Source organism: Brachyhypopomus gauderio, chromosome 12 (genome assembly GCF_052324685.1).
Source record: "Brachyhypopomus gauderio isolate BG-103 chromosome 12, BGAUD_0.2, whole genome shotgun sequence".
NCBI classification, from domain to species: domain Eukaryota; kingdom Metazoa; phylum Chordata; class Actinopteri; order Gymnotiformes; family Hypopomidae; genus Brachyhypopomus; species Brachyhypopomus gauderio.
The window spans coordinates 20,847,392-20,908,591 of NC_135222.1; the positions used below are offsets into that span (position 1 = coordinate 20,847,392).

At 47.0% G+C, this 61,200-nt stretch overlaps 2 protein-coding genes across 11 annotated transcripts; both read right to left on the reverse strand.

The window, feature by feature from the left end:
- Positions 1-931: 931 nt before the first annotated feature.
- Positions 932-18,396, reverse strand: gramd2aa (GRAM domain containing 2Aa). 5 transcript variants are annotated; one of them, XM_077023757.1, is made up of 12 exons: positions 17,989-18,396; positions 14,106-14,219; positions 8,804-8,861; positions 7,739-7,811; positions 7,364-7,467; positions 6,709-6,807; positions 6,301-6,372; positions 6,068-6,130; positions 5,397-5,574; positions 3,312-3,405; positions 2,894-3,001; positions 932-2,790 (listed from the first exon to the last, which is right to left on the reverse strand). In XM_077023757.1, exons 1-12 carry the CDS (start codon positions 18,048-18,050, stop codon positions 2,787-2,789), a joined length of 1,029 nt encoding a protein of 342 aa, XP_076879872.1. In that variant the 5' UTR covers positions 18,051-18,396; the 3' UTR covers positions 932-2,786. The 5 variants fall into 5 exon arrangements, with proteins under 5 accessions (XP_076879872.1, XP_076879873.1, XP_076879874.1 ...); XM_077023758.1 differs by lacking the exon at positions 17,989-18,396 and adding an exon at positions 17,774-17,898; XM_077023759.1 differs by lacking the exon at positions 14,106-14,219 and having other exon boundaries at positions 17,989-18,389.
- A 986-nt stretch (positions 18,397-19,382) lies between these two features.
- On the reverse strand, positions 19,383-51,996 carry znf609b (zinc finger protein 609b). Of its 6 annotated transcripts, none has more exons than XM_077023766.1 (9): positions 51,852-51,996; positions 44,813-45,685; positions 32,724-32,949; positions 29,291-29,378; positions 25,864-28,207; positions 24,565-24,886; positions 23,419-23,760; positions 23,149-23,218; positions 19,383-22,605 (listed from the first exon to the last, which is right to left on the reverse strand). In XM_077023766.1, the coding sequence occupies exons 2-9, from the start codon at positions 45,557-45,559 to the stop codon at positions 22,596-22,598; spliced, it is 4,149 nt and encodes a 1,382-aa protein (XP_076879881.1). In that variant the 5' UTR covers positions 45,560-45,685; positions 51,852-51,996; the 3' UTR covers positions 19,383-22,595. The 6 variants fall into 6 exon arrangements, with proteins under 6 accessions (XP_076879881.1, XP_076879878.1, XP_076879877.1 ...); XM_077023763.1 differs by having other exon boundaries at positions 51,609-51,942; XM_077023762.1 differs by having other exon boundaries at positions 51,488-51,942.
- Between the last annotated feature and the right edge of the window lie 9,204 nt (positions 51,997-61,200).

Consider the following 61,200-nt stretch of genomic DNA (forward strand, 5'->3'; position numbering starts at 1 on the left):
GCTAGCACAAGCCTGTGTAAGTGAGCCCTCTAGTGGCCAACAGAAGTAACTCGCAAAGGATCTAGGTTTGAGGCCCGAATGAACAACTAAATCACTACAAGCATAAAAAAATTATTATGACCACAAATTGATCCATTTAGATAGGGGTCACATGTGCATTGCAATATTTTGAGCAAAACTGTGCTCTTATCCTGCTCATTCAACCTTCACACTGCTCTTACTGGTGCAATGTGCAATTAATGAAGAATGGCCACCAGGCTGGTCCAGTTTAGCCATGAAACCTCCCACACTAAAATGACAGTTTCACTGTCCAACCCCTGTTGATACTGTAGATACGTAATGGTCGATCTAGCATGGTCTCGTATGCAGTGAGTGACTGGATGGCAAGCGGCCTTCAGCTGCGTTTACACCACGGAGCTCCACGACAGCTGGGCTGCTTCATTCTGGCAGACACATATTCCCGCTGTGCTCGACATGGAAAACGGAGCGACGAAAATAACTAGAGCACTGGTTGACCGCGGGTGGACAAAACAGCATGGCAGAGTTTTAGCATCCAATTAAACGGCGCATTTTCCGACCTAACCACCATTAAAGCTCGCCTACAGTAGTCTCGAAAAAAGCAGTTTTCTGCAACTGCCGGGCGCCACGGGTCCCTCAAAAGCTTGACCAGGGAATTATGAATAATTAATCCAGTCTAACGAACTTCTATGCTGCCAGTAAACTGCGCATATCCCGGGGGGAATAATCTAGTACGAGTTATGAGCGGTGAACCGTTTTGCTTATGTGCAGGGAGATAAATTATAAACAAACCTTTTACATAAACTCATGTTTCAGAGACCTGTGGATTTTTTTCCTCACACCTCGCTACGCATCTTCTCATACATCATATACTACTGTACGGGCAATAATTAAACAGGAAAACATCTCGCAGTACGTTTTGGGCCAAGTTATTTAATCATTACACAATGCAGATTGCTTCATGGCATCACGTACAGTTGATCTTTGCATCGTGGTGCCACACGTTTTCTGCTGCTGCGCAAACGCATTCCCAGTGAACACAGCCAGTTCCTCTATGCAGTGTGACTGACCATTTACAGACAGCTCTGAACTCTGTACACATGTGTCGAACCAAAAGGTTCGCCTTTTCAAATACACCATATAAAGCAAAACAACTTGTCAAAGAAGACAACAAAAGATAATTAAAGATAGAACATAATTAAAACAAGAAACAAACCTACTGCACAACTTCATTTCAAGAAAACTATCAGTGTTATATTGTTTACAGTATACACATTTTATTCTTTCAGGCATTAAATTAAATAAATATTTATTACATAACTGTTCAGAAGATTTAACAACTTTCATTGAGGTTAACTAGTCTGATCAATACTAGTCAGACTGGAGAGGGCATCAGCACACATGGACATTTGTAGCACACATGGACATTTGTATCCCACATGTATCAATTTTTTTGGACGAACATTACATTTTTTTTTTATTTAGTTAAGAAATCAAAAATGGAGGTTGTTTTACACCCATAAACTCCTAATAACACTAAAATACATGAGGAGGCAGAGTTTACAAGGACAATATTGTGTGGATGGAAAGGTTTATTTTTTGGACAAATATGCCCTTACATTTTTCTCCAAGATTAAATATAACCTGATATGACTAGTAACCTCTAGGTCAGATGTTCAACATGACATAAAATAGTAATGTTTACAGCCCTGACAACAAACCCTGAATACAGTGTCATTTATAAGAAACGCATACAGAGGGTTCAAGGTGAGCAGGTTGTGTTACTTCTGTTATACAGGTGTATCAGTACTGGGAGAGTGTTTACACTGTGTTTACCTGGACAGCAGTGCCGCACAGCCGTGACTCCTGGAAGGAGAAAGATGAACACAGGAGGAGCGCTGGGGTTCACCTCGGTGCCAAGATGAGCTCATAATGCGTTAGCATCTCATTTTCAGTCTGGAAAATATGTAAAGCTACCAACTTTGTGATATGACTCAGTTTCTCCTTGTCGACATTGTGAAAGTACAGGTTTACTATTGCTGTCGGCCTGAATTGTGGTCTTTGTCCTGAGAGCCAGTGATTCTGGCAACAGCTTGAGAATGCTATTAATGAATTATTATTTTTAAATGCCAATTCAGTACAAATAAAGTTTTATGTTCTCAAAAAACATACTTAATGTACACTTTTTTAGGCATAGCCATCCACATGGGAGAGAAACATAAAGCAACTCGCACCAAATATTTGGTTAGGATTCTCCCCACTACATTTCCCATAGTGCCATGGGACAGGTCTGAAATGGAGTGTGTCACTTTACACTTTACAGGCAGTAGCTGACATGAGCGTACAAACACGAATACATATTGCTGACTGATTGACCAACGTCAGTCCTAACATTGTTAGCTTTCAGAAGTCAGAGCTTAACCCTCTTATGTCTTTGGGGTTAATCTGGTCACCACAGATCCTGCAGGAAATCTTTGCAGTTTTAAACGCAGGTGCATGAAACGTGTGTGTGTCCACATCAGACCCTGCCTGGGGTAGCGTGCCCTTCATTGGGCCTTTTTGGTGCGGCGAGCGATCGCGGTCCAGGCTGCCGTGGGCCGCCTCCCTCTTCCCACTCCAGCACAGGCTGGGCGGGTCTGCCTGCTCCTCCACTTCCTGTCTGCAGTCAGAACTCTCCTCCATCCCAGGGGCCTGTGCTTCAGCACAGCAGTAAACGAGACACAGGCTCCAGCTGACCACCGCCGGCCAGGACGTCCGATGCGCCCGGGTTACCTGCATGACCAGAGCGCAGTGTGGGAGTGAAGGGTTTTAAAGGGGGGCCGGGCGCGGGTTCTACGCGGCCGTAGACGCCAGTGGGCGGGTATGCACCGCTCACCTCTCACGGACAGGGAGGGCCGTGTTGCTGTTCAGGAAGGAGAGCTGCTGCTCCAGACTGCACACACGGAATGCCAGATAACAGGATGAGAGGATGAGGAGGATGATTCTGCAGGAGACGAGCAGAGACACAGTCAGAATAAGGTCGGCCCATCTGGACCCTCTAAAAAAATAACCAAAACAATATTCTGAAATTATTTCAACTTTTCCAAAAGTGGATGTTGGAGTTCAATGAATTTGCACATGAATGTGCACAAGGAGGAAGCTTTAAACAACACAGAACCTCTTAAATAAAAAAATGATTCAATACAACAATAAGAAAGTGCTGAGTTGCAAGCACAGCACAGCATCCTGCGAGGTGCCCTGTGTGAGCAGACAGTCAGTGAGGCACAAAGGCAGACAGGATGTGCCAAACTCACAGCAGGATGAAGAACTTCAACAGGTGCTGCTCCAGCTGGCCCAGTTCTGGTACCGGCTCGGCGAGAAGGATCTTACTGGCCTCCAGACTGCTGTCTGCACACAGAGCACACAACACACAGCGTGGGCTGGGGCCCAAAGCCACGGCATGAGAGGACACACACACACACACACACACACACAGAGCATGGCAAAGATCACAGCTTAATCGTTCTGCAACAAAATTGATAAAATCTTATGTTTGCTTATCTATAAAGGAATTTGCAAAAACTAGCACATTGCAAGAAACAAATACAGCTTATAATCGGTCTGTTCTATCCACTGCAAGGTCTGATCTATCCACTGCAAGGTCTGATCTCTCCACTGCAAGGTCTGATCTCTCCTAGTATCACCCCAACTCCATCCCTCTCACACATTGGAAAACTTCAGGTGTTCACACAGGCACCAAGCAAGAAGCACACATCAATCAATAAGTGAACTAACCTGGTCATGTCTGAGGAAAGTTTATTCACTTACACTTATTAAATAAATCCATCTTTATTATTTGATAGTAAACAGTAAAGAGTAAAGAGAACACAAACTGCTCCTGGCCTAACAGAGTGCCCCCTTGTGGAAGAAAGCCCCCATCACTAATTAACATTACAAGCATTGCTGTGATATTCTACTACGTAAACACAAATTCCATGGTATATTTTATAAACAAAGAAAATATAAATGCTCACATGAATCCCACAACCATAGCATACCTGCTTAACAGTACATCCATTGCCTTCACAGGATCTCTTGACTACAAGAGACCATAGAAGAAACATTTTCATGCAGAAACAGCGATTTCTGTCTCTGAAGTGGCGGTTCCTGGTAATTCTTCACGTTCTCAATGTGGTTTATCAGTATACTATGTGTTGAAGCCATAGCAGTGTATAGCATTTTGGGTTTTATTCAGTCCCAGTATTGTATCCAGTTGATTGTTCATTTGTTTAAGTGCGTTTTATGACATGATGGCGCAGTGCTGGGCAATATAACAGATTTGCGATAAAAATGTATGTGGATAACGATACTTCTTGACATTTTTACTCGATAAGGACAGATGTAACAGATGTAGTTCTGCTGTGTGATATGCTGCTACATCCTGCCACAGAACATAAATAAACGTGGCAATAGCCAGTCAGTCAGGTTTTTGCACGTCAAAGTAAAAGCCTGTTTCTACGCCATACGTTGGTCTCAAAAATACGACAAATGAGTGGGACCAGCGATGTCACGAAAGTGAAAGAGACCTAGCGATATTCTCCAAGGCTGACAGAACTGTCGACAAAAACGCATCAATTATATCAAAATGGTTTTGATTTTTGTAAAGCGATGGAGCAGATTAGCGCAGACGTTAGTCGGTTCAAACCGACTAGATGGGAAACATCAAATCTTTTACACAGCGACCACACACTGTGTGAAAATGCAGCCTAGTGGATCTATACCAGAGGGCTATACCAAAACAATAATAATTCATGTAGTATTTTGTGGCCATTACTCCCGTCCCGATACGAAAATCGATTTAAAAGATTAGAATATAACAAGCACAGTTTCAAGATTATCAGTTTAAGTATAGATGTTGCATTTACATTTTGCACGTTTTACTCGTTTCTGTTTAAAACGAGAGATGTTTGAGAGATATGAAACCACTATCTAATGTTACCTATTAAAAAAAAGTGTTATGGCTGTCTACAGGAGAAACACTGCTGTCGTCTTCCTGCTCCCACCACACCTGCGTTTGCCCTCGGCCTCGGTCGCCCTCTTGAAATGGAAACACATTTCACATATATATATATAATTTATTTTCTTGTAGCAAACTAAACCACTGTCAAGGCGGTAATGAGGCAAAGTCTGCTGCTAGTGTAGGTGAAGCTCTTTTCTACAGTATTTGAGGGCCGTTCCACCAACTGGTTTCTCTCTAATTAATTCCACAGTAAATTGATACTGGATCCAGTCACCCAAAACAACCCAACTGTGGCTCTGAGAACATTTTTAAAATATGTCTCTTTTTGACCACATGCTGAAAGCCACTGTAAGCGTGTATCTTGTGGCCTCTCACTCACCCTCCAGGGGCTTGGCAGGCTTGAAGGGCACCTCTATGGCACTCAGGCTGTTGCTGGAGTTTCCTAGCAGGTCGGGCAGTGAGGAGGAGACGGCTGCTGTTGGGGGAGCCCTCCACTTCAGCACCGGGGCGAAGCCGTCCACAGCCACAGGGTACTCGTCTGGGACCGGGTAGCCGTCCTGCACAAACACGCGTGCGTCAGGGAGGGCGGATGGAACTTACACAAAGGCACCCACTCAGACATGCTCGCACGCACGCACGCACGCACACACACACACACACACACACACACACACACACACACACACACACACACACACACACACACACACACACACACACACAGTGAAATGACAGAGAACGTGGAGCCACCTGATCTAATGTTTTATTTACGAGGTCCAGGGTCCTCTACAGCTGAAGAGCTACAACAGCTCCGTCATTAACTTTTAACGACGGAACACAATAACATTCTTACGTAACATGTGATGATAATCCAATTACTAATTCATCACTGTGAAGCTTTCTATGCTAAACTATACTTTTGTATCGTATCTAGTCTGTGTCAACACACCTGTGCCTTAGAGGAAAAAATTAACTCTGTGTCACTCTAGTGGCTATGTAACATATATCTGTACAATGCCCAGGGGCAGGAATCCAGGAGCAGAGACTTACCAAAGCCAAACAGCTGGGTTCCTCTATATATTGCTTGAAGCTGAGACTCTTTTTGCCATTGACCTTAATGAGGTAAGACATCAGAAATGGGTTTAGTACAGAACAAGCCAGGTGCATGCCATTTACCACACACAAGTCCTGTTCAAACTCTCCTGAAGGGGGACGGGGGCCAAAATCACCTGAAGGGGGGGTGTCAAACTCACCTGAACTGGGGGGGGGGGTGTCAAACTCACCTGTAAGTGTGTGCAGATTCGCCGCAGCACGTCATACACACTGTCTCTGGACAGCAGAGACACAAACACATACTGAGGGAGAGGACACAAAGACACAGAAAGCATGTCAGTGCTACGGCAAAACACATCAGGAACACACACACAGGTATCATAAAATTTAATACAGTCATTAATGATCTCATATATGGGAAAAGCATTCGCAGACCATCAGAAACAGATCATATTATATGAGGGAGGAGGCTTAAAGGATTAAAAAACAGTGTACTGTAAGGTATATATATATATATATATATATATATATATATATATATATATAAAGATTAAAAAAACCAACTACCAGCTTTTGGGTTTTAACACCACATCCCTTAATCCACCTCTGTTCCCACACCAGGCCCAGCCCAGACGCACCTTCTGGCTGGTGTCTGTGGTGATGGCCAGGCCGTTGGGGACCAGGCCCGCTGTCCTGTGCTTCTTCACCAGCCGCACGGACACCACAGGGATGGCCACCTGCGTGAAGAGACAGAGGCAGAGCTGGGGATTAACGAAAGACAGTCAACTAAACGGATAAGAAGGAGAAGAGAGGAGAGGAGAAGAGAGGAGAGGAGGTGCAAGGGCAAAAGTATCAGGTAATGAACTCTGTGCTGTGTTCTTGTTAATTGATCCTCAGATCCTCAGCTCTAAATCCACACCGTTTCCTGCCGCCTTAGCAGGAGAGGAGAGTGTTCGGAATAAAATAAATACATTCATACATTCGCTTGTCCAGCGTAACATAATCCAGACTAAATAACACAAGAGACAAAAGGGCCATGTAACATTATCTGTGTCCAACATAGCTAAATATCCATGTGTTGTCACCTATTACAGCTTCTAAAATTACCACATTTTTCAATCGCCCATTGTCCTTAACCATGCGAGGTACGAAAGCTGCAGATGGGAGATGGGACTGGCAGCATGTTTTGACTTGTTGGCACTTCATGGCCCTAGTGGGTACACGTGATGGCCCCCCAGTCGGGGGCCTCGGGGGAGGGCGAGCGGGGGCTGTTGGTGCAGGGTGCCCACTCACCTTAAAGTCCTTGCCAAAGAGGTTGGTGTAGAAACACAGCCAGTTTCTGGATATGTAGAGTCTTCCCTGCAGTAGGATGTCCCGCAGCAGGGCGCACGAGTACACTGGGGAGGGCGCAAGGGCGCAAGGGCACTTAGCCACCGATCAAGCACAAGGCAGCGGGCACTTTCAAGGAAGAGTCACAGGAGCCTTATGGCCTCAGGTACAGAAGCGAAGGAACAGGAGTTGCATATTTCACAACAGCAGGTCTAATTAGAGTTTTAGGCTTTAGTATAAAGAGCGTAAATAACAACCACTCACGGAGTCTAGCACAGACGCACGAGCAGACACACAGACAAGAGCATCGGTGGAGAGAGCATGCCGAGACCGGCTTACCTTTCATGAGGAGCTCGTCAGTGGGCACGTTCTGGAAGATCTTGTGGTACTGGGAGTTGTACTTGTTCACCGTCTGGGGAGCAGAGGAGGCAGGGAGGGAGGTGAGCTCCTGCCCACAGCCCCTGCGTAGCCTGTTCCTGTCTCGGAGCGGCCGCGAGCTCTGCACCAAGCTCAGCATGCTGACACAACACTAAACAGCCCATGCACTCGGGCTGCGCATCACCTCCAGCTGAGCTGCGTGCGTGCGTGCGTGCGAGCCTTTCTCCAGTGTCCAGGGCCACTCGAGCCAAGCTGGCTATCTCTCTCCTTCTGTGAACCGATCCTGTCTGCTGGCTTTGGTTTCACAAGAGTCACTTTAACAATTAAAGCGCTCTCGCTCACCCGCACGCCGTCTTTCCCGCCCTCTCTCTCTCTCTCTCTCTCTCTCTCCCCCTCCCTCTCTCTCTCAGCCTGCCACAGACCCGCTGTAGATTCTCCCACAGCACCTCAGCGGAAGGAGCTTGCAAGCTTGCACTAGCTTATCTACCCACGCCCAAGTTTGCCTTCGCACTTCCTGCGCCGACACCGTGGCGATGCGCACCACAGCCGCTCGACAACATTCACAATCTGTCTGGGCTGAGGCAGCCGGCCAAGTCATCCGTTAATGCATAACCCCAACGTTGCACAACCTGGATTTGCGTGTAACCATTCAATGCTTTACGTATACGCGAGGTTTATGGGCGATAATCAAGGATTAGGGTCAACACCGATAACGGTAGACAGGGGGGGTTTCACGATGCTTAAATACTCGTTGGCCTTGAACCATGCTTTAACAACTTCCTAAAACTGCTACTGTGTACCAGCAGGTCCATAAATGGCCCTTTATCGGAGAGTGTTGAGATTTGGATGACACCAAAGCCCACAGAAGCTCAAGACTTAGATAAGAGTAATCATCTCATCATACAACAGCAACAATAATAATAATTATTATTATTACGTCTTATGTTGAAATACTTTGAAAATATCAAAATGCTTCCTAACAAGACAGAGGTCACAGCTGAGAAGATATGATATTATGGTACTCACCGACCCTCTGTAGCATTTCTTGATGTCCTCATAGGAGAGGTCATCAATCAGCTGCACCCTGAAAGGGAAAGGATCAAATTTGGCTCGCAGTGCAAAGATGTCATTTAGCTACTAATACAAACACAACTAATGCAACAAACATCATCTTCATCAGTGCTTTTCATCCCAACCCCCTGGGCCGGTCTCAAAGTCAGAGCAAAAACGTGGAACCATCTGTGGGGCTTCCAGGACTAGACTGGACATCATTGGTCTAGACTGTCATATTTCGAATGATACTGGTGAGTAATGCTTCTGCCCTTTATTATGGATTCCAGCTGAAGGTTTTATACAAGCCCCTATGACAGCTGAAAGGCACCCGTGAAAACCAATAAAACTGAATCACAACCTGGCCCTCACACCCTTGCCTATTAAACCAGTCATAATACGGAACATGGCTGTGAACTCCTAAGATATGACCCTGCTGGCATTAAAGCAGTTATATGAGACCCAGCAACAATCTTGTTACTCTTCAAATTAACTCGGACACTGTTGGACACACACACACAAACGCTCACCGCTCCTATTACCCTAGACATGGAGATGAGCCTCTCCAATTAGAATAATCAGGACAGACCTCACTGGAGCTTAAGACTCGAGTTCAAACGGTGTCTACCGGTCACATCATCTGAAATCAAGCCCGCATCAGACTCCGCAGTATTATGGGGGGGATCTTATCTTATTGTTTGCAATATCATATCATCAACATATCAAGGAACAGGATTGTTTTGAAGAAAACAACTGAAATAAAAGAATAAATAAATAAAGACAAAAAATTATTGTATGTTCATTAAAAAAAGTAATTTGCAGCTATAACCACTTGAAGGGACAACTGCTGTAGACAGGTCACAGAAAATTAGTTAAGAAGTGAAAAAAGAGCAAAAAAAAATCTTGCCAATTCTTGTGAATCACATTTTATCATTTTTTTTAATCACATTTTATTTTATCTTTCAACTTTCCACAAACTGCGCACCACACCCAAAAAAGGCATTTTTGCTGCTTTCGTTCTGTCTCACTAAGGAACTGTTAGTAACTTTGCATGAACATACACACACAACCAATTTCCCCCTATATAGTGTCAACAAGAGTATCAACTGAACAAGATATTTCACATTAAAGCACCAGTAGGTAACTTATAAAAATATCTGTTATGTTTTCTAAAACTGTCACGATGTCCGCACAGTGAGTACACAAGACAGATAATCTTAAAAAAAAAATCTGCCCCTTCTGGCCCAACCAACTTAAGCAGCCTCTTCTGGGTCCACCCACTCCTCTTAATCAGGCTGTTCTGGCTCCACCCACTCCTCTTAATTAGCCTGTTCTGGCTCCACCCACTCCTCTTAATCAGCCTCTTCTGGCTCCACCCAGTCATCTTCATGCCATTGTCAAGAATCCCCATAAATATCGCTTGGCACTTTAACTTTGTGTAGCAAGCAATCAAGCATATCAGTTTATGAACAGGTATCTTGTAGCAGAGACCCTTCAAAGCTCAAAGTGTTTTATTGTCATATGCACAGAGGAAATAGTTTTCCTTAGATACAATGACAATCTTACACATATCTCACACATATCTAAAATATTTTAATGTTAAAAATCCTTTTAAATTTGGATGACCATTGTTCATTTCAGAAAACAGTGTGAACTAAAATATGCTACCTTTCTTGATGTCATCATAGTATCAGAGCCTCTCGAGAACTTTCCCCTTTTTCATGCCAACCAGGAATGTGCTTCACCCATTAAAAGGCCTCCGAGTCCTTTGACGTGTTGCTTAAATTTGGTAAACAAATTAAACTTGCTACTTCACACCTTGATTCATGTAATTCCCTCCAAGTGGAAGTTTGTAAATGTCCCAGTATATGTCCCAGTATATGTCCCCGTATATGTCCCCGTATATGTCCCTGTAAATGCCCCCTTGTCAGATTCACACTGGGGGGATATGATGGCACCACCGGTCAGGTGGTCTTTTTATTGGCTGCAACAGTGTCAGGGAATGCACAGCCTTACTTCTCATATACATTAGTAATATTAGTGTGCATATACATGTCATTTTCCCCAGCTGTTCCATGTTCTCAGGATAAATCTAAAGGTGATCATGTTTCTCTATTGCTGCCCCCAGGCTCTGAACCAATCTTCCTCTCCGTGGACCAACAGCTGAAAATCTGAGAAACATTCCTGCGTGATAAGCAGCATTCTGTATGTTTGGTCTCACCTCGTCATGATTCATTCTGTTTTCTTTTTCATGTCTTTATTCTGATCGGTCAGTCCTGGCATCGGCACGTTGAGGCTGTAGCCTACAGGTGCTCTGTAAACAAGAACTTGTGAAGCGAACAAACAACGTGCTTGCTGAGACTGCAATGCCACAGGTGGAGAGACGTCCTCTCCGAGCTCAAGGGTTCCCAGGTTGTTCTGGATATCATTGGGCGTCTGGTTCAGCAAGGACTAAGAGGCCATAGGCCCCTGGCAACAGAGGGTCTCCTGCTTGCCAGCTTGTATCACTGTCTGTCACTTCCTCTATATGAGCATTTTGGCTGGCACTAAGCATGTGTAGGTGGAGAGGTCCTATTGCGTTAGCCCTACCCCTATAGCAATCTAACACAGCCTTTCCCCAACACGCTTCCACACTTCACCATATTTTGTTGTTGCTGGTGTTTCTACAGAAATCTACTGTTAAACAAAAGAGGAGACACGGTAATGTCTTCAAGAGCCAAGTTTGTGTATCTTAACAGATTAGTTTGTGTGTATGACATGAACTTCAGGATGGCATCCTCAAACATATTTTGTTCCGTCATGAGGGGGCGTTGCTACAGCAGACTCAGCTGCAGTTAGGGCCTCTGAAATACTCGTTCTATTTTGATGCACCATCATTGGCCAGTGCTTCAACACAGAAGGCGTTAAAAAAAAGGCTTGAATCTTTGCTACCAAACTGACAGTTGCAAGTAGCACTGGCTATACCAAGCAGTCACACGGCACTTCCACCGAGAACACGAGTCCTGGCAGGGGAACGTGTTATGCCAGTCTCCTGGAAAGACACGAGCCGCCCTTGGGAAAATGCAGTCACGCTATACTGAGGGAGGAGGTGATGAAGGAGGGGAGAGAGAGAGAGAGAGAGAGAGAGAGAGAGAGAGTTTCCATCTGTCTTCTATGCTAACACTGCTGGGGAAGGTCAGAGTTTTACGTGGGTGCTTGGATGACACTTTAGCTACTGGTGTGATGGGGCTGACAGCAGATGACCACACTGCCCTCCATGGTAACGTGAGGAGGAGGAGAACCGTAATCAGCATTGTGTAACACTGACATGAAGGGCAGAGTTTCTGCTTTCAACTTTTACTGAGGCATTAATAGAGAGCAGAATCTTAAACTGCAAATACGCAATAGAGGTTTGTGTTGTTTACAAAAAAACATTCTGTCAGGGGAGTTTCAAAACCATTAAAGCATTAGAAGTGTTTCTACTTCAACAAGTGTGAAATAACCACCGTCTTATAATGCCGTAGCGCCAGCTCACCACTCTGCATGTTAATCTATAAATAGGCCTGACACCTCTAGGCCCTATTGTTGCACTCAGCCCACACTCAACACTACAGCTGGACGATACTGCAAAGAAACACAAACTGCAGTTTTGTTTTTGAAACAATATGAACGCAATATGAAATTCAAGAATTTTCAGCAGATGTTGTGAACAGCACTATTTGGAATGAATTCATCACTGGGGAGGTTTTGTAGGGGGTGTTCTTTTGTCAAGAAAATATAAGTGGTGATTTTTTTAAAAAGCTGAAAAAATTCCTTTTTACTCTGAAGTTCCTGTTTGTGGTTGATGTGCTTTCTGCAGCTGAAATGATTTCATACAACTGACATTGCTTTTAATTTAGCAACCAAGCTTTGCTTTTCTTGTTTTCTCCTGTATTTCATTTCAAGTTGTGGTTTTCAAGTTCTAGATCAAAAATGATTGTTATTGGTGGTTTGCCCTGCAGGCAGAATTATCATCACTCACAACAAACGCAGTGTATCCAAGAATGCTAAAATCTGAGTAAATATTACACAGCAGCAAAGAATATTGCACATGCACGTATCGTAATGATGTTGATACGATATATTGTGCAACCCCTGCCCGGGGTAGTGCTAGCAGGGTAGTGCAGACCAGAGAGTTACACCAGGAGCCTGAGCACGAGCCAAAATGCACCGAAGACTCGAAAGGGAATCCATCCCTGGGGCAGCAGACCAAAGGTGCCAGTGTCAATAATTCACCTGCAGTCAAGCAGAAAGGGCCAAGGAAGATCGAACCTGCAGCTTTACAGACGAAACCCAACCTGGGCAGGGCCCAGAGCTGGCCTGCAAGGCACTCAGCCCCTCATGGCAGAGGGCACGGACGGCTGCAGACACAACCAGCAGAGCACATCGCGAGGGGGAGGGAGGAGCCTGCCAGGCACAGGGGCGGGGCCATCCTGGTGCAGGGGCGGAGCCAGCGCCCGCTCCTCATCACAGGGAGCCACAAATCCACACACACCCGGGGAGACGCAGACACACACCCAGAGACACGCACGACACACACACACACACACGCAGGGAGATGCAGACACACACCCCCAAAGGAATCACAGACTCCATGTATGCCTGGTGTCCCCTCGATCAAGTAATTCAGACATTGGTCCGATCATCATCATCATCATGCCAGTGTGAGATGGCATTCTCAGGAGATTCATCTGTGTAAAACTTCAAATGGCCTGCAGAGGGCGTGTGAAGTACTACGGAAGCTTAGGAGAATATTTATCCATGAAGTTTATGTAATAAAGATATTAAGTTAACATTCAAACTTCAAGTAAAATGGAATTTGGTCATTGAATGATTTATAATATTTCAGATTCTCTTAAACATCCTACTTTCAGTTACTTGTTAGATTACACTTAAGTAAATACTAAAGTAAACGCTATACTAAAGGACCATTCAGATCACGGGAGAAAGCAAACAAATACGTTGCCACATCTGCTAAATAAACATAATTCAACAACAAACCTACTGAAACAACCAGACCCAAGTAAGTGTTTGCAGAAAGCTTGTCGACCGGGTATGAATTTCGTTCCTATGACGTTCCCTTAGAAACCATGGAAAACTTTAGCAGATTTCCTATTTTAACAACAGGGTAGATATTTACAGAAACCAAATCTCTGCAGTAAGCCTACCCTTCCTTGTGCTACAGTACCGTGTCACCAGTTCTTGTTCTAGAAACAACCGTAGGGCCCTGTGAGCATATGAAGTGTCTATCCTGACTTGCCTGTAGTGTGGTAGGCTCAGCTGGTCTTCCTCCCTCGGGTGTTCAGACATATCCTGAAGTGTTATGAAGCCACCATCCTTGCACCTCCCCTGAGACTCATTCATGGTCTTGGCCCTGCACAAAACCAAATACAATTACAAGGTCTTTGCATGTGTGCGCGCTAGTGTATGCACACTCTCTCTCTCACATACACACTCACTCTTGCTCTCTCACACACCAACCTTCACGTCACGGCCACGCCCACATCCATTCATCCATGCTCAAAGGGCGTGACAAACAGTGCCGAAAAATACCCAAGCGACCTGGCGCACCGCTGTGCTGGAAACACCCAGGGAGAGAACGGAGGGGCGTGGCTCGCCTGTGAAACCCCCAGTCAGAAACCATCCTAGCGCCTTGCTTCTATTTATATTAGAGGTGTTAAGCCAATGGAAAAAGAAGAGGGCTGAGGCCTGCCCCGGATGGCCGGCCTCAGCACGCCACAGGAAGACAGCAGAGCTGACATGAAAGGACGGAACCTTAGGCAACATCAGTGCATATCAATATAACCAGCAGGCAGAAGGGTTGGCCCTTATGACAAAGTGAGCGCAACATGCTATCGCCTCCCCGTAACCACTGGATCATCACAGGGAACGTGCTACAGTATACAAGTGTTGGTCCAAGCTCATACATGGTGCGGTGGCCACGGACATCCTAATGGAAGTCAAACGTGCCATCCACCGCCCATATTAAAGCATATTTACCCAGCAACGGCATCACAGGGTGACTGCTAAGCCATTTACACTAAATCAGTAAGCCCCTGGGGTCTCTCAAAGACACAATTCACCTTTTCCCCACGTCTCCTCCAAGCTTTGCACGTGCTGTGAACAAGCCCTAATAAAAGGGCCAGAAGTGAAAGGAGGAAGCCAGGTTTCTTTGGTCTTGTTTGTGTTGTGTCTGGTTTGAGGTTAGACTAAACAAAGTCCGGGGAAAAAGTGATTCCGCCTCAGCCTGCGCACGTCTTCGGACATCCGTGTGTTCTGGTCAATTTCTCTGTTGGCAAACGACTGAAGTATAACTTTAATATCTATTACAAGAAGGAGATGGGCATTCTGCAAAGCCAACCAAAACCTCAACAGTTAAAGGCCAATAAGCAAAGCTTATTTCTTAATAACAACCGAGAAGTATAGTGATGTAAATGAGTGACGGGGGATGGTCAGAGAGACAAAGGGGAATCGGTAAATAATAATCAAAACGTACAGTGGGATTCAGGGCGGTCCTACGCAGACATGGTGGGAGCGAACACGGCGTCCCTCTAAACGCAGAAGGCGTGTCATCAGAATGGAGGTCAACGTTCGGAGGGACTCCAGCACTGGAAGCAGCCGCTCGGAGCCGCACGGAGCGGACCTGGGTGTGAACGGACCGAGAAAGGAGGCTCAACCGCAGAGGTCCAGCTGGACACGCTGGGAATTTTAACAGAACCATGGACTCTCTGAACACTTCTCGGCTTTGCAGAAAGTACATCACATCCCCTGCATGAAATAGCGGAGGAACAGAAGTGCACCCGGGGACCCACAGATGCAGCTTTCTTTAGCACCGTGCAGCTGTGTGACAGCTTTCCTCCCCACCACTGTAAGACTATACAGCAACTCTCCTTTCTGCAGGGCCACTGGTGAACTATACTGAGCTACACTATACCGACCCATGTCCACTTTATATTAATACCGACACACAGTGTGCCCTGTTACTTATTGCTGTGACACCTTGACTTTCACTTGGCACTTCAGTCTGAGTACTGTGACCACTGCTCTTCTCCATAATCGTCTGGAAGTCTGTTACCCCAAAGACATTTTAATTCTGAGGCACTTATGTAACCCCCTCTATCTATTTTAGACTCAATTATTTATCCCTGTACTTGACTATTTCATGTAGAATATATTTTGCTCAAGAGCAGAATATATTCTACTGTGATGCTGCAGTTATCTTTATGATCAATAAAGTTTTATCTTACAAAACAAGTTTTTTTTTTTTTTTTAAGCTGACTACTTAGAAATATTAACTAATGTTACGTGCTGAATAGCAGACTGACCAGAGGTTGACCATTGACCACAGGTAACCATTCAGATATTACAGGCTACATGTGTGTGAACTCTGAACGTCCATCTCTGGACCCGAGTGCTACTGAAGACTGAACAGAACCTTGCAAGCAGTGTTAGATTGAGTTAAAAACTTGGTGGGAACCAAGAACTGTAGGAAAATGTACATTAATTAGGTATACAAATGTGTTATTATACACTTATGTCCATAAGTTGTAAATATTAGGCCGCACAACCTGCCTTCGTCACTTTTACTTGGAATGCACTATTCCACATGCACTGCTGTACATAGTACTGTTGTTGCACATTTTCTGCCTCTGTATTTTTATGCCCTTTGTATTTTATTCATCTTTTATTCACTTTATTCATTCTTTCTATTTATATTCCCTTATTATTACTTGTTTTTGTGTTGCACCTTCATGCCGAAACAATTCCTAGTTTGCAAACCCTGTTCATTGACAATGGCAATAAAACTTTTTCTGATTCTGATATTTTAATGGGAAACATATTTCAGTATGAATCGAGACCATTCATTTTAAGAATTAATAAAATAATACTACAACTTGTCTATGTTGGACATTTAACGGAAACCAATCCATATTTCTAATCCATATGATGCGTTTTTAAAAAGTATTCATTCCCATCCCCTAAGAGTGAACAACGCGTGTAAAAGGGCGCGGTACTGTTAGAACAGAAGGATGCTTATGGTCCTGTAATCTCTCTTCCTCTGTTGTCACACTGGTAGGCATAGCTGCTAAAGTGCAGGAGCTCAGTACATCCATTCAGACGGAACATCTGCAAACAAACTGCACCCCTGGTGCCCGCAGCTGAATGGGGCCCTGGCTGATGGAAACGCATTAACGGGTCGTTTGCAGGTGTAGCACAGGGCAGAACAAATTTGCCCACACCCTCCACCACGGATCATGTGTTAATGTCGGCTGTGGTGCGCCAGGTGCGGGAAAAATAAAGCCGACAAAAGGACTTTGTTCTATGAGATGTCAACAGTGCTTTGTTCGATTTTGTAAATGCTGGAGGGACTTCAAAAGATCTTGTTGGTGGTTATCTGAAGATCAAGCTTTGGGACAGATGGTTCTGTATGACGAGGAAAGAATTATTTGCATGGTCAGAGTAGGACTGTTCTGTCCAACTCCTCTTCCCCATAAAAAACGCCAACTTATTAAATAACTGTTAAATTTAGGCTGAATGCAATGGGCGTTGTGTCTCGATTTCCAAGTCCAAATTTAAGATACAAATTAGTTCTTTAAATAAAAACGAATCCATTCCACTTACTGTATCTATAAACAGCCCAGATGATTCACAGACCAAACACAACAGCGAGTACTTCTACAAGAATTGACGGGGTTTCAGGATGGGGGAAATAATTTTAAATGGATACAGCGTTGACTTTGTGTGGCGTTAGATGTGGCGGGTCCAGAAAGTCAAAGTACTGTAACGTACTGGAGTCAATATAAAACTAGCGCATTCATCTGAAATCCACAAATGAGTACACCCAACATAAAGAAGCAACTAAAACAGGAATGGTGTGTCCAACACAGAAATCAACGGTAAATTCAGTCAACACTAATTTCAACTTGCCATCTGTCGAATTTGCTTGATTCCAGTAGGTTCTGTTAGACGGTTCTGGAGAAGGTCACGACGCATGCTGGGGAACCCAAAGCGCTTTTCTCAATATTCGGCATACGGATGGCACTCCGACATCCCCTATAACACTTACCCAAGCGGATTTAATATCCACCCAACGCAAATAGCACTCGAATACCGAAGGACTCGCCAGAACTGGGCCCACGTACCTGAGACACAAGCCGTCCTCTCCTCCACGACAGTCAAGTTCTCCACGGACGTGTGCTGGCATAGCGGCGGCGGCTCGACATATTAGTGGGACGCGAGTGAATTATGATCACAAGTGATCTCCGTCGTGGTTCTTTAGGGATGAAGGATGAAGATCCAGTGTGCAAACCAGCGCCACAGAGTCGGACGCACACAGCCTACAGCCTACAGCCACTCGGTGCTGGACGAACCTGTTGCGCGAATGTTCCCTAAAACGCGGAGGTGGGCGAGACACGACAGCTCAGGTCCACGATCTTTGGGTTCACACACCGCCACACACGACACGGTCGGTCCTTTAATGCACAAATCAAGCACATATTAGATACCTATTTTAATGCGTAACACTTCACCTATTTGCGATTCCCTTCCTTTAAGGAAAATCCATGCACACATACAAACATTATCTTTACCGCTTCACCCCGCTAGTCGGGATGACAAAACAGAGGTGTCAATTCCAGGTTCAGAAAGTAAAAGTCCTCACCAGGATTTTGCTCAAGCTTGCTAGATTTTCTAATTAGTGCAATCCAGGTAAAATTAGTGGAATCAACACAATCCAGGAAGCCTGAGCAAAATCCTGACGAGGACTTTTACTTTCTGAACCTGGAATTGACACCTCTGCAAAACAATGATTTTATATACCACCGTTTAATACGAGTTTGAAATTCGTGTGCGATGGTATACTGTATTATAAAATAATTCCTGCCACCCCATCATTCTTTACTTTCACCGTACTGGCTTTAAATGGTTTAAGAGACGCATGTACCTCTTCACCGCGTCACTAAGCACTTCATCAGTCTTCTTTTGCACCAGGGCTTCAGCGTGATAGGTCAGTGTTGGGAAGATTGTCAATTTTTACTCGTAAAATTTGATAAGACTGCAAAATACGTCCTTCACCCTGGACAAAGGCATCGGCCCAGTGTTGTAAACGTGCACTTACCCGAGTTCATTATGAGCCAGATTAAACTAGAGGTTCCAGTTGCGACCCTGAGGCCATCATGCCAGACCAGGTTTTCGATCCAGCTTCCTCACAGGCCTGAACCAGGTAAATCAAGAGCTTCTCCACTACCTTGATACAGTGTGGTGGGAGGCAGATCAGAGTAAACAAGACTCCGTCTCCATAGACTGAAATTATAAGTGTGTATGAAGGCAGCTCTCTGGAGACAGCAGATAACCCACAACACACGCAGTATGATGGCCGGGTCTGTGCACTGACTGGATCTGGCTGTCAAACTGTACAAACTTCTCATTCAGAAAACACCACAGAACAGGTTAGCATTTCAAAAAACATTTTCAAAGAAAGACCACACACACTTTTTATTTCAACACCAAGGAAGCAAGTGAGACACACTAGGACAGATGTGATTGTCTCATAAAAAGATTTATTTTTTTGCCTAAATGTACAAAGGCAAGTTACAGTATTGTATAAAAAAACCAACATGGTAATGTACACTTTACATACGAGAGGACAGTCCAGGAGGAAACAGGTCAACCCAAGTGATACGGCCAAGGAATTATTTCAAACAAAATCGTTTAAAAAAAAATGTAAACATCCTTTAGTATCAGTGGTCGATACTTTGTGAAAAAGAAAAAAAATAAAACAAACAAATAAACAAGCAGTATTTGTGTTTTAAGAGCCAGGGTGGAGAGAGGAGGCAGACGAGGTCCTGTGCGACGTACGACGCAAAACATGCAGAAAAGCGCAGCTCCCACTCGAGAGACGAGTGGTGTCTGCAGGAGCTCCGGGGAGCTGGAGCCTCTTCCTCAGGACACGGAGTTCACCGAAACCGAGACCACTGTGGGCAAGTTCCGGTGTCTAGCTGTCGAGATTCGCGTGCTGTGACGTTTAAGGACGCAGGCGCAAAGGGTGAAGCTCAAAGACGTCAACCCAGACAGGCCAAAAGAAGCGCTTAACCAAACTATCCACTGTGGGAGCCTCAGGCGTGCGATATGAAACCTTTATACCCTTCGAAGTTAATGAACCTCGGCGTCCTCTTGCTGGTGGCTGTTGCTTTGAGAAAATTAAAGCCCTGTTTAATGAAGAGTCCTCAGAATCCTCTCCGCATAGCTCACAGCAAGACACTCTTTCGCTTTCGGGACGGAGTTCTAATCTGACAATTTAACCTGGCGGTGTTCTGAACGGATGTTAACGCTAACGCCGAGCCCCCCACACACACTCAGCATGATGTCAAAACAAGAGGTGTGGTAAGATTGTAGTAGGAAGGCAATCAGGAGTGCAAAGGAACAAGAAAACAAAGAGGGCCACTGAAATTACAAAGTTACAAATCACTGAAACACCATAAAAGCAGACGGATCTCCGGTCGCATTTGTAAAATAATTCCTCTGTACATCATATACAGACACCATACTATGTGTGCAGCATGAAAGACAGCAATACAACAGCAAAAGGTGTTGAAACAAAGCTCGCTTTGCCTGAGAAGACACGGTTCTAGTGTTATAGTACACCATGCTGACCAACATGACAATCCGCGGATAAAAAGTTGCGGCTGGGCTACCGGAGGAGGGAGGGTGGGGTCAAAATAAATGTCCCACACATTTGCAACACATTAGAGCATCACATAATTTTAAAAGTCATAGGATGAGAGGCCCCCATGCAAGTAATCATAGAGCAAACTCTATCACAGGGCTTCTGGCCTCTCCCAGGAAACAGGTACATGACATTAATACAGACCACACACAGCTCTATTAAAACAGCCAGTACCAGTTATGTTTCGTCACATCACTGACTACACGCTTCAGGAACCTGGGTGGTAATGACAGTACATCCAATCTCGGCAAGCCACAGGGAGGGAGAATGTTTGAGCCCAAGCTAAAGGAAGGGGGGATCTGGGAAGAGTCAATCTTCCCTCATGTGAAGAACCCATCCCAGTCCCCTGCAATGTGGTTCTGCTCACAGAGAATGAATGATAAGTGTCTCTGGGTTCAAACAGACATGACATCACTTGGGTCAATGTACTAGTTCTGCATATAGGAGCTACATGACCCCTGAGTCCTGGGTTAAGCCAGCTTCAGGACCCCCGAGCCCTGGGTTAAGCCAGCTTCAGGACCCCCGAGCCCTGGGCTAAGCCAGCTTCAGGACCCCCGAGCCCTGGGCTAAGACAGCTTCAGGACCCCCGAGCCCTGGGCTAAGACAGCTTCAGGACCCCCGAGCCCTTGGCTAAGACAGCTTCAGGACCCCCGAGCCCTGGTCTAAGACAGCTTCAGGACCCCCGAGCCCTGGGCTAAGACAGCTTCAGGACCCCCGAGCCCTGGGCTAAGCCAGCTTCAGGACCCCCGAGCCCTGGGCCAAGACAGCTTCAGGACCCCGTATCCTGGGCTAAGACAGCTTCAGGACCCCGTATCCTGGGCTAAGACAGCTTCAGGACCCCGTATCCTGGGCTAAGACAGCTTCAGGACCCCGTGTCCTGGGCTAAGACAGCTTCAGGACCCCGTGTCCTGGGCTAAGACAGCTTCAGGACCCCGTGTCCTGGGCTAAGACAGCTTCAGGACCCCGTGTCCTGGGCTAAGACAGCTTCAGGACCCCGTGTCCTGGGCTAAGACAGCTTCAGGACCCCGTGTCCTGGGCTAAGCCAGTTGCAGGTTGAGAAATGACTCCAGGAGCACAAGTGCATCACTCCAGTGAAATGGGGGGAGAAAATAAAAAACAAACAAACAAACAAACAAAAAAACAAAAACAGCATGTCAATGTCAATAAATACTTCAGAAAGAAAAAAATATTTTCAACTCCCATTCGTGAAGAGAAATGAAGCAAAGGTGTGAAGAACGTAGCTGTTCCTTTGATCTGAACTGTGAACATGTTCATAGGGAGGACGGGGTACAGGAGAACAGTCCTGACCCTCCTGAAAAAGTCACGCACAAACATATGCATGCATGAACGCACACATGCGCGCACACACAAAAAAATACCCAAACAAAAACGAGGCATATGGCAATGAAACTACGCAGAACAGGGCGCTAGCGACGTGTTTATGAGACAAACAGTGAAAATAAGCAGCACCTCTCACTCACAGAATCCAGAAAGACAACAGCTGTGAAAACCAGGGGGTTCAAATGCTTAACATGTCATCAAGAACGCGTGTTCAAAGGAAAAGGGAAACGACTCCAACCACTCCGACGTGATAAACTATGTTCAGTCTTTATTTTCTTTATTTAACCCACCGCTACAAGCCTCTCCTCCGGCCACAGTGGAATTCTGGGAGTGTTATGCAGTCAGCCATTCTCATGATCAGGGATTTTTATTGGGTTTTATTATTCTTTTTTTTAATTGACTCCTCGCTTGTTCACAGCGAAAGTTCAGTAGCCAGCCGGGGGGGTGGGGGTGGGTCAGGACACGGCGGGATGGCTTTGAACCTGGTCTCACAGTCCTCAGTGGGGAACGAGGTACGGATGCTAAGAAAACATCAGTCTGCCACACATTCTGGCAGAAAAAAAACCAAAAACAAAACAAAAACTAAAAATATAGAAACACCATTCAACTGATGTCTAAATGAACCCCGTAAGCTTCCTCACATGATCCAGTCACATGAGAATTTGTAATGATGAGGCGAGGCAGTCAGGGCTCCCTAAAAGGAAAGACAAACACACATACAGGTCTTTGAAAAGACAAGAAATATCTACATCAATCATGGCAATTCTTTACTGCCTACTATGACAAGCTTCAGAGGGAATGCTCTGATTAACCATTAGGGGTCAGTGTTGCCTTCATTTCCAGGAGAGCAGGTTGATTTCAGTAAAACTGGAGACTGTCTCTTTTGCTCTCTGGAAAACACCAGCCTCAGACTGGGGACCTTTACATAATCATGGTGCTTCAGAACAGATGGTGGCCTGTGAAACTCTTGAGTGTTGTGTCAGAAAGCTTTTTAGCAAGAGAACTCTGAGCTGAAACAGCACGCGTAGTGACCTCTCAGAAAATGTGTCAGAAATACCAGGCAGTCCATTCGTGAACTTAGAACGAAACCCGAAAAAAACCACTAAAACGTTTTAACATGCAAAGCAAGAGTGAAATCAAAGGGCCCCCCACCCCAGAAAACCTCCTTTTCTCACAATTTGGCCTCTCCCGTGTTCTGGGCTGTCTGCTATCTGGTTGCTTGTCTTACCATTCTCACCTCCGTGCTGGTGGGTAGAGGGAGGAGGCTGCTGTTTGATGACTGGCAACAATAGTGGATGATGACAGGCCTGAGGGAGAGAGAATGGTTGGGGGGAGGGTGGGGAGGAAGGGAAACAAATCACATGGAGCAGCTCGATATTCTTTCATCGCAGAACACAATCATTTCATTACTCCATCACCGTTTCATCAGCTTCCGAACTACATAAAATGGCATCCACTTCGGCGCGCCCCTAACTTCAGGAGTTCATGTCAAAGGAGGCTTGCTCACCTGTGGCGTACGACAGATCGTACTGGCCAGACACGAGTGGATAGCCCAGGTGATGCGACGCCATGATCCGCTGGGACGGGGACGAGCGCGGGCGGTCCATCTCCCTGTCCCTGTCTCGCTCCCTCTCCGCCGCCATCCGCTCCCTGTCATGGGGGGGCTTCTCGCCGACCGTCGGGGACTTGCTCTTGTACTGGCTGGCGTGTTGGTGCAGGATGTCCAGAGCTTTGGCCTCCGAGGCGGCCTTGTTGACTGTGGGGCTGGCACGAGACTTCTCGCCCTCCTCTCCCCCTCCCATCTTGCCTCCATAGGGCGAGAACGGGTAACCAGCGGGCAGATAGGGGCCTGAACAGGAAGTGCGTACTGATGATGCACTGGTGCAAATGATGCAAATACCTTTTTTTTTTTAAAAGGTATTTATCAATTACATAAAAGCTCCTGAAAGTGTTAAACAATTTACTGAAAACTGAAACTGCTTACATATGAACTAACATGACACCCAGTGATAAAATAAACCATGCAGCAGTGAAGAAAATGGCCCTGCTGCCTCCCATGACAACAGAGACCGAAAACAGGGTGAATTCATGATCACCGCGCTCCTAATTCCTAGACAGAGCTCAAGGTTCAGTGTGAAAGTGAATCACCGTTTCAAAATGATGATGTGTATACTGTCGCGGTGTGCAAATCAAATCAAAACCCTTCGGTTTACTCTTCTCTCGCCTGGAGTCTTCAGTGGGAGTTATAATGTCATGCATTAAGGTCAACGGAAACACAAGAAGTCCACAGCGTGGCTTTAAGCTCACAGATGACGGACGTAGTGCACTAGAGCCATTTCTGCTAGCTTGCATTCAAACCATTTTGCTGCCTGCACCCGATGCTTGCAAAAATGCCACTTGCATTACTGCATCGAATACAGGGGACGGGAAAAAACAGGCACTTTGAGTGTGAGCGTGAGAAATATTTGCCAGACGCCAATCATGGCTTAGCCTCTGGATCGCTTATTTTGAGTAAGACACTTGCTATTGTTTGTGTAGAGGTGGGAGGGGTGGGGTCAAATTCTTTTATAACAACCCTGCATGTGCTGCTGCGTTAAACACACCACTGGTTACGAGTTCGCACGTCTAGAAATGAGATGTTCAAAGACCATACCTGGGTAATTCTGCATCATGACTGAGGGCATGCCCCTGTATCCAGGGTGGTTGGGGTCATAGCCTTGCCCGTAGGGGTATCCATGCATGTAGTGCATGTAGGGCTGCTGCTGTGTCAGGGCGGAGGAGAAGGCCAGGTGGGCGTTGGCTCGTGGGTCCTTCCCGCCTGTCCGGTAGTCCTCTGGAGCGGCGGACGGACGTTCGGCCACGTCCTTGTTGTCGTCTTTAGGGCCAGGATCTTTGGGCCGGATCCTCTCCTCTTTGCTTTTCCGCTCACGCTCGCGATCTCGCTCCTCGTCAACTTGCCTCTGGCTCTCAGGATACTGGAGGACAACATTCACCTTCAGGATTCACCTTCAATGCCGCTCGATGGCGCATAAAGATGTTTATAATCCACTTTCACACAGCCCAATACACTAAAAGCATATCATGCTCAACTCCACTTTTAACTCATCAAGACTTATCAATTCAGTGAGTCCAGGTTTTTCGCAGAGGCATCCACTGAGGATCATTATTCCCGGAAGTGTCAACAGTACAACACACTGCAACGCGTGGAAATCTCAAAGGGAAGAACTGAATGAGTGGACCTCTGTGTCTCCCAACGGAGAAACACACAGGGGTTCCTAGAGGGCTGCTATCTTGCAAGCTAATCTGCAGTGTAGTTGGTTTCAGTCACAGCTACCAGTGAAGATCTAAATCCCTTAGGCTTTGTTGAGATGTGCATCTCAACAATGGGCAGGCAGTCTCTTGCATAAAAAGACTAGAACATGACACGAAACAAGTACAACATAGGTTTTTCCCCAAAACACTTCACTGCAGTGCTGGAGGATGGTAACATTATAGATGAAAGTATGACTGGTCTTTCATGCTAAATGCTAGCCAGCTAATAATGCCTAAATATGCTGCTACTGGTATATAATATAATGTATTCATAAGGTTTTTAAGTAATGAACAGGTAATTATTTTCCCAACTGGTCTGTTGCATGATGTTTGTGAAAGTAACCCAACTAGTAAGCAATTCATCTATAATGTTATTCTAAATCGAAAGAAAAACTAACCTAAGCAAAAAAAGCAACTAGCTAATTAGATCATTCTTGCACTGAATCCACCAATATAACTATTTTCTTAATAATGTGACTAATAGAACAACAATCAAAGTTAACAAAGTTTTTATTGCTGTCTAGGCTAAATCCGACTTTAATCAGACGATCTCAGATGATCACTTGTGCATGCATGATACAGCAATACGACTCTGGCAAACCAACTAAGGCAAAGACACGGGCAAAGAGGTGCTCCATACCTGTCTGTACCACATGGCCTGTTCCATGCTGGGCCGGACCGACTCCACTCCCGTTTTGGAGTCGTCTTTTCCATAATGGCCGCCTTCGCCGAGCTTCACCTTCAGACCCTCGGCCTGCTGGGACTGGAGCTGAGCCTCCTCCCCTTTGGGGATGATGACGGACTTGGCTGGCTCAGAAGCAGAGTCTCTCTGCTTACTGGGTGCCTGGGGCTTGCCCAGGTCGGACAGACTTGGAGCTTTAGAAAGCCCCGGTGGAACAGGACCCTTCTGCCTCCAGTCCTCCTTCATGGAGGCTTCCCTCTCCCTGACGCCCGTGTCGGCCTTCTTCTCGGCCGCCCTGTGCTGCTCCGCCATCAGCCTCTGCCGCTCCTCGTACTGCTGCCGGTAGGCTGGGTTAGTGTTCATGAGGTGGTTGTGGTAGACCTGGTCTGGGTAGCTGTAGGGGGGTACGTAGTACTGGCTGTAGTAGAGTGGCTGCATGTACATGTTGGAGCGCTGCTGGATGACGGAGGCCTGTTGCTGGTGTGGCGGGTGGTGCGGCGGGTGGTGCGGCTGGTGGTGCGGTTGGCTGGATGCGGCGTCCGGCTTGCGGTCCTCCTGAACCTCCGGCTTTGCTTTCTCCTCACTCGGCTCCTGCTCTTCCTCCTTCTTCACCTTTACGGTCTGGCTGTCTGCCAGTGGCCCACCCGTGCTTGCACCACCAGGGCTGGCGTGAGCATAGTTCGGAGAGTAGTAGTTGTCGTAGCTGGGGTAGTAAGGTGACTCTTTGCTGGCTGTCTGTGAGGGAAAGAGGGCCTTTTTAGCCCCTTCCCTCACAGAATGATCTTCAACCTTGGACTTCACGCCTTCCGTTTTGCCCTCGCCATCCTCTCCGGCGTCGGAGATGTCGGAGTATGCGGGGCTGTTGGTCTTCACCGAAGCGCTGTCGGCACCGTTCTGAGTGACCGCGTGGTGGGGAGTGAGGGGCTGCCCGCTGCTGTCGATACGGCTCGTCACCCCAATAGACGGACTGGGTGCATTGTCCGTGAAACTGTAGATCTTATCTGCTTCAGCCTTGATGCTGGCTAGACGACTCTGGTGGTGGTCTGAAGAGCCATTAAGATGGCCTTCGCTCCTACCTCCCGGGTCGGACGACTCGGAATAGGGGCTTTTCCCTTCCTCTGCCTTGCCTCCTTTACCCGAAGGCTTGGGGCTGTCTGCATCCTTCCCGGACTCTTTCTTTTTTTTGTCCTTTTTCTTTTTGTCTTTGGAGCTCCCCAGAACGGTGCTCATGGGAGACACCTCTCCTGTTGCGCCGGGCTTGGGCTGGATGCCTTTGAGCTGGGGGCTCTTGGGGATACCCTGCATCACCGAGCTCATTCCCGGAGGATGGCTGGGGCTCCCAGAGCTGAAGGCGGTTGGCTGCAGAGAGTACATCTGCTGTGACGTGATGCTTGGGGCCGTTGGTCTGGAGGGCTTTGCGTTTTTCTGAGACAGCTTGTCATGCTTAACGCTGCTGCCAGTGGTCTTTTTGGACTTCTTGTCCTCCATGCCATCATTGCTGGCATCATCGGTGAGGGAAGGTCCGTCTTCGCAGCCATCCATGGGAATGCCGCAAGCTTCCGTGTCCGCCTCCCCGTTCTTCTTCTTGGGCTTGGAGCCAAACTTGCCCGGGGAGGGAGACGAGCTTTGTGCCTCAAATCCCCTTCCCTTTGGTGTGATCGACCGTGCAGGGGAGAGAGAGCCTTTCTGGGAGACAGAGGCCCCGTTACAGCTACCGGGCTCTGGGTGGAGAGAGGACTCCTCCCCATACTCGCTGTCCCCATCCATGTCTAGCTTGATGTCGTCATCGTTGTGAGCACGAGCCTGGTGGTACTTCAAACCATTGATGTGTTTGTACTTTTTGTTGCAATTAGGATACGGGCAGTCGATAAGTACCGGCGAGGGGCAGTTGCGGTCCAGGGGAGGAGGAAGACATTCTGTCTTAATAGTGGGGATGGCGAGTCCAGACGGTGTCATGCCGCTGTTGGAGTTGGTGCGCATGCGTTTGTTTCCTTTCGTGTCCTCGGAGCTGGAGTTGGGTTCCATGTCGGACGGGGGCTTGTTCTTGCGTTTGCTGGCCGAGGACGGGCTGGCTTTGACGTCCTCCACGTGGCTGTTGGGCGGGGTCCTCCGCTCCGACGAGTTCTGACTGCCGCGCCGGCCCTTGCTGTTGGAGCTCGCTCTAGTCTTGTTGTTGCTGCTGCCCTTGTTGTCAGAGGAGTTGCTGTTCTCGTTGACTGGGGTATTGCTGTTGGGACGCATCCGCTTACCTCGGCCACGGCCGTTCCGCATCTCCAAATCACTTGTAGGGGACTCACAGAACCTAAAGCATTTGTTGAAAATCAGGATGGGATTACTTACAAAATTAAGCATGAAAAAGTGTAATTTGGACCACATCACGCCAAATTATTAATGTTCGATGCGCCAAGTTAATTTCCAATTCAAGCAAGCCAACAAGGATTAGCCAACTGATATCAAAAAATCTAAAATGAAAAATTATATTGTTTAAGGATTTCCTTTATCATAAAAAGCTTTCAAGAGACCACAGTGTGACAGATTAAAGATCTAATAAAACTGATGATCCTGAAAAATGATCAGTAGATCAAGTGTGCTTTAATATGCCTTAAAACTGTACTCCCGAGATGGATCAGCACATTGTAAATAAAATTTTGAAATGAGGCTTCATTTTCTATAATATAAGACTAATTGTTCCAACGCAGTCCTAAGCACAGTGGCTGACCTATTCATTCCCGTTGGGCTATGAAAAGATCATGATGCATGTCAAATGGATTTTAAAACTTGCAGTGAAGCATGTTCAAATGAATAAATCACCATAATCCTCTTTGATGTCAAGCAATTACTGAGTACACCATCAACACTATGTTAATACGCCTCATCATTGAAGGGTGAAAATGGATTGGTACAATATTTGAATTTCTGTCTCCAGCTAGAGAGGGAGTATTCTATTCTTATCCTTCCTGCTAGGTGCAGAACAGACCGTGTCTGGCCTCCTCCTCGAGGCTTAAAGTGAAGTGTGTGGGATACACCTGGCTTACTACTGCCCCTGGGGGAGGAGGGAGCCGTGTCTAAGGAGAGCTGACAGACAGGCACAGGTTGTGTCTTTGAGAGTGGAGAGGGAGCAGAACCGGGGATCTGATCGCACTCCACAGCAGACTCGGCCGCAGTCAGCCCGGCTTAACCGCCGCACGCAACGCGCGCCAGGGTATGGCTCTATTTTTTTTGGAATGCGTTGGTTACATTTTGTGTAAACGTCAGAATTGATTGCGTGAGAAATCCTGCGTTAAAACACAGACGGTACTGTGTGCGCCCGTCTTGATGCGAAAATGTTGATTTCGTTAGACACAGTTCCATAGAAGTGTGCCTTGCATTACATGCTTGCACATACCTCGGAGGAGCCCAGTCATGGCGTGTGCAGTCCAACAGCGTCCCAACATACGTCTTGTTCCGCCAGGTCACATTAACTACCAGCATCCCTGGAGAGGATGAGAGGGGTCTCATTATAGCAGCGGGACGAGTATTTCCCCTTTGTCAATTCCACAAAGCTTCAATGGCACAATTATGCAGTGGAGTTCTTCCTTCAACCTTGTGACTCATTCACCAGCAGCTCGCCCCCACCTCCCCCACCCCCTCTCGTATTCCACGCACAGCCGTAGCAAATACGCCAGCCCCATTTAGGCCGATCAAACGGAGCTTTCTGAGGGCGGCGCTCTCAAAGCAGCCCTCCTTTTTCACTGCCTGCTTCGTGATTACAGCAGCCAAGGAGCCGAGCGAGTCACTTCTGGAGGAAAACTGTGTCCTCCACCCGACTTTGCACCAGCTCTGGCAGCCCCAGCCTGCAGGGAGAGGGGTAGTTACTCTGCAGAAACAGCTGATGCGGAGAGAAGGGCATCGGCATGGCGTGGGATCGAAGAGCCCCGCTAGACAGGCCCGTTTGTGGCGAGGCGAGGACATCTCTGCGATTTAGCACTTCCGTCAGAGCAGGGGCAAGGAACCCAGTTGACATTCTGTTTATGCACCCTTTGTCGTTCAAGAGACCAAACATGGCTAAAAACGTTTTCCAAGTGGTTCCTCCACGGTGATAGTTTCAGCATGTAATGGATAATAAACTGCAACTGGCAAGGCGGTTCAAGGAGCTTAGCCTTAAAATCATGTTAAAGGCTTTTAACAAAACACTTTCCAGGATACATTTGTTATGGAAGCACACTCCAAGTAAAATACACATTTGTCCACAATCCATTTAATCTCATAAAAGGTTTGAACTATACACTAGCCCTTAGGAACTGCGTGTTTAGACAAAAAAAATCTGAGATATGCGAAATTCATCAGAGAAGTATGTCTCTTAATTGGCACAGGAGTGCGTATGCAGTGCGGACCATTTGCTCAGACGTTTGTACATGCCGACCGCGTGAAGACAGATGTAGCCATTTCCCTGCCTCCATCCCCCACCGCCAAGCCGCTCTCGCTGCCAAACGCAGCCATCCTTCTGCCACTAATGCAGACCAACACCCTCCAACGAAAGCCATAATGTCATCATTACTAATGACATGTTTTCTTAAAACATACCACGTGCGACTCCCTCACTCCGCACGTCACACGTGTCGTCTGCCCGACTCTGCCGGCTAAGCTCGCTGCCGTTCCTTTGAGAAATGTCAATGGGGGTCAGTGGAGGAGCACATTAGCAGAGAGGCCCCACAACCCTCCTCTTTCACTCAGAGTCATTAGTGTTCCTCCAGCCACCTGTCTGAACCCAGAGGCTAACTCAGGGTGAATGGCCAGTCACTTCACCTCTCGTGCCCTTCAAAGGCCTCGGTGGACAAAACAGAAGCTTGGCATACCTCCCCACCCCCACCAACGCCCTTTCACTCCATTAATAAATACTCCGAACGCAGTTAAGGGGCTGAACTCTGAGCCCTTCACGCATCGCCTGCTCTGCCGTTTAGCAGAGCCAACCGACTGGCTGCCTCGCACGGTCAGGATTTACCGCACAAGCGGCACGGAATTAAAAAGTTAAACGAAGAAACAAACACACGCAACGCGTCAGCTGTGCGATTAAGGCACGGAGGCGAGATGTGGCGCGATAACGCCCAGGCCGCTGCGCGAGGGGGAAGGAGGACTAGACGTCTACGTTCTGGCGCTGAGCCCTTCCCCGTCTCCGAGCGAGGGCTTTCTGGGCTCCGCTTCAAGAGCAATAAACTTTACGAAGATTTAGGGGTCGACGCTTGGAGGCAGCAGCATGTGCGGCTCGCGAGAACGGCCGGCGCTCCAGAGCTGGGCCCCACCGTGCCTTCCAGCATCCCGCCGCAAAGGGGATTTGGGTCGGACCCAGGCTTGGAGATTCGGCGCCCGGGACCTCGGGGGTTCCAGTGTCAGCAGAGAGCCGTCTGCCCCCAAGCCCTCTCGATTTCATGAACAAAGCCAGTGTCCCTTAATTTGAAACTGAGTACAAATCACCAATAATGAACAAATTGACCACACTTTCAATAGGTTTGCATTTTAATAAAAACGGAAAAGCATTTTGCATGTTTCATAATGGTTGCTAATAGGTTCATAATTGGCTTGTATTCCTCCACGAACTTATTTACCCTGTACAGACGGAGATATCTCCTCACTCGTGCTCAGCTTTTAAGTGTAAACCTTCTTATTTCTCTCAATGTATCTGTGCTTGGGGAAAAAAAGACCTTTATAGCAAATAATTTATACTTGCACCCAGAATCTTCTCATAAAACAGATCCTTTAAGTCTTCCAGTCCAAACAGCTTCGAAAGGGCGCATGCTTTTGAGCAAAAGCCAGTTATGCTGTGAACTTCCCAAGCTATGCAGTCAATGGGACACTTGGCAGACATGGTGAACCTCTCTGAAACTCCTTCAATCCAAATCCAAGTTAAAACTTCCTTTTCATTCATTAAGGGGGCAGATGTAGGACAGACTGAACAACTCATCTACTTCACAAGCTTGTCATGTCTTCATTCAACATAACCGTCCCACATTTCACGCTAGCCTAGATGTTTGTTTGGTTTTATTTTTTACCCAAACCTCAGTTAGAGATGGAGCAGAGGGCTGCTCGGAAGCATTTACAACAGCAGTGCGGGTAGCGCCAGGACATAACGACTCAAGCTGGTGAAAGATGTGGGCAGATAGGCTGCGGCATCCTCATGGGAGTGGAGCGTAACGGAAAGCCGCTGTGGTACGTTTGATAGACGTGTTCTCCGCCACAGGATCCTGCTGCTCCACTTTCCACCCACACCGAGTGTCACCGAGATACAGATCTGCCTGCTTCTGCATCGGTGGTGGGGGGGTGGGGGGGGGGGGAGGGTGCGATGACAACAACAAAACTAAAAGCAAGAGGCTGCAGAAGACAGGGGCACAATAGTGGACCCAGCCCTCCCTCAGCCAGGGGGCGGGCCGTAGTGGGTACGCCGAGCGGGCCTCCAGTGGGTCAAGCAGCAGGGTTTCAGTGGCCCGAGGCTGGGAATGTGTACAGCCTTGTTTCACATGCCTCCCGAAACACCATCTCTCAAACCGGTGAGTCAGGCCAGCATACGAACACACACACACACTCACACACTCTTACACAAAGGTGCATGGACTGAATGACAGACAGCACGCCTACGGCGAGGGTAAACGCAAACACTCCGGCCAAACGAGGCACTCGGAAGGCGGAGAAGACGGGCGCGTCTATGCGCAGTGTGGGTGGCTTCCCGCCAGACGCCAAACCGTCGCCTGCATGTGCACGCATTTAGAATTCCACCCCCCCCCCCCCAAAGCTCGGCAGCAAAATCATGAATCAGCACTCGAAGGAAACAGACACACTTGACTCACCGTCCTCAGTCTCCTGCCACACGATGCCCTCCAGGTTGACGCTGGTGCCGGGCTCACAAGGCCCCAGGCATTCGGGGTCCGTGGCCGAGGCCGCGTCGGACGTGTTGACGGCCACGGAACGCGTGCGCACCATCAGCTGCTCGCACGGCGAAGCGATGTCCGCGTTGCCCACCGTGCCGAGGAGGTGCAGCGGGGGAGGGGCGGGCGTTGAAACCGGAGACTCCATCTGTGGGGAGGTGGGAGGGTTTGGTGGTAGGTTAGTGACGGAGCCCAGTTAAATGAAACAAACCAAAGTGCAAAAAAAATTAAACAACGCAGCTCTGAGGTTGGCCTTCCCCTGCTCCTGGCTGACCTAGGAACCTCATTAGAGGTGCTTGGATCTGGCTACACTGCAGCATGGCCGAAAGCCTCTCGCGGTGTGAACACTGACCAGCTCATTCAATTAAGGGCCAGGCCCAGTAGGTTAAGAGGAGCGGAACTGGGAGCCAGCGCTCTGTAATTGATTCAAACTACAACACGTCCACAGCAGTCAGAGACAGGAAACGAGACAGGCACAGACAGAAACAGGCTCTGGGAGCAGAGCTGCTCTGAAACTCGAAGACAGCTCCCCATAATGCTTTGCACTGTGCACAGGCAGGCAGCAAAGCTATAATAGAAAGCATTCATGGGGAAAAGGCAGTGTGCAATTCTGCACTGAAGATACTGGAGATAAAACCACTTCAGCACAAAAGCGAGATGATAAAAACTCAAGGCGGTGACTGCAGGTCTCCAAGCTTGGCTGGAATTACGGTTAAGATAAAGGAAAAGCAGGACGAGACCACGGTCGGGGGAAAAAGGCATGGATGCCCCCTCGGGTGAAGTCTAATAGCATAATTATCACATTCGAGTGAGATCATAACAGGCTCAGACTTTCCATTACTTTACCAGAAACGTAACACTGGGAAGAAAATCTAATGTCATCTTAACCACTCTGTGATTTATGATTACGGAGAACTTGCCAGAGGAGAAACCGGAGAAGTCATCGTCCAGCTGTGGGCTCCAGCCGGACCACAGGGCCGGCCCCGCACACACCGCTCGCCCTGCACCACCCTTCAAGATGGAGTATTTAGAGCATCTACGCCCATGGCCTGTTAGCATATCTAATTGCAAACGAGTTTGGTGTATCACACGATATTCAAAAACGGCGGGGAGGGTGGGGGGTTGTTGAGAGAAAAGGAGAATAACACAGCCGTCGTAAGTAAACACCGCAGCCACCTCAGTGGGGGTCTGTTGTCGAGGGCGGAGCTTAGTCTGCATGTGTGTGTCCCTGTGCCTGCTGTCTCCTGGCCGAGGGGCTGGACGCGCGTGGGCAGTTCTAACCCTCACAGTCGAACACTACCGTGGACACCAGGTGCTGATACCAGGCCCTGAAGCCATGAAGGAATGCAGAAATGACAAGGGTCTCATCAAAAACCAAACAGAACATGGTGGACAATTCCACATTCAACACTTTCAGTGTCTGTCAGTAGACCAAAATACATGCCCACAAGCTGTCCACACTGAGGTCAAGGGTCGTGGTGTGATTCTCGGAGCAGCCGACCGGAAACACAGCGTCTCCGGTTGAAGCCCAACCGAGTCATGGAGGTGCTGGCGGTGCACCGAGACAGATGTAAGCGTAAGGTTCACAGGCCGCTGGGCAGAACCGGGCACCAAACTTCGAACCGTTTTAATCTGTATAAAAACCCTTTTATAGCTGCCTTTAAACTTTGTGTAGAGGAACATTTATTTGCCATGGCTTATTTAAACTTGGTCATATGTGCAGACATAAGCTTCTGCATTCCACAGAGGTTTCAGCACAAGTCTTTATGGCCATTATCAGCATTCACTCATTTCCTCTATTAAAGAAATTGTGTGTTACAGTGAGTCATCTCTGTTTTATTAGCCTGTACCTACTCGACTCCCGTCACGGTTTAGTGGCCTGCAGCCAAGCTATTTACTCACACAATCGAACTACAACGGCCACTGCAACGCAACACTGCAGAGGACTTGCTGCGAACGTTTCATCCATGCTGGGACAGAGAAGCGACGGTGGCACGCCGAACCCGACCGGGACCGTGGGAAACCCGGACGAAAAAGAGAAGCCGAGTGACGGCGCAGGTCCAAGGAGAGGAACGCCCCCGAAATCAAAAGGCACTGACATCTTAGCAAAACGACTTCCATTATCCCAGCTCAGAAAGAAGCGCTGCTCGCAAAGCTAAACACAGAGGCTAAGCGCCATCTCGACAGGGACAGGGGACCGGATGATCCGCGCGATAAAGACATTCACCAAACGCAGACAGCTGTTCCAGACAGAGATGCATTCTCTTTCATCTCAGGCCCTTAGCAACAGCTTCTGGTTGTTCACCTGTTGCTAAGAGGACAGATTTTCTACGGTTCCCACTAGACATCTTTAGGGGAAGCAATATTGGGAAAATCCAACTAGAACCTCTCGAGGCAGCAGAGAGAACAGCATCAATCAGTCTGTGAATAATAGCTGTGCCAATGACTGAGACGTACAAACAGAATCCATGTTGGCCATTATGCTGAGAATATGTAAATCAGATTGTGAAAGATCACTTGAAGTAGTAGTGGAAACATTTGCACACAGACGCTCGCGCACACAGACACTCGAATACTCATTAAGCAAACGCCTATCGATTTGAGGAATGTGAAAGTCTGGAGGCCGGTGGTGCACTGTGAGAAGCTACTGGGTGGTGCCCTTGAGGAAGCCTCCATCAGTTCTGGGCTGGGGCAGCGAGAACATAACCAACCTGCGCTCATCAAATTACTCAGTTCAAGCACTTCAAACGAGTCCATTGTTCTTAAGCACAGGGTCGGGGGCTCTCTCCCCTTGTGACCGAACTAGCTGCTGATTGAATCTGACATTCAATCGGATACGACATTCAAGAAAACTGGATTGCTACCCCCCCCCCCCCCCCCCCCCCCCCCCACACACACACACACACAATTTGCAGTGCCAAATCACAGCTGACCTGACTGTTCAGCTTCTGCACTGCAGCAGAGAGTCTGGTGCCTCCAGCGAGCTTCCTCACAGCCCTCTGCAGTGCCCACCTGAGATCTTAAAACACATCCACACCAATCTCCACTCTCAACACGCTGCACCGTGGCCAGGGACAGGTGGAGTCAGGCACGTGCTTCACCCAGGAAGGTGGAGTCCATCCATCAAAAATCAATAACAGAAAGTCTAAAAGCAAAAAAATAAAAAGAGAAACACTACCATCTTAAGATTTCTGCCACAACGCCTTGAGATACACCAACCCTACAGTGTAGAGGCAATAATCTCCTAATACTGTTTCAGAACAGTGGGCGTCAGGACTGTAAAGTGGCAGATGATGATCAAGTGCCCCCAGCTATATGGGGGCTGGTGCTACAGTCTATAATCGAAGTGCCATTAACACAGCAACAAGCTTGTTCCTGGTTTCCCAACCACCAGCCCTCCCCACAGACCAGTAATACAACACCATTCAGTCACGCTTGTTACACAGCAAATGATTTGTTGAGGAAGAAGCTGTGCACATGATGATGATGATGATGATGATATGTGCTGGTAAGAACTCTAAGCAAAGCCCCAGACAAAAACAATGTAATTAATGGTCAACCCGTTTATGAACCAATAAACATGTGTTGGGTTTTAATCGATACACATTTGCATACAAACAGTATCAAAAAGTGTGGATATCATGAATTTGCTCATACATATCCAGTTTTTTTTTCCCACCCCCGAGAAGGATAAATGGCCCATAATCATGTCAAGGTCTCTAGTACTAAGCCATCAATCAGTGTAAAAAAAAAAAACTTGCCCACTCTTCTGTTCTGTACTGTAGGGAGTCTTGGCAGTGCGGACCCGATCCGCTTGGAACAGACGAGCTCAAGTTCCAATTTGCTAACACAAACAGTCAGAGCGGTTGACAGCCATGTTCCTTCGGTCAGCTAGTGGGCCGGCCACCACCCAGCAGGTGCTACAAACACCATTCTCCAACTCCACCGTGGCCGACCCTCCCCCACACTCTCCGCGTCTGCCTGTTCTCGGTGCAGCTGGCTGGCTTACGCTGTATTGTTTACTGCCTTGGGGAGGTGGTGGACGGGAGGTGGTGGTGGTGGTGGTGGTGGGGGGGGGAGTGGTGGAGGCCCCTGGGCCACCCTATTTTCTAAAAGCAAAAAGGGTAAGACCTGCATTCCTCCCTGAGAATGAAAATGAAAGCTTGGAGGAGGGAGGAAGGTGGGGGTGGGGCTAGCGCTATCAATTTTTTACTCGCACACGGAGATGCAAGACCGAGCACGGCTCCTCGCACCACAGCCTCCGCGGCACGGCCACCCGGACGTCTTCCCCAGGACGGCGGGGGGGACAGGGCGCGGTTTAACGATACGAGGTGGCGTTGGCTCGCGGCTGAAGCCTCGTGTGAACGCAGGACAAAATTAACTTTGGTCCTGTTCCCGTCTTTGACGTGGAAGAGCCAGCTAGTCTGACCCGGCTCTGCGTGCTCTCTCGGTACATCCTCGTCTTTCTTGAATAGGCGAACATGGACGAGGGGGTGGGAAAGACAAAGAAGTGATCCAGATGTCAAGCCAAAGCACTGACGAGATGCAGGACACGGGGGGGGGGGGGGGGGGGGCAGGCACAAAAGCAGATGGAGATGTGGGGAAGGGCAGAGTCCTCCCCCTTCCTCCACAACACCACCTCCCAGTGCGACTGCTAGGCATTCACCAACAGCAGTATCTATTACAATAATAATCCACATTCTTGTCAAGGTCACCCTCTCTGGCAGAAGAGGTTGCAGCGGAGAGCAGAGGCAGATAAGCAGCTAAGAGACGGCGCGGGCTTCACCCTCGTTAGCCCGCCGCCCGCTCCCACATCTTATCTTGCACGCCGCGGAACCGCACACAACAGCAGGCGCAGGGAGCGTGCAGAATAAGACCGCGACACGCCACAAAGGGACCGCTGCAGTTCCCCGGCAGACCCATCGGCCCGTGGGCCCCTGGGAAGGCGGAGCGGAAAACGGAGCCATTCATGAACACGTCACTATTATTCCCCAAATGCAGTTAACACTCCAATTGTTTGACGTGTACAGACAATTTCAGAAAGCAACAATGGTTTTCATTATGCGCGTGTGCCCACAAAGACCTTAGTTCACCCAGGACTCCGCTGCAAACAATTAAGACAAGAACGAAACATTCCCGGACACATCGCAGTAATTTCATATATTATGACAATTGTGTAACATATTTGCTTTAACTTCACAACAATTACAGCACCCCCCCCCCCCCCCCCCCCAACAATTGGACTTTGTTTGGCTTGTTGTTAAAGCCAAGCTGTTATTCAGCCCGTGAGATTTCTCTAGAGACCTCAGCCTCCTGACTATTTATAGAAGTCATGCATGTGCCACTTCCTCTAAACGGAGACCAGCCTCCATGTGGGTGGCAATACCACCAACAGACACAACATGTGGGTTGAAGTCAAGAAACGTTGTCCCTCCCACTAGCTTCTCTAGCTAATTTCATATTACATGGTGAACTTCGACCTTAGGGGCGGAGCCACCAACCAGACTGTACAGTTAGCCCTGCCATCAGATGCTCCCTGGCTCCGTCATTATTTGTGGTATTTGCCTTGCAATCACGACGCAGCCAGCATCAGCATGGTAAAGAACCTGTGGCTATGCTCAGTGGCGATGCGCTCACCATAGATGTGAAGTTTTGCGAGAGGCGCTAAGCACACCTACTTGAAAACGACCACCGAGCACATTCACGGTGTCATTTACAACAGTTCCGGAGGTCTTCGAAATACAAGCTCAGTTCGCCGCTGCCGAAATGTCAGCCACCCTAAAGGCTTTCCCCAGCCACCTTAAAAGGCTCTGGGAACCTTCTTTATGGTTATGCTGGGTCCTACATCGGCCCGTCCTCGGGTTACGACGGTTATGGAAGCAGCATGAATGACTGGTGGGATAAGCAGCAGCATCCTAAGTGCAGAATGATAGCGTCTCGTGTCAGCCGCACATACAGGCTAAGGTTCCCACAGAGCCCATTCACTGGGCCACCCAGAAGAGGAGAGATGAGATGACTGGTCCGAGAGCACTCATCACTGCTCTACAAGAGCCCGGGCTCCCCCGTGACCTTTGTGAATGTAAAATGTTTTATTTCAAATAGGCATTTGTTTTTAATCAATTGCTTTCGAACAGAGTTAAAACCTTAGCACAGGCAGCCACGAGAGCTCGCTCAGGTAATCACGAATCTTGGGCACGAGCTCTTGAGGAGCAGAAAGCTCTCTTTTTAATTTCTCTCCGTAGCGTAATCTCTTTTTGGAAGCCTTTGTAGGACGAATTAGGGAGGCCCCCACGCTCCGAGTGGAGAGGAGGGGGCGGCGACTGGCACAAGGGCCTGCTTGATGCGGATTATCGTGAGGAATAAACTCCTTTCATGCCGCCCCGTAGCGCTGCAGAGAGAGGAATCCCGCAGGCTGCAGAGTGCTCGGTTTGGGGCCGCAATGAATCCCGGCTCGTTCCTGTACCGACTGCCCAAAACACGACATGGGCGGCACATAACCACAGTACCTTTATTAAAATGCAAAAAAAAAAAACCTAAAAAATGTTTTCATACCAGATGTTGCTTTGTGAGATTCGCTGTGGCACACCAATTTGAATCACGCAAAGTCTTTAGTGCTAAAGAAAAGCATCAACCCCCAGCCTGTTTGCTCATCTGTAAAATGGCCTAATTAAGTCAGAAGCATCACACTGGCACTATAAGCAATAATATCAAACCAGTGCTAGCAGGCAGTGTGCGTCACAGCTGTGGAGCGGTGACTGTTGTGAGACACGACAGCTCAACAAGCTTCTCTCCACTACTGTATCTCCCATACGTGACATTTTGATTTTTATTCCACTATTAACAGAAGTTGTTTGGCTAACATAATGAAATTGGGTGGCTGGCAAATTAATCAAATGTCTGGTAAATTAAAAACGGCCGTGATGTCCAGGGCCAGATTTACCCCAACAGAAAGCCGGCAGGCTGCCTTAATCAGCTTTGAACCTAATTAGCGTAACCAGAAGAGTGGCACCATCTGAACACAGACTGAACACCAAGGCGGGGAAATGAACGCTGTATAAAGACAGCTTAGCTTGTCAGAACCACCATTTCTTGTAGACTTGCTTTTTCCTCATCTAAAGGAACTTAAATAAAATATTTTCCTCATGAGTTCCCAGACAGAATATATCAGTGAAAGGAGGAAAAAAAAAAAAACATGCTTCTATTAGGCCTGTGGATGCTGTTGCAACATGGCTTATCAGACACTGAAATACACTGGTTACCCTTTGATAAAAAACACCATGCCTTACTTTGAAGAAAAACCACGTCGGTTCATTATATGTCTGCAAGTGGTCAAGATGCTCACAGCTCACATTACCAAAAAGTTCTCATTTCACCTAAGGAACCCGGCTTTGGCTCCGAGGCAAGGTGGGTTGAAACCATTGCATAATGGCGTGGTAATGGGCTCGAAGCAGGCAAGCCATCAGGCAGACGTGCAAATCCGCTGCAGACGGTCCACGTAGCTGTCAGAATAAACGCCGGTGTAGGTGTTCGCTCTCATTCCGTCACATCTTCAGCAGGGCAACCGTTTGTAATGAGCATGGAATAGCACTTAAAATGCTGATTAAAGATGAGCACAAAGAATACTGCAGTACTGAGTATGAACTACATATCTCCTACAAAGGACTACACCGTTCTGCTCCCTAAATTTCCCACAATGCCATCTAATCATCTTAAAGGAATCTTTCCTGTGACACTAACCTCATTAGGGAAAGACTAATTCAATCCAACGTATAAAGATGTCAAGCGCAGTGGCAGACGTGTTAGCCTTCGGGTCTTTTATAGCTTACATTTTGAGAGGGGGGGAGGAGTCTGGGGGAGGATGAAACGTTGGTCCTCTCCCCCAAATGAGAAAAGGCTGACCCGTACCACAGCTGCTCCAAATATACGCCAACTGTGCACATGGGTGGAAGAAAAACAACGGAGATGCCCCTACAGTTCCATGTCCTCGAAACGTCTGGACACGCTCTGGCCACCGGTCCAACAGAGCAGAACTTCTACCTAAAGCTTGAGATCCACGTTTCAGAATTCTCATTTAGGAAAGGAAGAAAGGGAGAAAAGCCACTTTGAAGTGTATTTTAATGGCACTCTGTCCCGGTCCTGGAGACGCGGGGAACCTGGAGGGCTTGGTAATTATCTGGGTGAGTGTTGGGGGCGTGAAGGAGCTGGGAGGGCAGATACGTGGGGCTTTCGTCTGCTTCATCACTGCTCACCTCTCCGGTTTCACCAGCTCAGGGCAGCTGGGCTCTGATGATCTACTCAGCGTGTAGGAGGTTAAATCCTTTATCCATTCCCACCACTACCCCCCCCCCCCTACCCCCTCATCTGCTAGGTAGCTCACACTCCTTCAAGGCTTAAAGTGCACCCTTCCCTCAACAGAGCCCAAAGCTTCCAACCCTGCAGAGAGAAAACACAAAACCAAAAAGGCCCACCATCGTATGACTAAACCCCATGGTTTATTATTAGTGCCCCAGACCAGACCAACTACACATCCATCCAATACCTATTTAGTGGAGCTGCAGGCTCCTCCAGTATTCAACAGCTCTGGCCCTCTTTCATTCATCTGGCTTTGTTTGTTTATCCCTCTGCTTTGCCCTCTAGCTCGCTCTCTGCTCACACTGAAAGGTGAAATGAGGCGTGCTGGAAATGCGCTAGCTGACAATGGCAGACAGCTGCTCGTGCTACTTCAGCCTTTCATGAGCTGAATTAGTAGCGCGAGGTTGACGCTTGCAAAAAAAAAAAAAAAAACCCCATACCCTCCCCCTAGCCCAAACCCCACCCCCAAACACAAACCCTCCCCTAGTCCAAACCCCACCCCCAAACACAAACCCTCCCCTAGCCCAAACCCCACCCCCAAACACAAACCCTCCCCTAGTCCAAACCCCACCCCATACCCCAGCTCCAAACCCAGGTTGACTGGCACACATTCATGCTTGTTTTACAAAGCCAGGGGGGGCAGGGAGGCAGGAGCCCAGTCGGTGGGAAAGGCTTTTGTCCCCCAGGTCTGGGATCACTTTAAGGCGCTGTGCCCATGTGTTCGCGACCTTGTGTGGTTTTCCTCCTGGATGGTGAAGGACTGTTTAATGTTCTTCTGGGAGCCAGAACCAGCTCATGTGCTTCATATGTGGAGTTTCCAAAACAAAACGAACAGTCAGCTAACCCATCCAGCTAAAAACAAGATGGCTGGGTGGATGCAACAAATCGTAGGTTTAGAGCTGAACTAATCATATCAAATTATGCAGCAGGGGCCTCAAAAGCACAGCGAAATTTATGTGTGCGGGCTTAACATAGCAGAGATTTCACACTTCGGCCACCGGAATGCGGCATGAAGTCAACTAAAGGTCAGAGGCAGGGATCCTCTCCTGGCACCATACTGACTCAGACAGGCCCACAGGAAGCGGTCAGCTACCTCCCCTTTTCTCTACAGCATAAGAGGGCTACAGCAAAGCAGCCCCAGTAATCAGCTAATCTGTTGATTCCCTTTCTGATGAACTCAAGCCTGCTGTTTCACTGGTATTAGTGTGAAGGTTTCTCTTGATTCTTTTCAAGCGTAGATTTCTATTAAATATACGGATGGCATGCATTTCAACTTTAGGAGTATACAAAATGCCTTTTATAATTATTGTTTAAGTCAAACACCTTTAAGTGATGAAATATACACTTCACTGTTACAATAACCTTTGGCTTGTTACTAAAAATTCAGAGTGTAGTCTAATTGATAAAATTTCTTGCTCATATTGAAAACAGTCCAATCAGTTTTTGGTTAAATATGAGAATGACATGAGAAGACTTTATATGGTAAAAGGGGGCAATAGTTGGAATTGGAGTGTATTACACTATTTTTGACACTGAGGAATTCTAGCCAGTGTCACTGCCACAAAGCAGAGTAGAACTGTTAAATTAGTTCTTTGTTTAGAAAGACTTTAAATTGGTTAGTAGGCCCATTACCTAGCTACTCATGGATAATTAATTTCAAAGTTGTTAATATATTCATAATAAGCACTTTCATAATTAGGCTTGACTAGCAGTTTCTCTTATCGTCTGCCTTTTTATGATTCTCACAAAGCTGCAATAAGCAAATTCAGCTTGGTGCCATTTTGCATGATTGCAAGAATCATGAGAATCAATTTGAATGCTCCAATATCAGTTATTTTTCCCGCAAACAAAGACTGTTGGAATGTCAAACATTTTGAACAGAGCTAAACATGCGACCGGAGCGTTAGACGTGAAAGACCGAGCTGTCTCACTGATCTTTGATCTCACTGCATTAGTGGTTTAAAAATCTGCTGGTCCTGTCACCGAGGTCCTTTCACCAAGGCAGTCATTTCAGAAATACGCTTCACGGTCCCCAACCCAGTAATTTGGTTAAAAGGGCTCCACGGTCCCTTAATGAACCACTGGGCAATCACGAAAATCCCCAGCAACAATTTATTTGCATCACCGTTGATGAGGTTGTTCATGTAAGCCTATAGGTTGAAATGAAACACATAGTTTTAAGAACAGTCTCAAAACATTCCTGTTTAGATCCGCTTTTAGTTAAGAAATTCTCAATCTTATTTACTTTATTACATTAAGTTGTCTATTATTTTCTAAATCCAATTATCTTAATAGTTTTATCTTATTTACTTTACTTCTTATTATCTTATTTACTTTACCTTTTTTACTTTTTATGTTATTTTAATATTTTTATCTTTAATTTATTTTAACATTTTCCTTTTGTCTTTTTGTCTTATCTCCTTTTAATGTTTATTTTATTTATACTGTAAAGCACTTTAAGTTGCATGTATGTATGAAAGGTGCTATACAAATAAAGATTATTATTATTATTATTTGGGACGATAAATCTCAATTACGTATTTGTATTTAAACCTGCTTGGCAAAACTGTCTTGCCGGATTTTTTTTTCTGTCTTTCATACAGAAATAACAGAGCCACAATTTACTTAAGACAATAATAAGTCCGTTGTAGTGTGACTTTAGAAGCCATAAAGCTCTTCCGCTTCAGCTTTTAGGTAAAACATTTTTCTCCTGCGGTTCCATTAGCTGTGCAAAGAAATTCCATAGAACCTTTCACACTGAAGCTTTATATTACCGGTCTCCCCATTTTTGGCAACATGAAAAATGCTTTGATAAGTGAGCCATTCCAGGGACTTGCATTCTCTGCAAGAATCAGACACACATCTGATAACTCGTCTGATAACTCGGGTCCTTGCATTCCAGGCCTCCAAGGGCACCTCTCCCCGCCACCATCGGTGCACGGCACAGATCTGTGCCCTTGCCTGGTACCGTCGACTTCCTCTCTTAGGATATCTGACGAGAACAAAGCACACTCTTCAAGTGAGACCGCAATGCCTCACTGCCCTGGGCCCTGACTGGAGGAGCAGGCGTCTCAATCTGCCCCGAACAGCTCTCTCCAACCCTTCACAGCTTGGACGCTCATCAATTTAGCCAGCGCTTACTCCAATAGCAATGATATTCTTACACTTCCATGTTCTTACACTTCTGACAATGAAAGTGTTGTTTTTAGTGTGCTGCCAAGGAGTGTTGTGTTTGTTATACAATCGCTTCAGTAATCTGCAGACCAGACAAGACAATCAGCAAAGATGACATAACCACATAAAGAAATAAAATGCATTAGTTTATGCTCAGCCAATTCAAAATGACTTCACACACTGCAGATGCCTTTTGAGAAGCCAGAGATTTAGCCATCTAAGCACAACGACCCTTAAATATCAGCAGCGGGAATGAAGGATGATGGATCATTTGCAAACATTCAAAACCCGACTACTTTCACATTTGATAAGCTGCGAAGATGTGCAAAAGCCCTTCGCACTAGATCCAGGTCACGTTTCCTCCAGCGGAGGCTGAACAACAACAGCGAGGGCTTCCGCCGCTGTGCCCGTCGCCAAGCCGACTCGTCCCCGTGGCAATCTTACTCTCGGCTGCCGAACAACGCGATCGAGAGGCGAACACTCACCTTTTCGTTTTTCACCTTCTTCACCGCTCGGCACTCGCCATTGTCCAGCTCCTCGGGCTCCGACTTAACAGCCAGAGGCGCTATCCCCACGCTCTCCAGGACATTATTCCCATGCGCCTCGGCCGGCACCAGGTCCGCGTTCGGCGTGCCGTCGTAGGAGCCGCCGCGCGACCCGCTCCCGAGCGCCTGAACGTTAGCAGCTACCTCCTTCTCAATGGCGACAACCGCCACCAGAGTCTCGTTCTTCTCCTTCTTGGCTTTCCCGCCCGACGCCTCCTTCTCCTTCTTGCTGTTTGGTACGCCGCGAGAGGCCTTCCCGCCCTTCTCCATGCCCTTGCCAGGTGTGGAGTTGCCAGCCCCTCCAGGAGCACCGGTCGAGCCAGTGACCTCCCCCTGGGTTCGTCCCTGATGCTCCTTCTTCGCTCCATCTCCTGCGGGAGACTTGCTACTATTGTCTTTAGAATTCTTGTTGCGCTTGGATTTCGATTTGCTCTCTTTGCCCTGAGGGGCACAGACGGGGCTCACGAACTTGATATTGTCCGGCAGAGTCGCCACGGAGCTGGGCGGTGCCGCCATTCCCCCGGCGTCCTTTGCGCCAGACATCTCGAGCTTGTCCTTTTCTAGGTCTGCGTCAAGGTCGATAATCAGATTTCCAACGCCAATATCCCACTCATCACCGCTGTCGTAAGTGTCCACCGCATTCGAGTCCACACCTTTCCCGCCTGCAGTGCCACTACTAAGGGACATTTTAGTGCCAGCTCCCCGAGTCTGTCACTTTAGCGTCTGATTTCTCAGACTTCCAGGGTGCGGGAAGAAGGGGCGATAGCAGCCTCAACGCATCGATATCACTTTCCCGGTCACCCACATCTTGCCCTAAAGGAAAAGAAAGCCACAGTAAAATTACATAGTGCAATTGATTCACATGAACTCACACGACGTCTGCAAAGTTAGAGAGAAGCCCTTTGGCTACAGAGACTTCATCTTGAAAGGTGTTAACTTGATATCACTGTTGCTCAATTTTATAAAATGTTGTATTAATATTAGAGGCTTTTTTTTAGAACCGAGTCAAAGGCAGACACATGTAAAAAAAGATCACCCTTAAAAAAATAATAATAATAATAATTAAAAACCCCATTAAAAATACACGCCCAATAAATACTTAGTAAAACAGCAGGTATATAACCAAAACAAAAACAGCAGTATAACCAAAAGCAGAGAAGCATAAAAACTTAAAAAATAAGAACTGATATGAACAGAGGAAGAGAAAGGACCATGTGGGGGATGGGCGGTCATTCGGGGGAAACGGGTGCTTAGTGGAAGACTGGTGCCTATAAACTAATTGAGCTAGCCATGCTTCTTCACAGGCCAGCGAGCTCAGGGCGGCTTAGCGGGATAAAGCTTGAAAGTCTAACCCTAGCTATTGGAGCACGCCCTTTGACCCCACTCATTGTAAATAATTAACACTGACGTCTGTGGCATTTGTCCTTAGCCTGCAGGGGCAAATAAAGGTAAAAACACATTAAAGCAAGTGTTCTGATCAATAAAAGTTTACCCGGCCCAGATGTCTAAATGATCAGCTTAATTACAACATTTTTGGGGCTGAAGTAGCATGAACGTATAGTTCCGCATAGGTTCTTAGCAGCTTGGAGACATTAGACCCTTTCATGTCTTTTGATGTTTACTACAGTGCATCCATCACCCCAGACGGTGACAGAGAGCAGGCAACGAGCGTCAAAGACATCATTTTCCAGTTACTGTATCACCACTTACAGCTCCACATCCGCAGAGCTCCGCACGACAAGCGCCCGGACGGAGTCCACATCTCCGCACCCAGCGCTCCTGTTCGACACGGCACGCCGGCCTTCCCTGCCCGCAGCCTAACTGGTCGATCTCATGATATCATCCAAACCACGTCCTTCTTTTCCCTTTTAATACTCACATCGTTCTTTTCTCCCCGCAGAAGCACAGCGGCCTCCGTCCACAGCAAGCGCAGCCCCTGAACAACAGGTCTACGAAAGCCAAGACACAAAACCCCCGAGTGATTCATTAAGAGTTAAACTCCACCGAAGAGCCGTCATCTGATTGCTCACAGATGGTCACCCCTTCAAAGTGGATGAGACTTAAAACCGCAGCTGCCCTTCTAGATATGAGTCGAGGGAGGTCGGACAGCGTTTGTAACATCTGGAGACATGCTGTGGTGTACAGCACACTTTATAATCCCACTATCAGAAACTGACACTTGCTGAATCCCACAAGCTTCCTCTTAAATCGCTGTGAATGGCGTTCAAAGACCAAGCGGAGGAATAACAGGGGGTGGGGGAGATCATCACTGAATGCTAAAGTGTGTAGTTGACTGGCATGACATCAAGGCACAACACATCCACTGGCAGAAAAACAACTTACTGAAATACAATAAAACACTGCAGGGACTAGCATTTTCCTGCATTTAGTACAGCCTTCTGAAATAATTCTAGGGGGGGGGGGGGGGGTCTCCTCGATTATAAAATGCAACATTTGCATTACTTTTACAGAATTTAGCTTAAAAACACAAATAAATAAATTTAGATATTTTGGCAAAAGTGCAAATGGATGTTTACTAGTATTGCACTCAAGTACTCAAGGTGAGAGGAGATTATGTGTGTGTGGTTTAGTCAGGTCATACCCCTCTCAGCTCACATCAAAGCATTTCCCAAACACGGTGCTTCAGCACCGTGTTCAAGCCTGATGCAGGCCTCGCTCCCCACTGACTCTAGACCGATGTCTCAGACGCTGGCGGGACACAGGACGGGGAGAACGTCAACCACAGTCAGGCGACACACTGGAGCGGTGACGAGCTCTAGTAAAAAATGTAACGGGAACCACACGGGCAAAAGCCGGACAGAAGCTCTCAAAGTGATGAAGAGGGAAGGGCGTGGCCACGGTCAGGCCAGTAGGCTACACGCCTACTGAAAGACGACCAGCCTGAGATGGAAGGGATCAATGGTGGAATTACTCTTGGCTTACTGCTGCCAAGGCACTGCCCACATAACTGGCACAACAAAGGCGCCAACAGAAGGCAGGAGCTGGCACCTTTCAGAGCATTCAAATGTGATGTGACTTTTGTACCCAAAACAAACAAGGCTACAGGCGTTTAAATAAAAAAGGCCCATAAATAACTGAAAAAATGCCCTTATTTGCATAGGTTTTATGAGGCTGTCTCGTTGGGCCATCTTGGTTTTTCCATGTCTTGCAACAAATGAAAATGAGGCAGTTGATTCTCTCTACTAATTTAGATACTTCCATTAGGCATGTGAAGACTGCCTTTATTTTTTATTAGCAAAAAATCTCACACATTGTGTAGTTTAGAGACTTGATGTCCAAATGAAGCAAGGAGGATGTAGGCGTAATGTGTCTGTACAGGCATAAAGACTCCAGGTGAGTAACCACAGTAAGAGATGTAGACACAGGCAAAATTGTAATGAAAGTGAAGTATACAAAGTCAAATAAACAGGTTTTGGACAGACGTTCTTCATCAGGTGCAAAAGCAGAGAGCCCCCCCCCCCCCCAAAAAAAAAACTGAAAATGTGAACTTGACTACAATTTTGAATGTGTTTTAATCATTTCATCTCCTTATTTACCTTACATATGTCCAACATTTACAGTAATAGTTTTAAGAATAATAATATGAGTAATGTTACAAATCTAGGAATAGAATGTCCTTATAATAAAAGGGCACCTTTAAGAGTATGTTTGAGGTTCCACCAGATGACAGCTGGGATTTTTTTCTTACCGTTAATGAACAAAAGCTGCAGGCTATACGTTTTCAGATTCCGACTGACTGCTGGTGTAAAGTAATCAATACAACATCAGAAACAGGACACACTCTGATAACCGAGTTAACTTGTCAGCCGTTATTCTGGCAGGGACACCCCTAGTAGTTCAAACAGCCAAACAGAAGTAGCACACCATGGCATCATGAGTATGTGTAAATGTGTCCAACACTTGAAACCAATGATTGACAGCCTGTATCGGTGGAAAGCCAGACTCATTCGCAAACGAAGTTAGAGATCCAATTGCAAATGGATTAAAAGACTTGTGGGGTTTTTCTAGTGCATATCCACCTCTGATCTTATGTAAGATCTGATTGAGAATGCCGTTTAATAGCACATGTAAATGAGGTGTTATATTTTAACCTCAGTTTTGTAGCAAGCAATCATTCGTATAATAATCTAATGGTTGCCAAGGCACTGGCCTCAGTAATTTGCTCATCAGTGAAGGTCATAATTAGGCTAATGCATTTCATTTAGTAGCTGCATGAGAATCAAACATTCGTATTTAAAGATTGCGCTATACTAAACAAACAGCTCTATAACGAATTGCAGAAATTCTTTCACTAAATGTTTTATGAAATACGTTGGTATGTGCAGCTCTGTCAATTACTATGACAATAATGGTTACACAAGTCGACACACTAGGGGCTTTTATGTCAAGTGATGGGGGACAAGCTTAAAGGTGCACCAGTTACGGCAACCCATGGATTTGCATTAGTCTTCACATGCTCTTGAGAGTCGGTCTGCTTAGTGTTTATTGCCTGATAAGTGTGTAGGGTTAGTGTGTAGGTAGTATTTAACACATTTATTACACATAACTACCAGAGCAGCCACAGGAGCTCTGGGGATAAATCCCAATTAGTGAGTGTAATTTAGTGACACTTAGACACAATTTATCTATTGTTTCTTAACAAATATAAATAGATTGCCAAAGCAGACATTCACGTACAGAGCAGCAACACCAAAGCTGTCCCTTAACCTTGGCCAGTCTGCTGCTTACACCATAGTCCATGCTGCACACCTGGAGGTGTTCCAAAGAGAACAGTCAGGGCAATCATGTTGAAGACCAGCAGACTATGACAAATTCTCATTTTCGTGGTTATACTGAAGATGCCAGGCCTGTACACTGCTGTGTGGACAAAACTGTTTACAGAATGTACACCAGTGAAGTGACGCAGTACTATGGGCCAACAAGATCAGTGCTGTCTATAAAATTACCTAAATGTAGTTTTCATATTAACACTCACAAAGCAGTCAATGGGAACTAAGAATCATCAGTATACTTCCTATAGTCTACAGTGCCAGAGGGACAGTATGTCTTAAGTCTCTCTCTCTCTGTGAGATTATATATCATATAAATACACACACACACGTATATAGCCTCTGTGTGTGTGTTTGTGTGTGAGACCAATGCTTTTGGATTGGATAGGCATTATCTGCCCTTGAAATTGTTTTAACAAAGCCAGGAAGCTATCAAGCTGTTGTTTATGCCACAAAGATCACTAGCCACGGCCAAAAAAAGAAACTAAACGTCACTAAGCGCAAATTAGTTTTACTTCCCTTAGACTTGACAAACCTGCACCATACAACCCACTGAGATAACCAATGCCACTATCCACTACATTGCCACCACCAAGAGTCCACACAATAAAAACTATTTAGATCCATGCGGAATTCTGGTTTCATCATTATTGCTGTGCAACAGCAGCACACTGCTGGACATAATTAACCACCTATGACCCAGTTCGCTAGGAACCAACCGATGCTGAGGAACCAACCGATTAATCGGACAGCCTTAGCTTGAAATACACACATACACACACGCCACTGCCATTTGTAGCTTTAATTGTATGAGTAAATCGGACAGAATTGTCTAAATACACAAATAAACCCGAAACTCAAACATAACCAGCCCATTGTTTTATCCAATACAACGTTTCCGTCTACGTAGGTCAACTTGGTCCGAGTTAGCTTCACTATGCTAGTTAGCTACTCCGGGCGAGTTGGTCCTCGACGTGAGGCGACGTTAGCCGGGCAGCTAGCTCCACAGTTAACGCCCGTGGAGACCCAAATCCTCGGGACACATCGCTCCGAACGATACACCACGACATATTTAGTTTGTCGTGTTAACTGGCTGGTTAGTCTAAAGTCGTTTGTCTCGACATACAAGTGAGGAGAAAACAGCCTGACATCCGCCTAGCCTGGACAGGCTAGCTAGCGTGTGTTGCTAAAACACATTTGACAGTTTGCGCTCCGACGTGGCTAAAGTTTTACCTCACGCAATTAGCTTCGAAACGAGCTAAACACGGTCTAGGGCGTATTTAAATTAGTTATTTCGTGCTGTCGTCAACTATTATCCATCAACCGAGAAAGTTACACGGCGATTAGTCGATGAAAAATTGAAGTTGCCCGAGTCGCACATTATTGTTGTAGCAGGCGGAGCTAGCGACCTGCTGGCTAGACAAAAAAAACTCCAAAATCCAAACTTCACACCTAATTAACTCGTCTGTACCACTTCAACGCGGCCTTCACACACGCTTTATTCGACCCGCATATTTGTATTTATACGTACAACTTAAAAAAAATGCCAACACCAATTTTAAAATTTAAAACCGCACCAAGACTGGAAACCAGAAAAAATAAACATGTGCGAGCAAGTGGCGCTAACGCGGCTAGCGGGGAGGCGCTCGCCCAGCCTCCGGCTCGCAGGCTCAGCTCGGTCCGGCGGACCGCTACCTGCCCCGGAGAGCACGTCGAGCTCGGGGGCCCGGCCCGTCGAGCTCTCGGAGCCCCGTAAACGAAAATAAACCGAGCAAAAAAAAAAGAAAAAAAGGGGGACACTGCAAAAGAATCGGCTTTTACTCACCCGCACCCCCCTCCCTCCCGACTTGCAAACTCCTATCCCGGGATCACTTATGTACATTCCATAGATGTGGGTAAAGGGGACATTAGGGTTGTTACAGATCCACGAAAAAAAAAACACCAACCACGGTACTCCCGAGACATCCAGCAACTAGAGGAAGGGGAGGCCAGCAATTCGCTGGACTGCAGCCATCACACTCTAGGATCCCCGTTCAAACATGGAAACACTGTCTGAAATGTGCATGGTGGAGTCGCAGTCTCAGACTGGAATCAGACATCTCTCGTAAAAAGGCTCCGAGACGATAAATCCAACGTTGTGACACGCTCTTTCGTCGGGTGAATTAATTCTTTTTTAAATTTTTTTCCACCTTTTTAGTCTGTAGTGAGTCTTAGATCCTCCGTCTCGTTCAGCACTGGGGATACAATGTAACTAAACGACGGCGTGAAGCGCCGTGAAATCCAGGAGAAGATTCCGTCTGGATTGGCAAGTGGTGCGCGATAAGAACCGGAAACTGGAGCAGTTGAACGTCTCGCAGCCGGATCTGTTTTGAGGACTACAGACATATGGTGGTTGAAAAACCATCACTTTCATAGATTTATCATTGGCTATAATGATTTATGTTTGTCAGTTCATAGGTTAGATATCAGTAGATCAGTATAAAACACAGAGTGAAACATGTAGAGGTAGAGCTGAAATGTTTTATTGAACAAAAATAAGCAGCATTCATTTCCTTAACATATACTTTGCCTGTATATTGTATATTAAACATCCTAAATGTTTATTTTTAAAGAATATTAGGCTACTATGAAAGTATTAAAAATTGTATTAAATATCAAGATAGCAGTAATACAATGTAAATGATTCAAACTAGATTAGTAATAACAATATTTGTCATTTATGTCCAATCGGAGAAAATGATCACTTATTGATTTCCCAAAATGTAGTTTGAAGTGATGAGTATGGAAATGTGTGATTCTTTCTGAGCTGAGCCTTTACTGTTAGCCTTTATAATACCTATCTGTCTTATTCTTACACACTTCTGCTGTTAAAATCAATTATTAAAAAGCATGCAGAGTGCACTGAGCTCAAGGCACCAAATGGCAATTTCAGTGGGGTGGGTGGATTTTACCTTGGAAAGATCTTAATAATTAAAGATGTGTTGCCTAATTTTCTCAGCACAACGGAAACAGGCCTCTTCCAATATGTATTGTACAGCTCAACAGCACAAAAACAGCTTCAAAAGATTTCAACCAAGATTCTCCGTCTTTTTTTGTAGACTGTCACAACTATGTCACATGGAACCTTGCATATAGTCTTGTACCAAGTAGGTTGATAAAATGTGCTTCTTTGTTGTGGTTTTCCTGGCACCTAGAATATGATAATGCATCCTTTAAGTTGACTGAAAAGAATCATCTCAGTACCAGAGATAACAAGTTTGGCCTGGCTAGAGGAATGAATATGCTGATTTTCCCACAGAAAGCTGCAGACCACACAGACCTTTTTCGTATGCACAAGTCAAATCAGGTTGGCAATTTGATACCAAGAACACCACTAAAATCATAGTTGAATGACAGCCAACAGGAGAACCATAAGCCAGTGGATACTTTATCAGGTTCAAGTCAGCCAAGTTTCACTTTATTAGGGGTATTAAACATTCTACAATTTATAGGAAAAAGATAAACATAAAGCAGAAACAGGTTTAACAAAATCTAAAAATAGATAGATAGATAGATAGATAGATAGATAGATAGATAGATAGATAGATAGATAGATAGATAGATAGATAGATAGATAATGTATGTTTTGTTTTGTGCAGACTAGGTCAACCAAAATATGGGTTTTTGGCAGTTAACTTTATTAAGTCATATATTAACTGACCATCAAAAATGTCCTCTAAAATTCACAAGTTAAAATGAAAAGGATTAAATTAAAATGCAAAGCAAATTTTTTGCAACGTTTTTATTTTCTAAAAAGATCTCTTTAAAATGCGCCTAAAGGCACTTTTGCTTGAGTGAATTCTAAATGGAAACACAGTGAATGTGACATTTATTGCCTATAACATTGCCCAGAGGCTCGACTGGTTGGGGGTGAAAAACATAATTATGCAATGACAGAAATATCAACCCAGTTGAGACCGAAGTGTTTGCTGTGAATTAAACAATAACTGGACCAAAATAAACCCTTATGCCACCACCAACGACCTGCTTGTGTTTACATAGTGCAGGTTCCTGTATCAACGTTGTAAGACTGACGAAACATGAGGCGGGAGTAAATCTGGCTCGTGCCAGAGGGCGAGGCTGCTCGCTATGCTCCTGGTTGGCCCGAGCAGAGTATTCTCGCCCGCAGCCACAGGCGTGCTCGTCCTTGCTAACTTTTACACGGAAGTTACCAGCCCGAGTGGTGCTGAGGGGTAGACGAAGAGAGGGAAATGCCTGCCAGGGAAGCACTGAGTGAGGACAGGAAGGCCTGCTGTTCTTCCGTCCACAAACCACCACCTCTCGCAAACTGCCTCCTCATTCACATGCAAAGAAGCTTCTTTTTTTCACGGAACCAGTCAGATCCTTACAGCAGCCAAAACACGCCTTTAATGCCACTGCACCACTTGCTTAAACAGCCCTAGGTACGTGTTAATAAAAAGTCGTCGAACGGGAAAGCTGATTTTAATACCTGTCCCACTGACTACATAACCAGTGGCAAAGCACACCCGCAGATCTTGAAGATAGTGTCATTGGCTTTGTGGAAGGGTTTTTGCAAGCTCTTTTGCACCCGTCTGTAAAAGGGCTTTTGTGTTGGGCACAAAGACCTCCAACACTCTGCAGGAGGTGATGATCACCGCCTCTGATTAGGTGGTCTCTGGCTTACTCAAAAGGAAGCTTTTCCTTATTCATTTAAAACTTAAGTAATGTTTTGGTTTTTAACAGGTAATGCTACATTAATGCACAAAGCCTAAATTAATACCTAAATAAATCAGGATAAACTTGACACCGAAAGTCTGATTTAATCAGTAGCCATTGCATTGCTTTTATTATACTATTTATTGGCAAAATGTTTACACAAACCAAACATGTACTATGCAGTACTGTTGTAGCATGTTTACTTTGATTGATGGAGGGGTTTAGTACTGAGTATTTTAGTGCGTCTGTACTGCAGACTGCTCATTATTGTCTGGCCACATCTGTGTTGGGAGCACACAGAATCAATGCCAAAGTCTTTTTATAATGGCAAAGTAGAACATAAATACATTTAAAACAGCAGCTGTTAAATCTGATCATTTATTCAAGGAATTTAAGTGGGCATCCTGCAACTTTACACTGTAGCAGAAACACAAAGAGACTAATTACTGATGCACTTTGGGAAACTGGCTCTGGGGAGAAAAAATAATAAATCACTCACAGCCTGCACCTTTGTGCTATTGCTTGCATCTTGAAGTCTGCCATTACTGGGAGTCATTTGGCACAGTTGTTCACTCTTTCTAGCGCAGAGATGCTTGTGTCACAAAGAGGCACCTCAATCACTTTAAGGGGAGCATGTCCGAAACCCTGAGTGCCTCTGCCTTCGACAGCCATTGTGGTCTGGATCACAAGGGCTGCTCCAGCATGGCTCGGCGGAACAATCGGGTCTTTAGTAAGCAAGGCATTCCATGCTCAGCCAAGCGATTCACATTCTGTCCGCTCACTTTACAAGTCAGAAATCTGCCGAGAACATGTGATGCTGTAGCAATCAGATGTAGCGCGTGAAACAGTGTAAATTGTAAAATTAAATCGGTTCGCTGCAATCTACTATTTTCCTCATGCAAACAAAGACAGATGGGATCGGGTTTGAACATTTTATTGCAGAAAGCGCAATATAGCTCAACAGAATCAAGCAACCGCTAAAGTGCTGTAGGTTTCGGGTCAGCCGTTCGTGTCACATTGTCTTAGGGCCGGCAGTGATCCGTGCCGCGTCCCACTGTAGCACGACACGGGAGACATAAGGCGTCCACAGGCAGGGGACTCGGTTCCTCTTGCCTGACGTGGCTTTGCTGAGGTCAGATGGCCTGCATTAACCCCCGCTTGGCACTTTGGTGAAGGGCGTTCTCCAGCTTCCCTGTTAGAGAATGTGCGAGACAGACCGGGGTTAGACATGATGGAGCGTCAGCAACCGTTTCAAAGTTCAGCGTGTCAAAGCGACAGCCTGGAGCTGCCGAGGTTAAGCCTGCAATCAGGAAGGAGGACGCAGAGCTGCAAACCAGAGCAACTTCAACTTCAAGCTTCTTAATAAATAAAAAATAATAAAATAATCACCCAGAAAAGGTCACTTATCAGTGATGTACATCTGCAATGTATTATTTAGAACTGCCTCGAAATCAACATAAGATTAACCAAAACAATTGTGAACAGACCTCTGCTACATAACTGGCAGGCTAATATACTATTAAAGTGTAGCTGGACATGCTTACTTGACTTAAGCAATTGCTTCTGGAATAAATGTTTAATTTGCGATAGTGGCAAATGACCCTTTTATGGCAACTATTTCTGATAGGAAAAACAGGCAGCATTCGAAAACCTGGGCTGAATAATTAATGTTCCAGCCCAAATAGCTAAACTCCAATGAATTTTTAATGAACAATTGTTAAAAAGCTTGTTAAAACACAAACACCATAATTGAGGTTTATATAGCCAGGTAGACAGAGGAAATTAATTCTTGGTAAATTCAGAGCACACCATATCACACCACATACAAAGGGTGTAAGAAACGCATCCCTAATACAAGTGTGAATCTGAGCCCAGCAGACAACAAAAGATACCATTAGCGGGTAGATTGATCCAAGTGACAGATAAAGAGCTCCAATTTAACAGTATTCATCTGTGCCAAATAAACAAGCCTTCCATATGTTTACTTACACCTACAAAATCCTGAGCTGCAATTAACTGCAGAAGTGCATGGCTGTTATCTCGCCGTTAACCTTAAGCACCCTGGAGGCGTTTCAGCGTGTGAGCACAGAGGCTAACTAATGCGATCCATGACGAGCTCCCGGGGCGGGGGACAGCCAGCCCCAGCCAGCCCCAGCCGAGCGGGCTGCCTGGCCCCGCAGGGTCTGCGCGGTGTGGGCAGCTTTCAAGCGCCGCGCTACTCCAGGAGCTCAGCACGCTTTATCTCTCGGACCGCACCAGCCCAATCAATAGCGAGGGTTACGAGCCCGATCCAGCAAGCATCAGCATCTCTATTCCAGAGGCTTCTCGGTTCCACCACACCGACGCCGGGCCGCCTTCGCCCGGCAGCGGCTCGGGGAGCAGGGGTTCATTTTGTAGGCAGCACATGCAGACGCCACTGGCTTCAAACGAACGGTTAGCGCCGACGACGGTGATTAGCCGGTCAAGGCTGCATCCTGACAGCATGATGGAAGTTAAATGCAGCGGAGCTCATCGGTTGTTTTCTCTTTTATCTGCCTCATCTCATTAGGACGATCTCAGGCCCTCCTGGAGAAGGAGAACGTAAACAAGCTGTCTGAGAGCACTTTCCTCCGACCGCTCCATCATGATTTTCAAAGCACGCTGGCACGACCCGGCTATCTGAAAGGAGAATTTTGCCCTGCCAGACATGACAGAATACATCAGATACGTTCACAGAGCACACAAATCAGGACAGGGTGTTCAAGGAATCAGTCTTTCCAGATGTACACAGCTCAATAAAAGCAACTGTAAAGTATGCTCGCATCTGGCGCCTAGCCAACGCCAGAGTCAGAACAATTCTTTTCCAGTTTAGCTTATCCCCCCCCCCCCCCCCCCCCCCCCCCCCCAGAATGTTTGGTGGGAGATAAAAGACAATGCTGGTGGATGTAATAAACATCCAACATTAGCCAGACAGCAACTGCGCAACATACAATCCCAGAAGGCGGGCGCCTTGTAGAAGCACGGCTGTCGTGGGGGGGTTGGGGGGGCGTGGCTTCACTGGGGCTGCTGCGACGCAAGTAAGTGGTGGGGGTGGGGGGTGGGCGTGGCCTCGCGCGGCTGCCTGGGCTGGTGCGGAGGTGCTGAGTCCCACCAATCCACGCTGCTGACTGCTGAGGCAACTTCTGAGAGTCCAGACATCGATCTGGCAGGATAATTTCCCATTGATTGCCGCTCTGTTTCTGTGGGGGGTGGGGGGGGGGGGGGGGTGGGGTGGTCTGCTGCGGGGCAGTTTATTACCCATACTGCAGCTAGGGAGCCGGCCCAATAATGGGTGCAGTGTGTCCACAGCACCGCTGCCACTTCATCATCGGGCCCTCTCACGCTCCTCCCCCTCCTCTGCGCACAGCCTACGGTTCACACGCAGGGCTGCCGCCTTCCTATACAACACTCCCCGCATACAAGGACAACAGAGGGCGGAACAAAAGCGCTGTGAGCCCAGCGAGGTGAGGGAGGGGAGCGCAAACGAAGGCCTTTGCATATGGAAATGGGCAACGACCCCGGCGCTTGTTCACACCGAGACGGCGATAAATTCAAAGGCTCCATAAGTAGAGACGTGGCAGTAGTAGAAGTGGCTAAAGTAAACACAATGCAGCGATATGAATCAAATCCACACAGCAGCGCCGCGGGTTTATGTCCTATACTTAAGATATATACATATATTTTTTATTGCATTTGTTTAAAAAGATACTGAAAAGTGGATGGCATTTGTACAAATGGATATATGTAATCTCATGTGATGTAATACCACTCATCTGATTACAAAAAAAAAAAACCTATTAGGATGTTCAGGTGATCGTCTTTTGGGTGTCGTAATTATTTTTAATAAATCCCTTTTGTAAAAGCTTCATGGCGAGTTCCTCCGTGAGAACTGCAGAGCCTTCAATAATTAACATAAAAGCATCAGCTAAATAAAATGTTTTACTAATCTTGTTTTAATGTTTTAATAAAAGTACTAAATCTGACCACTCAGAATAGTGCATGCACCATCTTTTAAACTCACCCTTACTGCAGCAATGGAAGTGCTTAAAAATGCGCAAACACAAGACCACAGGAGTGCATCAACATTATAATAGGAGCCCCACATTTCGATTACACAAGCCATCAGTCCTTAGACTGTTGCACCATGACACTCCTATCTATAATTCAAGTCTACATTCACAATTTACAGGAGCGCGCGCGCGCGCGCGCACACACACACACACACACACACACACACACACACACAGATTCTTTCCATACGTCTCTGACAGACTTCAGAGTCATGGTGTAAGACTTTGCAGGGATAAACTCCAATAGCTCAAGGGGAGTACAGTTCCCAGGTTTTATTACACTGTCACATCATGTCAGCTTGCAGAAGGAGGCAGGTTTGGCAGACGAGAGCGGTGAAGGGCAGAGGAAGGAGAGAGAGAGAGACACACACACACACAGAGAGAGAGAGAGAGAGAGAGAGAGAGACAGACAGAGAGAGAGAGAGAGAGAGAGAGAGAGAGAGACAGAGAGAGAGAGAGAGAGAGAGACAGACACACAGAGAGAGAGAGAGAGAGAGAGAGAGAGAGAGAGAGAGGGAGAGGAAGGAGAGAGAGAGAGAGAGGCTGGAACGCAACCAGACAGCTGGAGCCCCATGATTACATTTCAGCGGTATTAGCCATGTTAATGACTTACGTTGGGCTTGAACAGATGACTGGGAATTACAACGTAATAAGAACAGAGAGGAAGCAAGCACCGGAGAAAGGCTTTGCTGAGATTAGGGAATTTCTACAGCCGCCTGGTACAGGTGTTGATGCACGAGCGTCTTTAAAGAGAACGGAGAATCTGATGTGGATGCTAATGGCTCAGACGGCGGCCAGCGGCCAGCAGAGCGTGAGGACAGGAGAGGCTGTTGGGTTAGATTTGACTCTTCTGCCATCCATGTGCAAAAGCCTGCATGGTAACAACACTTCAAGAGTCTCGCTGAATGTGTTCAGACACCCCTCGCTCCAGAAAAGTGGTCAGTTCAACAAGCACAGATCTCCTAGTGAGGAAGTGAGAATCTGAACTGGTTTAGTCATACTGGATTCCTCTTCCTCCTCTCACAGTCTGCTGGGCTGGACTACAATGAAAGCACAGAGGTTTCCCCCACTGCAGAACGCCTCCCCCCCCCCCCCCCCCCCCCCCCCACACACACACACACACACACACACCTGCCTAGGCGATGCACAGCAGCAACGGCACTTGGACCTTTGAAACATGGACATGGTGGGTTTACAGCCCTCTCCCTAACACACTATGACATTAATCAATTCCACCTGCCACACAGAGTTTGGGGCTCGCTGAAGCAACCAGCTGAGGATGAGAACTTTCCACCAGTGCTGAAGAGCAAGGCGTCCGTGTCCACCACACTGCAGGCCGTCTTCAAGCCTTCAGGGGAGCTCCACGCCAGGAGAAAAATCTCCCGGCCACCAGGGTCACCCATACTAATAGGCCAAACAGAGAAACAGATTCATCCTGTAGCCATTAATAATTCCTGCAACTGTTCCCACAGAGACGATTAATCACCCAGCCTCTCTGTCAGGGAAAGCGCCCCGAGCGAATCAGGGAGCTGGGGCTGCTGCAGAGAGATGATTGGGTCTGTCGTGAGCTGCCACCAAACGTACCCAGAGAGGCTCAGCCAACCCTCGCAAACGTAACCAAGACAATAGAGTGAACGCATGCGATTCGGGAACAAACTACCAGCTCAAGGCTACGAACGAGGAGAGGAGGAATGACAACACGGCCCTCTCCGTTCCCCTTAAAGCCAGAGGCGCGAGATCGGACGCCTAGGTGAGAAAACGCACGGCTTCCCGACGGCGAGACGCAACCGGCTTCTAAAGGCGTCTGCCGTTGAGATCATGCAGATCCTCACTGAGAACAGTGAAGCGCAATTAGTCACAGCCGTCTTTACACGAGATATGATGGCTCCATTATCATTCATTAATGAGAACACTCGAGTACATGGCTGCCCCCCCCCACACACACACACCCCGTTAGCTCTTTATTCTATTCTTCTCCTCTGAGGGGGAGGCAGGAGGAGAAAATCTTCATTAGCAGCCGAGCCAGGAACACTGGCGTCTGGGAGAGAGCGAGAGAGTGAATGAAGGAGCAGAAGCGAGAGGCAGAGGAATAAATTGAGGCTGATCTAGTGTGCTGCATTTTGAAGAGGCCAGATTTGCATATCTGTGCAGCAGAGCAGAGGGAGAAATGTGTCAGCGCTGACAGCGCGCCGAGAATCTTAAAGCACCGGTGCCAGCAGCGCCCGCACAAACACCCTCTCCCTCTCTCCCTCCCTCTCTCCCTCTCTCCCCTCTCTCCCTTCCCATCCCCCTCAGTTCCCAGGAGCCCCTGCGTCTGGGGCCCAGGGTTCACGGTGAAGTTACTTTCTGCTCCACCTTCGCAGGACGGCGTAGTGGAGCTCACTTAACGGTCAGCTCAAGTGAGACGCCATACTTGAGGCGAGGGATTAGGGTTGGGAAGGTGTTGAACCTTCCTTGCTACAAGGGCGAATGAAGACATCTGAGAGTGTGTGTGTGTGTGTGTGTGTGTGTGTGTGTGTGTGTGTGTGTGCCTGAATATGTAAGTAAGTAAGCAAATGGAGTAGTGGAGAAGGTAAGGAATAGAGCCAGATATGACAGGCCTGCCAAACACATTTAGATGGAAATGCAAGTGGAGCTGATCACGAGGACTCTGCATGCAGGCGGGACACTAAACGGTGTGTGAAGTTCCACCGTCTAAGCAGGTGGGAGGGAGGAGTCACGGTCGCCGCAGCAG

What these genes read in the sequence shown, in the direction of transcription:
- znf609b (XM_077023766.1), bottom strand. Translation starts at nt 45,559, where the DNA reads ATGTCCCTTAGTAGTGGCACTGCAGGCGGGAAAGGTGTGGACTCGAAT. An exon ending in CATGATGCAGAATTACCCAG is followed by an intron (nt 23,761 to 24,564) that starts GTATGGTCTTTG and finishes CTTCCTGTTCAG; the next exon opens with GCCCCTATCTGCCCGCTGGT. An exon ending in CGATCTGTCGTACGCCACAG is followed by an intron (nt 23,219 to 23,418) that starts GTGAGCAAGCCT and finishes TCTCTCCCTCAG; the next exon opens with GCCTGTCATCATCCACTATT.
- gramd2aa (XM_077023757.1), bottom strand. Translation starts at nt 18,050, where the DNA reads ATGCCAGCACACGTCCGTGGAGAACTTGACTGTCGTGGAGGAGAGGAC. An exon ending in CTGAGCCTACCACACTACAG is followed by an intron (nt 8,862 to 14,105) that starts GCAAGTCAGGAT and finishes TTTCCCTTTCAG; the next exon opens with GGTGCAGCTGATTGATGACC. An exon ending in TTGAAGTTCTTCATCCTGCT is followed by an intron (nt 3,002 to 3,311) that starts GTGAGTTTGGCA and finishes CGTCTCCTGCAG; the next exon opens with AATCATCCTCCTCATCCTCT.